Source organism: Ipomoea nil, unplaced genomic scaffold (genome assembly GCF_001879475.1).
Source record: "Ipomoea nil cultivar Tokyo-kokei standard unplaced genomic scaffold, Asagao_1.1 scaffold3130, whole genome shotgun sequence".
NCBI classification, from domain to species: Eukaryota; Viridiplantae; Streptophyta; class Magnoliopsida; order Solanales; family Convolvulaceae; genus Ipomoea; species Ipomoea nil.
In genome coordinates this window covers 1-72,089 of record NW_017619558.1, presented here as the reverse complement: position 1 = coordinate 72,089, position 72,089 = coordinate 1, and the positions used below count along the sequence as shown (strand labels likewise).

Here is a 72,089-nt window from a genome sequence, read left to right as displayed (position 1 = left end):
CCAATGGGGATTGAACTCTGGACCTCCCACTTATAAGACTAAGTTCTTAACCACTAGCCCTTGTGTGTTTCTTGAAGCCTTAAGGGAACACTCCCTTGTTAAACCCCTCTCAATCCCTAAAACCCACAAAACCCCCAAATCAAAAACCCTTCTTCTTCCTTCACTTCTTCTTCTCCCTAATCCCCCTATCTTCTCCCCTCTCTCGCTACTCTCATCGCCCCACCACCGGACCCACGAATCCACCGCCGCCAGCAGCCGAGTCGCCGCCAGCCGCTCAGGCCACGCTCCGCCGCACGCCGCCGTCACTGTTCCGGCGAGGACCGCGACACCAACGCCGCCCGCCACTCGCCTGGGCGCCACCCGCTGCCACGCTCTGCCCAGCTTCACCCCCACGCCACCGTCTCCTCACGCCGGAGCCAAGCTCGCCGCTGCCTCCCTCGTCTGCGGAGAAACCGCACCAACGACGACCCGCCGGAAAAACGCGCCGCCGGAGCCCCGCCGCAGACCCACCGGAAAAGTCGCCGGAAAATCCCGCCGGAAATCCGCCGGAAAAAGATCACCTGTCGCAATGCCGAAGAAACCCCTCGGAATTCGCACCCCGGAGTGGAACAATGCCGATTACACGATAATCGGAGGTAAAGCACTTGAACCCGACCAATTCTCTCCGGAATTGGTTGATATGCTTAGACATCAGGGACTTTTAGATACGTACCTCACTATCAAAGGGGATACGTACCCCGAATTGGTGAAAGAATTCTATCAACACCTTGTGGCCACCAAACGGGGTGACAAGGTAGAAATCACCACCAAAGTCCGCGACAAGGAAATTGTGCTTTCCGAAGGCCGCTTGGCCAAGCTCCTGAAGTTGACCACCACGGGGGTGTCCAACTATGACCGGAAGGGGTGGATTGACACCCAAACTACGGGATACAAAGACTATCTCGGGTACTTGCTCGGGAAAGAGGATGGGTTCACCTCGGCCACCCGACCACACCGGAAGTGGCTGACGGCGGAGCAAAAGATATTGGTTATGATTGTAACCGATAGCCTCTTGCCCACTAATAATAAGAGCAAGGATGTGGGTAGCTTGGAGTGCACCTTTGCGTATCTCCTGAAGCACAAAATCAAATTCAACCTGCCGGCCCTCATGCTAAAACACATGGAATTCTGCAAAGCAAACAACCGGCTGAGCCTGCCCTACGGGATGATCCTAAGTTGGATCATGGAGAAGAAGGGGGTAGATTTAAGCTACACCGAGGTCAAAACCCCCAATGGCATGGTTTTCAATGCCCAAAACCTTCGCCGCAACGACATCTACTACACCGAGGGAGGACATTACCTCACCCTCGAGGAGATTTGCCAATGGCCCGAGGAAGAGCGAAGGGAATTGGTTGACCGGTTGGACATCTCCAACAAGAAGCTCAAGCGGGCCATTCAGGATTGTGGGGGCCCGGAGGAAAATGAGGAACAGGAGGAGGATGACGGGCCTGACCCGTCAGTGCAACCCCGATCAGGAAGGGGCCCAAGGGACCAAAACGAGGGCTCCGTCGATGAACGCATTCTCGTGCAGCTCAACCGGCAAAACCAAATCATGGAGGAGGGGTTCTCATCCTTGATTCGCACCACACGCGCACTCGATCAGAGGGTGGCAGCAATCGAGGCCGCCTTGGGCACTCGTGGAGCATCTAGTTCCAGCGCAGGAAACCGAGGTACACCCAGAACTTCTCTATCACAACGCCACCGAAAGTACAGCCTACCCCGAACCAAGGCACACGTAGGGCCACATTCCTACCCAGGAGGCCGAGCTACGAGATGTCTAGGGGTGAAAGGGGTGGACTATGACACCGGGCTTCGGGGACGAAGCCCCTTGTAAGGGGGGGAGAGTGTAACACCCCGTGTTACGGCCCCTAAGACCAAGTAATTAATTAACCTATGACCCGTGTGAAAGAATAATTTATTATGCTTAAGTTGAGAAATAGGCCCACCATAGTCCATGGACCCCCATCCCTTAGGGCCCATTACCTAATCCTAGGAGGATTAAACCCCATACCATAAAAATAGAGAACTTAGAAGGCATTTAGAATCCCCACACAATAATCGTCCACCACCCAAGGAGCTCCAAGAATCCCCCTAGGAGGAATCAAGAAATCAAGAAAGCTTAAAGAAAGATCCTTCATAGCCAAGGAATTAATTAAGGCTAAGAGGTAACCCATGTCTCAACAAAACCTATTTTTATAGTTATGATTTCCCTTAGGGTTTCCCCCAATTTATTTATAAATGGCGTGTTCATGATGAAGTATTGTTATTGATGATGAATTGATGATTCCATGGGGAATCTTGGTAATCTTGATATTGGGAGTTTCTTGATAATTATGATGTTCTTGGTGATTAATTGGTATTCTTGATGATTATATGTTGTTCTTGATAATTATGATGTTCTTGATGATTAATCGGTATCTTTGATGATTGTGTGTTGTTCTTACCGAATCTTGCAATTAGAAGACGAATCGTAGTCTTGTTAACATAAAAGCGATTAGAACCCTAGGTTATATCGTATGATGTTAATCTTGGATTATCGGGTGGGAAATCGCATGTTTGGGTGTTAATTATATTTAGAAAAGCATGATGGAATACGTGCCGTTCGTTTCTCGTATTTGATTCGTTAAATTGTCTACGTGTGGTCGTTGATTGTGTTGTAGAGTGTCTAAGCATGGTTTCGGGTTCCACATCGGTTCCCGGGACGAAAAAGTTGTGAAAGGAGTCAGTGGGCGGGTAGGTGGGGGTAGGGGACCCGCCACCTACCCACGGCCAAACACACTGTTTGGGCAGCGGGCAGCCGGCGGGCGGGCAGCTGCCCACCGGCGACCCGCTGCCCGGATTTACTGTTCTGGCGGGCGGCCGGCGGGTGACCCCCACCCACCGGCTACCCGCTGGAAAGTCGTCCCCCTCGGGACCCCGGCTACCCCGTTTGATGTTTCCCCCGATCCCCGTGGTGTCCCAACGGACCCCGTTTGTCGTGCCGATGTCTAGTTTGATATTTCGGGTACCGTTCGTAGGTTTGTGAGTCGAGTATAATGCATGCTAGTGAATTGGTATCCCATCGACCTAGGTGGAAGAAGTATGAACCCCGTAAGGCAATCCCTAGTTGGTGATGGATCACGCATAGGTCTATTTTATACGTCGTATTCTCCTCCCAACGTGTAATGTGGGTTGCATGTGCTTGCTATGTGCTATGTGTGTGTGTTTGCCAATTCGGTAAAGGATCGGATTGGTTTCCCGAACAAAGGGTTCGGAAGCTGGCTGTAGTCAGATGGGTTTCCTGGCTGCAGTCAGATGACGTTATCCTGGGCAGCGACCCAGAAGCTGGTTGTAGTTAGATGGGAATTCCTGACTGCAATCAGATGGCACCTCCTGAACAATGGGTTCGGAGGCCGGCTGTAGTCAGATGGGCTTCCTGGCTACAGTCAGAGTACACGTTCTTATGGGCTTTGGTTCATTGGGAGCCAAAGCAATGATTCCTCCGTGTGGATGCGGGGCAGGGTGCTGCGGGGCCGTGTCAGAGCTATATGCGCTGACCCTCATGTATGGGCATGCGATTGGTCCTGTGGCGCCAACAAAGTGTGCTACGTGTTGAGAGGTGGGAGAATTATGGTTATGACTACCTTGGCAGATGAGACTGGGAGACTTATGTTAAGACCGTTTATGTTGAGTTACGATCATCGGTTATGCTTGTCTTAATTGCCTTATCTATTGAGAACTGCTTATGACTGTTATAACGATGCTTGCGTCTGGCTTTAACTGTCGAGTCGTCCCCGGTTTTAAAGCTAGAGTCCGTAGGATATATCTTCATGCTCAAATGGTTTTCTTTATATATCTATATATATTGCTATATGTATTGTATTTCAACGCGTTGGAGTGGGTTACCAGCATCTCTCGCTGAACAGATATATTTGGCTTTCAGGCACAGACGACTAGAGCACCGGAGCGCGCTAGAGCTGGAACATAGTAGTAGTGTAGACTCCCTCTTGGCCTGCGTGCCATGTTATGCATTTACTTTTCAGTGAACTGTAGTTAGACTGCCTGTGCACCTGGGTTCTCTAGCCCAGGTGTGGCATAGCACCCCGTACGCTTATGATATACTTTGGATGTAATGAGATATTACCTTTACTATATTAGTTTTAATGTTTTTGAAAATCCGGGGTGTTACAAATATGGTGGCTGGGGTGGCGTGTACTAGGAAGGTTCCGGAGACTATGTTGCTGTGATATTATTCTTGGATTATCGGGTGGGAAATCGCATGCTTGGGGGTTGATTATGTTTAGAAAAGCATGATAGGATAAGTGTCGCTCGTTTCTCGTATTTGATCCGTTAATTGTCTACGTGTTGCCGTTAATTACGTTGTAAAGTGTCGAAGCATGGTTTCGGGTTCCACATCGGTTCCCGGGACGAAAAGTGATGAAAGAGTCAGTGGGGGGGTAGGGGACCCGCCACCTACCCACTGTCGGAACAGTGTTCCCGGCAGCGGGCGGCCGGCGGGCGGGCAACTGCCCGCAGGCGGCCCGCTGCCCGGAACAGTGCCAGCCGGCGGGCAGCCGGCGGGTGGACCCCCACCCACCGGCTACCCGCTGGAATTCTCCCCCACCCGGGACCCCGGCTTCCCCGTTTGATGTTTCCCCGATCCCCGTGGTGTCCCAACGGACCCCGTTTATCGTGCGTATGTCTAGTTTGATGTTTCGGGTACCGTTTGTAGGTTTACGAGTCTAATGTATTGCATTCTAGTTGAATTGGTATCCCGTCGACCTAGGAGGAAGAAGTATGATCCCCTTAGGACTGTTCTTATTATGTGATGGATCACGCATAGGTTTGTTATACGTTTGTTCCCCTTCCCAACGTGTAATGTGGGTTGCATGTGCTTGCTATGTGTTATGTGTGCGTGTTGCCCCAATTCAGTTGCGATCGGATTGGTTATCCTGAGCTGCGGTTCAGAAGCCGGCTACAGTCAGATGGGAATTCCTGGCTGCAGTCGGATGACGGTATCCTGGGCTGCGGTCCAGAAGCTGGTTGTAGTCAGATGGGAATTCCTGGCTGCAATCAGATGGCATTTTCCTGAGCTGCGGTTCAGAGGCTGGGTGTAGTCAGATGGGAATTCCTGGCTACAGTCAGATGTCACACTCTCTTGGGCTGCGGTCCACTGTTTGGTTGCGATCAAACATTATTATGAGCTGCGGTTCATCGGTTGGTTGCGATCGACCCCTCCGTGTTGCGATACGGGGCAGGGTGTTGCGGGGCCGTGTCAGAGCTATATGCGCTGACCCTCATGTATGGGCATGCGATTGGTCCTGTGGCGCCAACAAAGTGTGCTTGTGTGATGAGATATGGATGAGTTGTGGTTATGAGTATCTTGGGAATGTGGCTATGGGATTTATGTTGGGAATTGTTGGGTTATGATTATTAATTGTGCTCAGCTTTATCTGTCTTGCCTATTGCATATGCTGGTTATACCTGTTGCTTGTGTTTAGCTCTATCTGTCGAGTCTATCCCTGTTTTAAAAGCTAGAGTTCGTAGGATATATCTTCATGCTCAAAATGGTTTTCGTATATCTATATATATCTCTATATGTATTGTATTTTAACGCGTTGGAGTGGGTTACCAGCATCTCTCGCTGAACAGATATATTTGGTTTTCAGGCACTGAGGATTAGAGCACAGGAGCGCGCTAGAGCTGGGATATAGACGTAGTGTAGCTTCCCTTTCGGCCTGCGTGCCATGTTATGCAGTTACATTTCGAAGGATAGTAATTAGACTGCCTGTGCACTTGGGTTCTCTAGCCCAGGTGTGGCATAGCACCCCATACACTTATGTTACGCTTGGGATTTATTGTGATATCACCTTTATTATATAAGTTTGAAATGTCTTAAAAATCTGGGGTGTTACAGTTGGTATCAGAGCCTAAGTTTGACCCTAGGAAAAGACTCTTAAGGCTGGACTTTAGGACATTAGGCTTGAACTCTAGATACTTAGGAACGTAAGACTTAGGGATCTTAGGACGCGCGGTGAGATTGTGAAACCTACACATGAAACTCCCCCACACGTGACTCTTCCCCACTTTCACTTCACAAGAAGTACAACGGACTTTAATCTAACACTCCTATAAACCCTGACCAGAAAGGCGAAAACATGGCACCGAACAAAAGACAATCAGGGACTCCGGAACCCACCACTGACGACCCCTTGACCCAAACCCTACAGCAACTAACACAAGTCGCGCAGGCACTAAGTGACGCGGCCCTTCGCAACATCAGGCCCCCACCACCTCCGACGAACGCAAGCTCAGACATCGCCCGACAAGTTTCAAACCACCGACCTCCCACGTTCTCCGGAGAAGAAGACCCCGCGGTCCTAGAGGAATGGATCCGGACTCTCGATAAGATCCTAGGGGTAGTAGAATGTCCGGAGGAACGCCGCGTGGAAATAGGCTCGTTCTACTTCGGACACGAGGCCGATCTCTGGTGGATCCACGAGGGACCCACCCACCGACAAGAGCCGGGGTTCAACTGGGAAAGCCTCAAGGCACGGCTGCGTGAACGGTTCTACCCAACTCACGTAAAAGTATCCATGTATGAAGAGTTCCTTCATCTAAAGCAAGGAACGGCCACCGTCGTGGAGTACCATAAACGGTTCCTCGAACTAGCACGCTTCGCGCCCGAACTTGTCCCCACCGAGGTAACCAAGGTAGAGAGATTCGTATCGGGCCTCAACTTCGAAGCCCGGAAGGCACTAGTGGTAAGTAGGCCCCAGACTCTCAACGAGGCCTACGCCAGTGCCGCGAACCTATATCGGATCCAACTACTTCAACGCGGAGTTCAGGAACAAATGCGAAGAAGGAGCACCGGAAGTGGGGCACTACCGGCGAAAAGAACAAGGAACGACATCGGTACGAAATCAAATAACCCGACCAACCCAAGACCACCCTTGGGGACCAATGAAGCTAACCCAAGGAGCTTCCCTTGCCCAAGGTGCAACAAAAGCCACAGAGGCAAGGACTGCGCGGGCAACCCCTGGCGATGTTTCAACTGCGGGGAGGAAGGACACAAGGCCTTCCAGTGCACCCGACCCCAAAGACCGCGCCCCGCCACCGCGGGCCAGCACGGGGGCACCGGACATCAAGGGAATTACGGCGCTCCCGGGAAGGTATTCGTTATGAGCCACACTCAAGCCAACCTCGGGGACGAAGAGAACCTAGAAGGGGGAGACCCAATCCCGGAAGACGAGGACCAAGCGGAACCCACCGAAGAAAATCCCGAGAGCGAATTCTGTTTAGGATGAGCCATCACCCCCTTGTAACCGCCCCTGTATCGTATAGATCGCCTATTTAGTTTAAATTACTTCGGAAACATTATGTCTACTTAGCTTAGCTATTTAGAAAGCATTATGAATAAAGATTTCGTTGATCAAGACCCAATACAAGGTAAAGCACAAATTATGTCATCCACCCCACCCTTCCTCACTAAAAGACGAAACAAGGAAAATGACAAAGAGGGACCACACCACCAAGAAATGCCTAATGTTACCAATGGGAATTGAACTCTAGACCTCCCACTTGTAAAGCTAAGTTCCTAACCACTAACCCATGTGTGATTCTTGTAATCTCAAGGGAACACTCCCTTGTTAAACCCCTCTAAATTCCTAAAACCCACAAAATCTCCAAATCAAAAACCCTTATTCTTCTTCTTCTTCTTCCTCTTCTCCCTCACTTCCTCCCCTTCCTTCTCCCACTCACCTCACCGCCCCACCAAAGAAATTCCGGCAGCCACACAACACCACCACCAGCCGATCGCCGCCACCGGCCGAGCGCCGCCCGCCAGCCCGTACCACCGCGCCGCCGCCCAGCCGACCGCCCCTCTCCACCCGGAGGTCGCCCAGCCGCAACCCGCTACCACCACTGCCCGACGCCACCCAGAAGCCACCACTCCACTTCGACAAACCAACACCGGAGCCCAGCCGCCATCGCCCCCCTCGCAACAAGGCCGCACCGTCTACAACCCGCCGGAAAAACGCGCCGGAGCCCCCGCCGCAGTCCCACCGGAAAACTCGCCGGAAAACGCCGCCGTCAAGCATGCCGAAGAAACCCCTCGGAATCCGCACCCCGGAGTGGAACAACGCCGATTACACCGTAATCGGAGGTAAAGCACTCGAACCCGACCAATTCTCTCCAGAATTGGTTGATATGCTTAGACACCAAGGACTTTTAGATACGTATCTCACCATAAAAGGGGATACGTATCCCGAATTGGTGAAGGAATTCTATCAACACCTTGTAGCCACCAAACGGGGTGACAAGGTAGAAATCACCACCAAGGTCCGCGGCAAAGAAATTGTGCTTTCCGAAGGCCGTTTGTCCAAGCTCTTGAAATTGACCACCACGGGTGTGTCCGACTATGACCGGAAGGGGTGGATTGACACCCAAACTACGGGATACAAGGAGTATCTCGGGTACTTACTCGGGAAAGAGGATGGGTTCACCTCGGCCACCCGACCACACCGGAAATGGCTGTCGGCAGAACAAAAGATATTGGTTACGATTGTGACTGATAGCCTCTTGCCCACCAATAATAAGAGCAAGGATGTGGGGAGCTTGGAGTGTACCTTTGCGTACCTCCTAAAACACAAAATCAAGTTCAACTTGCCGACCCTCATGCTCAAGCACATGGAATTCTGTAAAACGAACAACCGGCTTAGCCTACCCTACGGGATGATCCTAAGTTGGATCATGGAGAAAAAGGGGGTGGATCTAAGCCACACCGAGGTCAAAACCCCCAATGGTATGGTTTTCAATGCCCAAAACCTTCGCCGTAACGACATCTACTACACCGAGGGAGGACATTACCTCACCCTCGAAGAGATCTGCCAAAAGCCCGAGGAAGAACGAAGGGAATTGGTTGACCGGTTGGACATCTCCAACAAGAAGCTCAAGCGAGCCATGCAGGATTGTGGGGGCCCGGAGGGAAATGAGGAACAGGAGGAGGATGACGGGATCGACCCGTCAGTGCAACCACGATCCGAGAGGGACCCGAGGGATCAAAACGAGGGCTCAGTCAATGAGCGCATTCTCGCACAGCTCAACCGGCAAAACCAAATCATGGAAGAAGGGTTCTCATCCTTGATTCGCACCACACGCGCACTCGATCAAAGGGTGGCAGCAATCGAGGCCGCCTTGGGCACTCGTGGGGCATCCAGTTCCAGCGCAGGAAACCGAGGTATACCCATAACTCTCTATCACAACGCCACCAAAAGTACAGCCTACCCCAAGCTAAGACAAACGTAGGGCCACACTCCTACCCAGGAGGCCGAACTACGAGACGTCTAGGGGTGGAAGGGTGGACTATGACACCGGAATTCGGGGACGAAGCCCCTTGTAAGGGGGGAGAGTGTAACACCCCGTGTTACGGCCCCTAAGGCCAATTAATTAATTAATCTATGACCCATAAGAAAGAATAATTTATTATGATTAAGTTGGGAAAAAGAGCCCACCATAGTCCGCGGACCCCCATCCCTAAAGCCCAATACCTAATCCTTGAAGGATTAAACCCTATAACATATAAATAGGGAACATAGAAGGCATTTAGAATCCCCACCACAATAATCTCCCACCACCCAAGGAGCTCCAAGAATTCCCCTAGGAGAAATCAAGAAATCAAGAAAGCTTAAAGAAAGATCCTTCATAGCCAAGGAATTAATTAAGGCTAAGAGGTAACCCATGTCTCAACAAAACCTATTTTCATAGTTACGATTTCCCCTAAGGGTTTCCCCCATATTATTGTGAATGGCAAAATTATGATGATCATTATTATTGATGTTGATTCGATGATTCCATGGGGAATCTTGATAATCTTGATTTTGGGAGTTTCTTGATAATTATGATGTTCTTGATGATTAATTGGTATCCTTGATGATTATGTGTTGTTCTTGACGATTATGATGTTCTTGATGATTAATTGGTATCCTTGATGATTATGTGTTGTTCTTACCGAATCTTGCAATTAGAAGACGAATCGTATTCTTGTTAACATAAAAGTGATTAGAACCCTAGGTTGTATCGTATGATATTATTCTTGGATTATCGGGTGGGAAATCGCATGCTTGGGGGTTGATTATGTTTAGAAAAGCATGATAGGATAAGTGTCGCTCGTTTCTCGTATTTGATCCGTTAATTGTCTACGTGTTGCCGTTAATTACGTTGTAAAGTGTCGAAGCATGGTTTCGGGTTCCACATCGGTTCCCGGGACGAAAAGTGATGAAAGAGTCAGTGGGGGGGGGGGTAGGTGTGGGGTAGGGGACCCGCCACCTACCCACTTCCGGAACAGTGTTCCCGGCAGCGGGCGGCCGGCGGGCGGGCAGCTGCCCACCGGCGACCCGCTGCCCGGAACAGTGCCAGCCGGCGGGCAGCCGGCGGGTGGACCCCCAACCACCGGCTACCCGCTGGAATTCTCCCCCACCCGGGACCCCGGCTTCCCCGTTTGATGTTTCCCCGATCCCCGTGGTGTCCCAACGGACCCCGTTTATCGTGCGTATGTCTAGTTTGATGTTTCGGGTACCGTTCGTAGATTTACGAGTCTAATGTATTGCATGCTAGTTGAATTGGTATCCCGTCGACCTAGGAGGAAGAAGTATGATCCCATTAGGACTGTTCTTAGTATGTGATGGATCACGCATAGGTTTGTTATACGTTTGTTCCCCTTCCCAACGTGTAATGTGGGTTGCATGTGCTTGCTATGTGTTATGTGTGCGTGTTGCCCCAATTCGGTTGCGATCGGATTGATTATCCTGAGCTGCGGTTCAGAAGCCAGCTACAGTCAGATGGGAATTCCAGGTTGCAGTCGGATGACGGTATCCTGGGCTGCAGTCCAGAAGCTGGTTGTAGTCAGATGGGAATTCCTGGCTGCAATCAGATGGCATTTTCCTGAGCTGCGGTTCAGAGGCTGGCTGTAGTCAGAAGGGAATTCCTGGCTACCGTTAGATGTCACACTCTCTTGGGCTGCGGTCCACTGTTTGGTTGCGATCAAACATTATTATGAGCTGCGGTTCATCGGTCGGTTGCGATCGACCCCTCCGTGTTGCGATACGGGGCAGGGTGCTGCGGGGCCGTGTCAGAGCTATATGCGCTGACCCTCATGTATGGGCATGCGATTGGTCCTGTGGCGCCAACAAAGTGTGCTTGTGTGATGAGATATGGATGAGTTGTGGTTATGAGTATCTTGGGAATGTGACTATGGGATTTGTGTTGGGAATTGTTGGGTTATGATTATTAATTGTGCTCAGCTTTATCTGTCTTGCCTATTGCATATGCTGGTTATACCTGTTGCTTGTGTTTAGCTCTATCTGTCGAGTCTATCCCTGTTTTAAAAGCTAGAGTTCGTAGGATATATCTTCATGCTCAAAATGGTTTTCGTATATCTATATATATCTCTATATGTATTGTATTTTAACGCGTTGGAGTGGGTTACCAGCATCTCTCGCTGAACAGATATATTTGGTTTTCAGGCACTGAGGATTAGAGAAAAGGAGCGCGCTAGAGCTGGGATATAGACGTAGTGTAGCTTCCCTTTCGGCCTGCGTGCCATGTTATGCAGTTACATTTCGAAGGATAGTAGTTAGACTGCCTGTGCACTTGGGTTCTCTAGCCCAGGTGTGGCATAGCACCCCATACACTTATGTTACGCTTGGGATTTATTGTGATATCACCTTTATTATATAAGTTTGAAATGTCTTAAAAATCTGGGGTGTTACAAGGGGACCTGCCACCTACCCACTGCCAGAACAGTGTTCCCGGCAGCGGGCGGCCGGCGGGCGGGCAGCTGCCCGCCGGCGACCAGCTGCCCGGAACAGTAACTCCGGCGGGCAGCCGGCGGGTGGCCCCCACCCACCGCCTACCCGCTGGAATCTCACCCCACTCGGGATCCCGGCTTCCCCGTTTGATGTTTCCCCGACCCCCGTGGTGTCCCAACGGACCCCGTTTATCGTGCCTATGTCTAGTTTTATGTTTCGGGTACCGTTCGTAGGTTTATGAGTCTGTTATATTGCATGCTAGTTGAATTGGTATCCCATTGACCTAGGTGGAAGAAGTATGAACCCCTTAGGACTATTCCTAGTTGGTGATGGATCACGCATAGGTTTGGTTATACGTTTTATCCCCCTTCCCAATGTGTAATGTGGGTTGCATGTGCTTGCTATGTGTTATGTGTGCGTGTTGCCCAATTCGGTTACGATCGGATTGGTTATCCTGAGCTGCGGTTCAGAAGCTGGCTGCGGTCAGATGGCATTCTCTCGGGCTGCGGTCCACCGTTTGGTTGCGATCAAACGTTTCTATACGAGCTGCGGTTCGTCCTTTATCCTGGCTGCGGTTAGATGACACTCTCTTGGGCTGCGGTCCACTGTTTGGTTGCGATCAAACATTATGATGAGCTGCGGTTCATCGGTCGGTTGCGATCGACCTCCCCGTGTTGTGATACGGGGCATGGTGCTGCGAGGCTGTGTCAGAGCTATATGCGCTGACCCTCATGTATGGGCATGCGATCGGTCCCGTGGCGCCAACAATGTGCGTTATGTGTTGTGAGATGGACGAGTTGTGACTATGAGTGCCTTGGGATGTGATTACGGGTCTCATATTGGGAATTGTTTATGATGGGTTATGATTACTGCTTATGCCTTGTCTTAATTGTCTCATCTATTATGGACTGCTTTTGACTGTTATAACTGTTACTGTGTCTGGCATTACCTGTCAAGTCATTCCCGGTTTTAAAGCTAGAGTTCGTAGGATATATCTTCATGCTCAAAACGGTTTTCGTATATCTATATATTGCTATATGTATTGTATTTCAACGCGTTGGAGTGGGTTACCAACATCTCTCGCTGAACAGATATATTTGGCTTTCAGGCACTGAGGATTAGAGCACTGGAGCGCGCTTGAGCTGGTGCGTAGAAGTAGTGTAGTTTCCCTTTCGGCCTGCGTGCCATGTTATGCATTTATTTTTCGGAGGATAGTAGTTAGACTGCCTGTGCACCTGGGTTCTCTAGCCCAGGTGTGACATAGCACCCCATACACTTATGTTACGGTTTGGGATTTAATGAGATGTTACCTTTATTATATAAGTTTTAAATGCTTTGAAAATCTGGGGTGTTACAGTTGGTATCAGAGCCTAAGTTTGACCCTAGGAAAAGACTCTTAAGACCGGACTTTAGGACATTAGGCTTGAACTCTAGGTACTTAAGAACCTAGGGCTTAGGAATCTTAGGACGCGCGGTGAGATTGTGAAACCTACACATAAACTCCCCCACACGTTACTCTTCCCCACTTATCACTTCATAAGAAGTACAACGGACTTTAATCTAACACTCCTATAAACCCTGACCAGAAAGGCGATAACATGGCACCGAACAGAAGACAATCAAGGACTCCGGAACCCGCCACTGACGACCCCTTGACCCAAACTCTACTGCAACTAACACAAGTCGCGCAGGCACTAAGTGATGCGGCCCTTCGCAACGTCAGACCCCCCCACCTCCGACAAACGCAAGCTCAGACATCGCCCGACAAGTTTCAAATCACCAGCAACCCACGTTCTTCGGAGAAGAAGACCCCGCGGTCCTAGAGGAATGGATCCGGACTCTCGATAAGATTCTAGGGGTGGTAGAATGTCCGGAGGAACGCCGCGTGGAAATAGCCTCGTTCTACTTCGGACACGAGGTCGATCTCTGGTGGATCCACGAGGGACCCACCCACCAACAAGAGCCGGGGTTCAACTGGGAAAGCCTCAAGGCATGGCTGCGTGAACGGTTCTACCCAACTCACGTAAAAGCATCCATGTACGAAGAGTTCCTTCATCTAAAGCAAGGAACGGCCACCGTCGTAGAGTACCATAAACGGTTCCTCGAACTAGCACGCTTCGCGCCTGAACTTGTCCCCACCGAGGTAACCAAGGTAGAAAGATTCGTATCGGGCCTCAACTTCGAAGCCCGGAAGGCACTAGTGGTAAGTAGGCCCCGGACACTCAACGAGGCCTACGTCAGTGCCGCGAACCTCTATCGGATCCAACTACTTCAACGCGGAGCTCAGGAACAAATGCGAAGAAGGAACACCGGAAGTGGGGCACCACCGGTGAAAAGAACAAGGAACGACATCGGCACGAGGTCAAACAACCCGACCAACCCAAGACCGCCCCCGGGAAGCAACAAAGCGAACCCAAGGAACTTTCCTTGCCCGAGATGCAACAAGAGCCACAGAGGCAAGGACTGCGCAGGCAACCCCTGGCGATGCTTCAACTGCGGGAAGGAAGGGCACAAGGCCTTCCAATGCACTCGGCCCCTAAGACCGCGTCCCACCACCACACAACACGGGGTACCGGTCACCAAGGGGGCTACGGCGCTCCCGGAAAAGTATTCGTCATAAGCCAAACGCAAGCCGACCTCGGAAACGAAGAAGACCTAGAAGGGGAAAACCCGAACCCTGAAGACGAGGACCATACGGACCCCGCCGAAGAAAATCCCGAAGGCGAATTCTGTCTAGGATAAGCCATCACCCCCTTGTAACCGCTCCCTGTATCGTATCGACCACTTATTTAGTTTAATTACTTCGGGAGCATTATGTCTACTTAGCTTAGCTACTTAGAAAGTATTATGAATAAAGATTCATTTTCGTTCAATTTCCAATTCCACTACGAGAGTAAAACACAAGTTATGTCATCCACCCAACCCTTCCTCACTAAAAGGACGAAACAAGGAAAAGGACAAAAATCACCTCATCAAGGAATGCCTAATGTCACCACTAGAGATTGAACCTTAGACTTCCCATTTATATGTCCAAGCCCTAACCGCCAAGCCATGAGTGTTTCTTGAAACCTTAAGGGGACACTCCCTTATTAAACCCCTCTAAATCCCTAAAACCCACAAAATCCCCAAATCAAAAACCCTTCTTCTTCTTCTTCTTCCCTCTCTCACTCCCCACACCCTCTCCTCCTCCCTCTCGCGTACCCCACTGCCCCACCACAGCCACCATCTCCCGCCGACGCCGCCACCGCCCGGACGCACCCCGGCAGAGCCGCTCGCCTCGCCGCCGTCCAGATCAAGCCGCCGGAGACCACCCGCCATCCGCCCGGAGTCCGCCCAGCCGAGACCCGTTGCCGCCTCCACCCGAACGCCGATCCCACGCCACCTCCTCCTTATCGTGAAACCCGCCTCGCCGCCGCCTCCCTCGCAACCGGAAGACACCGCCTCGTCGAGAACGCCGCCGGAAAAACACGCCGGAGCGCTGCCCCCCTCGCCGGAGACTCGCCGGAAAACCCACTGGAAAAGTGCCACCTATCGCGATGCCGAAAAAACCCCTCGGAATCCGCACCCCGGAGTGGAACAATGCCGATTACACCGTGATCGGAGGTAAAGCACTTGAACCCGACCAAATCTCTCCGGAATTGGTTGATATGCTTAAACACCAAGGACTTTTGGATACGTATCTCACCATCAAAGGGGATACGTACCCCGAATTGGTGAAGGAGTTCTATCAACACCTTGTAGCCACCAAACGGGGCGACAAGGTAGAAATCACCACCAAAGTCCGCGACAAGGAAATCGTGCTTTCCGAAGGCCGTTTGGCCAAGCTCTTGAAATTGACCACCACGGGTGTGTCCGACTATGACCGGAAGGGGTGGATTGACACCCAAACTACGGGATACAAGGACTATCTCGGGTACTTACTCGGGAAAGAGGATGGGATCACCTCGGCCACCCGACCAAACCGGAAATGGCTATCGGCGGAGCAAAAGATATTGGTTATGATTGTAACCGATACCCTCTTGCCCACCAATAACAAGAGCAAGGACGTGGGAAGCTTGGAGTGCACTTTTGCGTATCTCCTAAAACACAAAATCAAGTTCAACCTGCCGGCACTCATGCTAAAGCATATGGAATTCTGTAAGACGAACAACTGGCTTAGCCTACCCTACGGGATGGTCCTAAGTTGGATCATGGAGAAAAAGGGGGTAGATCTAAGCCACACCGAGGTCAAAACCCCCAACGGTATGGTTTTCAATGCCCAAAACCTTCGCCGCAACGACATCTACTACACCGAGGGAGGACATTACCTCACCCTCGAAGAAATTTGCCAAAAACCCGAGGAAGAACGAAGAGAATTGGTTGACGGGTTGGACATCTCCAACAAGAAGCTCAAGCGAGCCATGAAAGATTGTGGGGGCTCGGAGGGAAATGAGGAGCAGGAGGAGAATGACGGGCCTAACCCGTCAGTACAACCACAATCAAGAAGGGACCCGAGGGGTCAAAACGAGGACTCAGTCAATGAGCGCATCCTCGCACAGCTCAATCGGCAAAACCAAATCATGGAAGAAGGGTTCTCATCCTTGATCCGCACCACACGCGCACTCGATCAGAGGGTGGCAGCAATCGAGGCCGCCTTGGGCACTCGTGGGGCGTCCAGTTCCAGCGCAGGAAACCGAGGTACACCCAGAACTTCTCTATCACTACGCCACCAAAAGTTCAGCCTACCCCGAACCAAGACAAATGTAGGGCCACATTCCTACCCAGGAGGTCGAGCTACGAGATGTCTAGGGGTGAAAGGGTGGACTATGACACCGGGCTTCGGGGACGAAGCCCCTTGTAAGGGGGGGAGAGAGTAACACCCCATGTTACGGCCCCTAAGACCAATTAATTAATTAATCTATGACCCATAAGAAAGAATAATTTATTATGATTAAGTTGGGAAAAAAGTGTAACACCCCAGATTTTCAAGGTATTTAAAACTTATATAATAAAGGTGACCTGACAATAAATCCCAAGCGTAACATAAGTATATGGGGTGCTATGCCACACCTGGGCTAGAGAACCCAAGTGCACAGGCAGTCTAGCTACTATCCTCCGAAATGTAAATGCATAACATGGCACGCAGGCCGAAAGGGAAACTACACTACGTCTACACTCCGAGTTCTAGCGCGCTCCAGTGACTTAATCTTCTGTGCCTGAAAGCCAATTATATCTGTTCAGCGAGAGATGCTGGTAACCCACTCCAACGCGTTGAAATACAATACATATAGCAATATATATAGATATACGAAAACCGTTTTGAGCATGAGAATATATCCTACGAACTCTAGCTTTAAAACCGGGAATGACACGATAGATAAGGCTAGACACAAGCAACAGTTATAACAGTCATAAGCAGTTCATAATAGGCAAGGCAAATCAGACGAAGCATAAGCAGTAATCATAACCCATCATAGACAATCTCCAATATGAAACCCATAGTCACATCCCAAGCACCCATAACCACAACTCGTCCATATCACAACATGTAACACACATTGTTGGCGCCACAGGACCACTCGCATGCCCATACATGCGGGTCAGCGCATATAGCTCTGACACGGCCCCACAGCACCATGCCCCGTATCGCAACACGGGGAGGTCGATCGCAACCGACCGATGAACCGCAGCTCATCATAATGTTTGATCGCAACCAAACAGTGGACCGCAGCCCAAGAGAGTGTGTCATCTGACTGTAGCCAGGAATTCCCATCTGACCACAGCCAGCCTCCGAACCGCAGCTCGGGAAAATGTCATCTGATTGCAGCCAGGAATTCCCATCTGACTACAACCAGCTTCTGGACCGCAGCCCAGGATACCGTCATCCGACTGCAGCCAGGAATTCCCATCTGACTGTAGCCGGCTTCTGAACCGCAACTCAGGATAACCAATCCGATCGCAACCGAATTGGGGCAACACACGCACATAACACATAGCAAGCACATACAACCCACATTACACGTTGGGAAGGGGAATAAACGTATAACAAACCTGTGCGTGATCCATCACATACTAAGAATAGTCCTAAGGGGTTCATACTTCTTCTATCTAGGCCAACCGGGTACCAATTCAACTAGCATGCAATATAATAGACTCATAAACGTACGAACGGTACCCGAAACATCAAACTAGACATGCGCACGATAAACGGGGTCCGTTGGGACACCACGTGGATCGGGGAAACATCAAACGGGGAAGCCGGGGTCCCGGGTGGGGGATATTTCCAGCGGGTAGCCGGTGGGTGGGGGGTCACCCGCCGGCTGCCCGCCGGACAATACTGTTCCGGGCAGCGGGTCGCCAGCGGGCAGCTGCCCGCCCGCCGGCTGCCCGCTGCCGGAACAGTGCTTCTCGGCCGTGGGTAGGTGGCGGGTCCCCTACCCCCCCACCTACCCCCCACTGACTCTTTTCACAAACTTTCGCCCCGGCAACCGTTGTGGAACCCGAAACCATGCTTAGACACTTTATAACGCAATTAACGACAACACGTAGATAATTATCGGATCGAATACGAGAAACGAACGACACATGACCTATCATGCTTTTCTAAACATAATTAACACCCAAACATGTGATTTCCCCACTCGATAATCCAAGAATCAAAGCATACGGTACAACCTAGGGTTCTAATCACTTTTATATCAACAAGAATACGATTCGTCTTCTAATTGCAAGATTCGGTAGGAACAACACGTAATCATCAAGGATACCAATTAATCATCAAGAACAACACATAATCATCAAGAATCCCAATTAATCATCAAGAACATCATAATTATCAAGAAACTCCCAATATCAAGATTATCAAGATTCCCCATGGAATCATCAAATCAACATCAATAATAATTACCCTAATTTCGCCATTCACAATAATATGGGGGAAAACCCTACGGGGAAATTATAGCTATGAAAATAGATTTTGTTGAGACATGGGTTACCTCTTAGCCTTAATTAATTCCTTGGCTATGAAGGATCTTTCTTTAAGCTTTCTTGATTCCTTGATTTCTCCTATGGGAATTCTTGGAGCTCTTTGGGTGGTGAGAGATTATTGTGGTGGGGATTCTAAATGCCTTCGAATTTCCCTATTTATATGCCATGGGGTTTAATCCTTCTAGGGTTAGGTAATGGGCTTTGGGGATGGGGGGTCCACGGACTATGGTGGGCCTTTTTCCCAACTTAATCATAATAAATTATTCTTTCTTATGGGTCATAGATTAATTAATTACTTGGTCTTAGGGGCCGTAACACGGGGTGTTACACTCTCCCCCCTTACAAGGGGCTTCGTCCCCGAAGCCCGGTGTCATGGTCCACCCTTTCACCCCTAGACATCTCGTAACTCGGCCTCCTGGGTAGGAATGTGGCCCTACGTTTGTCTTGGTTCGGGGTAGGCTGTACTTTCGGTGGCGTTGTGATAGAGAAGTTTAGTGTGTACCTCGGTTTCCTGCGCTGGGACTGGATGCTACACGAGTGCCCAAGGCGGCCTCGATTGCTGCCACCCTCTGATCGAGTGCGCGTGTGGTGCGAATCAAGGATGAGAACCCTTCCTCCATGATTTGGTTTTGCCGATTGAGCTGTGCGAGAATGCGCTCATTGACTGAGCCCTCGTTTTGGTCCCTCGGGTCCCTTCCTGATCGTGGTTGCACTGACGGGTCAGGCCCGTCATCCTCCTCCTGCTCCTCATTTCCCTCCGGGCCCCCACAATCCTGTATGGCTCGCTTGAGCTTCTTGTTGGAGATGTCCAACCGGTCAACCAATTCCCTTCGTTCTTCCTCGGGTTTTTGGCAAATCTCTTCGAGGGTGAGGTAATGTCCTCCCTCGGTGTAGTAGATGTCGTTGCGGCGAAGGTTTTGGGCATTGAAAACCATACCATTAGGGGTTTTGACCTCGGTGTGGCTTAGATCCACCCCCTTTTTCTCCATGATCCAACTTAGGATCATCCCGTAGGGTAGGCTAAGCCGGTTGTTCGTTTTGCAGAATTCCATGTGCTTTAGCATGAGGGCTGGCATGTTGAACTTGATTTTGTGTTTTAGGAGATACGCAAAGGTGCACTCCAAGCTCCCCACATCCTTGCTCTTATTATTGGTGGGTAAGAGGCTATCGGTTACAATCATAACCAATATCTTTTGCTCCGCCGATAGCCATTTTCGGTGTGGTCGGGTGGCCGAGGTGAACCCATCCTCTTTCCCGAGTAAGTACCCGAGATAGTCCTTGTATCCCGTGGTTTGGGTGTCAATCCACCCCTTCCGGTCGTAGTTGGACACACCCGTGGTGGTCAATTTCAAGAGCTTGGCCAAACGGCCTTCGGAAAGCACAATTTCTTTGCCGCGGACTTTGGTGGTGATTTCTACCTTGTCACCCCGTTTGGTGGCTACAAGGTGTTGATAGAATTCCTTCACCAATTCGGGGTACGTATCCCCTTTGATGGTGAGATACGTATCTAAAAGTCCTTGGTGTCTAAGCATATCAACCAATTCCGGAGAGAATTGGTCGGGTTCAAGTGCTTTACCTCCGATTACGGTGTAATCGGCATTGCTCCACTCCGGGGTGCGGATTCCGAGGGGTTTCTTTGGCATTGCGATAGGTGGCAATTTTCCGGCGGGTTTTCCGGCAAGGTCTCCGGCGAGTCTCCAGCGAGGTGGGCAGCGTCCCGGCGTGTTTTCCGGCGGCGTCCTCGAGTCGTTGCGAGGTGGCGAAGGCGGGGCGGAGTCCGACGGCTGCTTGGTGAGGCGGTGGGGGTTCTCGGTGGCGTGGGGTGTCGTTGGCAGCTGGTGGAGCTCGAGTGGACGGCGGGCGGCGTTCTTCGGTGTTGCGGTGGGTTTCCAGCGGTGCAGCGGGTAGCGGCGCGGTGGCGCGGCATCGACGGAGGGTGTTTGGGGCTGCGACGGCTTCTGGCTGGTGGTGCGAGGGGCCGGCGTTTCTCCGGGTAGGGGGGTGGTGGCGTGCGTGGGAGGGAAGAAGGGAAGGGATGGGTAGAAGGAGGGGAGGAAGAAGAAGGGTTTTTTTTTTTTTTGATTTGGGGATTTTGTGGGTTTTAGGGGTTTAGAGAGGTTTAACAAGGGAGTGTTCCCTTGAGGTTTCAAGAAACACTTATGGGCTAGTGGTTAAGGCTTTAGCTTGTAGATGAGAGGTCTAAGGTTCCATTTTTAATGGAAACATTAGGCATTTCTTGATGAGGTAGCTTTTGTCTTTTTCCTGTTTCGTCTTTTAGTGAGGAAGGGTTGGGTGGATGACATAACTTGTGTTTTATCCTCGTAGTGGAATTGGGAATTGTACGAAACGAATCTTTATTCATAATACTTTCTAAGTAGCTAAGTTAAGTAGACATGATGCTCCCGAAGTAATTAAACTAAATAAGTGGTCGATACGATACAGGGAACGGTTACACGGGGTGATGGTTTATCCTAGACAGAATTCGCTTTTGGGATTTTCTTCGGCGGGGTCCGTATGGTCCTCGTCTTCGGGGTTTGGGTTTTCCCCTTCTAGGTCTTCTTTGTCTCCGAGGTCGGCTTGCGTTTGGCTCATGACGAATACTTTTCCGGGAGCGCCGTAGCCCCCTTGGTGGCCGGTGCCCCCGTGTTGACCCGTGGTGGTGGGACGCGGCCTTTGGGGTTGGGTGAAATGGAAGGCCTTGTGTCCTTCCTCCCCGCAGTTGAAGCATCTCCAGGGGTTGCCCGCGCAGTCCTTGCCGCGGTGGCTTTTGTTGCATCTCGGGCAAGGAAAGTTCCTTGTGTTCGCTTCGTTGTTTCCCGGGGGCGGTCTTGGGTTGGTCGGGTTGTTTGTCCTTGTGCCGACGTCGTTCCATGCTCTTTTCACCGGCGGTGCCCCACTTCAGGGGTTCCTTCTTCGCATCTGTTCTTGAACTCTGCGTTGAAGTAGTTGGATTCGATAGAGATTCGCGGCACTGCCGTAAGCCTCGTTGAGGGTCCGGGGTCTACTTACCACTAGTGCCTTCCGGGCTTCGAAGTTGAGGCCCGATACGAATCTTTCTACCTTGGTTACCTCGGTGGGGACGAGTCCGGGCGTGAAGCGTGCCAGTTCGAGGAACCGTTTATGGTACTCTACGACGGTGGTCGTTCCTTGCTTTAGATGGAGGATCTCTTCGTACATGGATGCTTTTACGTGAGTTGGGTAGAACCGTTCGCGCAGCCGTGCCTTGAGGCTTTCCCAGTTGAACCCCGGTTCTTGTCGGTGGGTGGGTCCCTCATGGATCCACCAGAGGTCGGCCTCGTGTCCGAAGTAGAACGAGGCTATTTCCACGCGGCGTTCCTCCGGGCATTCTACTACCCCTAGAATCTTATCAAGAGTCCGTATCCATTCTTCTAGGATTGCGGGGTCTTCTTCTCCGAAGAACGTGGGTGGCCGGTGATTTGAAACTTGTCGGGCGATGTCTAAGTTTGCGTTTGTCGGAGGTGGTGGGGGTCTGACGTTGCGAAGGGCCGCTTCACTCAGTGCTTGCGCGACTTGTGTTAGTTGCTGTAGAGTTTGGGTCAAGGGGTCGTCAATGGCGGGTTCCAGTGTCCCCGATTGTCTTCTGTTTGGCGCCATGTTATCGTCTTTCTGGCCAGGGTTTATAAGAGTGTTAGCTTAAGGTCCGCTGTACTTCTTATGAAGTGATAAGTGGGGAAGAGTAACGTGTGGGGGGGGTTTATGTGTAGGTCTCACAATCTCACCGCGCGTCTTAAGATTCCTAAGCCCTATGTTCTTAAGTACTTAGAGTTCAAGCTTAATGTCCTAAGGTCCGTTCTTAAGAGTCTTATCCTAGGGTCAAACTTAGGCTCTGATACCAACTGTAACACCCCAGATTTTCAAGGTATTTAAAACTTATATAATAAAGGTGACCTCACAATAAATCCCAAGCGTAACGTAAGTATATGGGGTGCTATGCCACACCTGGGCTAGAGAACCCAAGTGCACAGGCAGTCTAGCTACTATCCTCCGAAATGTAAATGCATAACATGGCACGCAGGCCGAAAGGGAAACTACACTACGTCTACACTCCGAGTTCTAGCGCGCTCCAGTGACTTAATCTTCTGTGCCTGAAAGCCAATTATATCTGTTCAGCGAGAGATGCTGGTAACCCACTCCAACGCGTTGAAATACAATACATATAGCAATATATATAGATATACGAAAACCGTTTTGAGCATGAGAATATATCCTACGAACTCTAGCTTTAAAACCGGGAATGACACGATAGATAAGGCTAGACACAAGCAACAGTTATAACAGTCATAAGCAGTTCATAATAGGCAAGGCAAATCAGACGAAGCATAAGCAGTAATCATAACCCATCATAGACAATCTCCAATATGAAACCCATAGTCACATCCCAAGCACCCATAACCACAACTCGTCCATATCACAACATGTAACACACATTGTTGGCGCCACAGGACCACTCGCATGCCCATACATGCGGGTCAGCGCATATAGCTCTGACACGGCCACACAGCACCATGCCCCGTATCGCAACACAGGGAGGTCGATCGCAACCGACCGATGAACCGCAGCTCATCATAATTGTAACACCCCAGATTTTTAAGACATTTAAAACTCGTAAAATAAAGATAACATCTCCTTAAATCCCAAAGTGTATCATAATAGTATGGGGTGCTATGCCACACCTGGGCTAGAGAACCCAAGTGCACAGGCAGTCTAACTACAGTTCACTGAAAAGTAAATGCATAACATGGCACGCAGGCCAAGAGGGAGTCTACACTACTACTATGTCCCAGCTCTAGCGCGCTCCGGTGCTCTAGTCGTCTGTGCCTGAAAGCCAAATATATCTGTTCAGCGAGAGATGTTGGTAACCCACTCCAACGCGTTGAAATACAATACATATAGCAATATATATAGATATATAAAGAAAATCATTCGAGCATGAAGATACACCCTACGAACTCTAGCTTTAAAATCGGGGACGACTCGACAGTTAAAGCCAGACGTAAGCATTGTTATAACAGTCATAAGCAGTTTACAATAGATAAGGCAGTTAGGGTAAGCATAACCGATAGTCATAACTCAACATAAACAGTCTTAACATAAATCTTCCGGTCACATCTATCAAGATAGTCATAACCACAATTCTCCCACCTCTCAACACATAGCACACTTTGTTGGCGCCACAGGACCAATCGCATGCCCATACATGAGGGTCAGCGCATATAGCTCTAACACGGCCCCGCAGCACCCTGCCCCGTATCCACACGGAGGAATCATTGCTTTGGCTCCCAATGAACCAAAGCCCATAAGAACGTGCACTCTGACTGTAGCCAGGAAGCCCATCTGACTACAGTCGGCCTCCGAACCCATTGTTCAGGAGGTGCCATTTGATTGCAGTCAGGAATTCCCATCTAACTACAACCAGCTTCTGGGTCGCTGCCCAGGATAACGTCATCTGACTGCAGCCAGGAAACCCATCTGACTACAGCCAGCTTCCGAACCCTTTGTTCGGGAAACCAATCCGATCCTTTACCGAATTGGCAACACACACACATAGCACATAGCAAGCACATGCAACCCACATTACACGTTGGGAGGGGAATACGACGTCTAAAATAAACCTATGCGTGATCCATCACCAACTAGGGATTGCCTTACGGGGTTCATACTTCTTCCACCTAGGTCGACGGGATACCAATTCACTAGCATGCATTATACTCGACTCACAAACCTACGAACGGTACCCGAAATATCAAACTAGACATCGGCACGACAAACGGGGTCCGTTGGGACACCACGGGGATCGGGGGAAACATCAAACGGGGTAGCCGGGGTCCCGAGGGGGACAATTTTCCAGCGGGTAGCCGGTGGGTGGGGGTCACCCGCCGGAACAGTAAATCCGGGCAGCGGGTCGCCGGTGGGCAGCTGCCCGCCCGCCGGCTGCCCGCTGCCCAAATAGTAAGTTTTGGCCGTGGGTAGGTGGCGGGTCCCCTACCCCCCACCTACCCCCCACTGACTCTTTTCACAACTTTTTCGTCCCGGGAACCGATGTGGAACCCGAAACCATGCTTAGACACCTTACAACGCAATCAACAACCACACGTAGACAATTTAACGAATCAAACACGAGAAACGAACGGCACGTATTCCATCATGCTTTTCTAAATATAATCAACACCCAAACATGCGATTTCCCACCCGATAATCCAAGATTAACATCATACGATATAACCTAGGGTTCTAATCGTTTTTATGTTAACAAGAATACGATTCGTCTTCTAATTGCAAGATTCGGTAAGAACAACACACAATCATCAAGGATACCAATTAATCATCAAGAACATCATAATCATCAAGAACAACACATAATCATCAAGAATACCAATTAATCACCAAGAACCTCATAATTATCAAGAAACTCCCAAAATCAAGATTATCAAGATTCCCCATGGAATCATCAATTCATCATCAATAATAATACTCATCATGAACACGCCATTCATAATCAATTGGGGAAACCCTAAGGGAAATCATAACTATAAAAATAGGTTTTGTTGAGACATGGGTTACCTCTTAGCCTTAATTAATTCCTTGGCTATGCAGGATCTTTTCTTTAAGCCTTCTTGATTTCTTGATTCCTCCTAGGGTGATTCTTGGAGCTCCTTGGGTGGTGGAAGATTATTGTGGTGGGGGTTCTAAATGCCTTCTAAGTTCCCTATTTATATGTCATGGGGTTTTAATCCCTCTGGGATTAGGTAATGGGCTTTAGGGATGGGGTCCACGGACTATGGTGGGCCTAATTCCTAACTTAATCATAATAATTTATTCTTTCTTATGGGTCATAGATTAATTAATTACTGGATTCGATAGAGGTTCGCGGCGCTACCGTAAGCCTCGTTGAGGGTCCGGGGCCTGCTTACCACCAGTGCCTTCCGGGCTTCGAAGTTAAGGCCCGATACGAATCTTTCCACCTTGGTTGCTTCGGTGGGGACGAGTTCGGGCGCGAAGCGTGCCAGCTCGAGGAATCGTTTATGGTACTCTGTGATGGTGGTTGTTCCTTGCTTTAGGTGAAGGAACTCTTCATACATGGATGCCTTTATGTGAGTTGGGTAGAACCGTTCGCGCAGCCGTGCCTTGAGGCTTTCCCAATTGAACCCCGGCTCTTGCCGGTGGGTGGGTTCCTCGTGGATCTGCCAGAGGTCGGCCTCGTGTCCGAAGTAGAACGAGGCTATTTCTACGCGGCGTTCCTCCGGGCATTCTACTACCCCTAGAATCTTATCGAGGGTCCGGATCCACTCTTCTAGGACTGCGGGGTCCTCTTCCCCGGAGAACGTAGGGGGTCGGTGGTTTGAAACTTGCCGGGCGATGTCTGAGCTTGTGTTCGTTGGAGGTGGTGGGGTCCTTACGTTGCGAAGGGCCGCATCACTTAGTGCCTGCGCGACTTGTGTTAGTTGCTGTAGAGTTTGGGTCAAGGGGTCGTCAGCTGAGGGTTCCGGAGTCCCTGATTGTCTTCTGTTTGGTGCCATGTTGTCGCCTTTTCTGGTCAGGGTTTATAGGAGTGTTAGGTTAAAGTCTGTTGTACTTCTTACGAAGTGATATGTGGGGGAGAGTGACGTGTGGGGAAGTTTCGTGTGTAGGTTTCACAATCTCACCGCGCGTCCTAAGATTCTTAAGCCCTAGGTTTCTAAATACTTAGAACTCAAACCTAACGTCCTAAAGTTTAGTCTTAAGAGTACTTTCCTAGGGTCAAACTTAGGCTCTGATACCAACTGTAACACCCCAGATTTTTAAGACATTTAAAACTCGTAAAATAAAGATAACATCTCCTTAAATCCCAAAGTGTATCATAAGAGTATGGGGTGCTATGCCACACCTGGGCTAGAGAACCCAAGTGCACAGGCAGTCTAACTACAGTTCACTGAAAAGTAAATGCATAACATGGCACGCAGGCCAAGAGGGAGTCTACACTACTACTATGTCCCAGCTCTAGCGCGCTCCGGTGCTCTAGTCGTCTGTGCCTGAAAGCGAAATATATCTGTTCAGCGAGAGATGCTGGTAACCCACTCCAACGCGTTGAAATACAATACATATAGCAATATATATAGATATATAAAGAAAATCATTCGAGCATGAAGACATACCCTACGAACTCTAGCTTTAAAATCGGGGACGACTCGACAATTAAAGCCAGACGCAAGCATTGTTATAACAGTCATAAGCAGTTTACAATAGATAATGCAGTTAGGGTAAGCATAACCGATAGTCATAACTCAACATAAACAGTCTTAACATAAATCTTCCGGTCACATCTATCAAGATAGTCATAACCACAATTCTCCCACCTCTCAACACATAGCACACTTTGTTGGCGCCACAGGACCAATCGCATGCCCATACATGAGGGTAAGCGCATATAGCTCTGACACGGCCCCGCAGCACCCTGCCCCGTATCCACACGGAGGAATCATTGCTTTGGCTCCCAATGAACCAAAGCCCATAAGAACGTGCACTCTGACTGTAGCCAGGAAGCCCATCTGACTACAGCCGGCCTCCGAACCCATTGTTCAGGAGGTGCCATCTGATTGCAGTCAGGAATTCCCATCTGACTACAATCAGCTTCTGGGTCGCTGCCCAGGATAACGTCATCTGACTGCAGCCAGGAAACCCATCTGACTACAGCCAGCTTCCGAACCCTTTGTTCGGGAAACCAATCCGATCCTTTACAGAATTGGCAACACACACACATAGCACATAGCAAGCACATGCAACCCACATTACACGTTGGGAGGGGAATACGACGTATAAAATAAACCTATGCGTGATCCATCACCAACTAGGGATTGCCTTACGGGGTTCATACTTCTTCCACCTAGGTCGACGGGATACCAATTCACTAGCATGCATTATACTCGACTCACAAACCTACGAACGGTACCCAAAATATCAAACTAGACATCGGCACGACAAACGGGGTCCGTTGGGACACTACGGGGATCGGGGGAAACATCAAACGGGGTAGTCGGGGTCCCGAGGGGGACAATTTTCCAGCGGGTAGCCGGTGGGTGGGGGTCACCCGCCGGCTGCCCGCCGGAACAGTAAATCCGGGCAGCGGGTCGCCGGTGGGCAGCTGCCCGCCCGCCGGCTGCCCGCTGCCCAAACAGTAAGTTTTGGCCGTGGGTAGGTGGCGGGTCCCCTACCCCCCACTACCTCTTTTCACAACTTTTTCGTCCCGGGAACCGATGTGGAACCCGAAACCGTGCTTAGACACCTTACAACGCAATCAACGACCACACGTAGACAATTTAACGAATCAAACACGAGAAACGAACGGCACGTATTCCATCATGCTTTTCTAAATATAATCAACACCCAAACATGCGATTTCCCACCCGATAATCCAAGATTAACATCATACGATATAACCTAGGGTTCTAATCGTTTTTATGTTAACAAGAATACGATTCGTCTTCTAATTGCAAGATTCGGTAAGAACAACACACAATCATCAAGGATACCAATTAATCATCAAGAACATCATAATCGTCAAGAACAACACATAATCATCAAGAATACCAATTAATCACCAAGAACATCATAATTATCAAGAAACTCCCAAAATCAAGATTATCAAGATTCCCCATGGAATCATCAATTCAGCATCAATAATAATACTCATCATGAACACGCCATTCATAATCAATTGGGGAAACCCTAAGGGAAATCATAACTATAAAAATAGGTTTTGTTGAGAAATGGGTTACCTCTTAGCCTTAATTAATTCCTTGGCTATGCAGGATCTTTTCTTTAAGCCTTCTTGATTTCTTGATTCCTCCTAGGGTGATTCTTGGAGCTCCTTGGGTGGTGGAAGATTATTGTGGTGGGGGTTCTAAATGCCTTCTAAGTTCCCTATTTATATGTCATGGGGTTTTAATCCCTCTGGGATTAGGTAATGGGCTTTAGGGATGGGGTCCACGGACTTTGGTGGGCCTAATTCCTAACTTAATCATAATAATTTATTCTTTCTTATGGGTCATAGATTAATTAATTACTTGATCTTAGGGGTCGTAACACGGGGTGTTACAATAATGTTTGATCGCAACAGAGTGTGTCATCTGACTGTAGCCAAGAATTCCCATCTGACCACAGCCAGCACTCCGAACCGCAGCTCGGGAAAATGTCATCTGATTGCAGCCAGGAATTCCCATCTGACTACAACCAGCTTCTGGACCGCAGCCCAGGATACCGTCATCCGACTGCAGCCAGGAATTCCCATCTGACTGTAGCCGGCTTCTGAACCGCAACTCAGGATAACCAATCCGATCGCAACCGAATTGGGGCAACACACGCACATAACACATAGCAAGCACATACAACCCACATTACACGTTGGGAAGGGGAATAAACGTATAACAAACCTGTGCGTGATCCATCACATACTAAGAATAGTCCTAAGGGGTTCATACTTCTTCCACCTAGGCCAACCGGGTACCAATTCAACTAGCATGCAATATAATAGACTCATAAACGTACGAACGGTACCCGAAACATCAAACTAGATATGCGCACGATAAACGGGGTCCGTTGGGACACCACGGGGATCGGGGAAACATCAAACGGGGAAGCCGGGGTCCCGGGTGGGGGATATTTCCAGCGGGTAGCCGGTGGGTGGGGGGTCACCCGCCGGACAATACTGTTCCAGGCAGCGGGTCGCCGGCGGGCAGCTGCCCGCCCGCCGGCTGCCCGCTGCCGGAACAGTGCTTCTCGGCCGTGGGTAGGTGGCGGGTCCCCTACCCCCCCCACCTATCCCCCACTGACTCTTTTCACAAACTTTCGCCCCGGGAACCGTTGTGGAACCCGAAACCATGCTTAGACACTTTATAACGCAATTAACGACAACACGTAGACAATTATCGGATCGAATACGAGAAACGAACGACACATAACCTATCATGCTTTTCTAAACATAATTAACACCCAAACATGCGATTTCCCCACTCGATAATCCAAGAATCAAAGCATACGGTACAACCTAGGGTTCTAATCACTTTTATATCAACAAGAATACGATTCGTCTTCTAATTGCAAGATTCGGTAGGAACAACACGTAATCATCAAGGATACCAATTAATCATCAAGAACATCATAATCATCAAGAACAACACATAATCATCAAGAATCCCAATTAATCATCAAGAACATCATAATTATCAAGAAACTCCCAATATCAAGATTATCAAGATTCCCCATGGAATCATCAAATCAACATCAATAATAATTACCCTAATTTCGCCATTCACAATAATATGGGGGAAAACCCTACGGGCAAATTATAGCTATGAAAATAGATTTTGTTGAGACATGGGTTACCTCTTAGCCTTAATTAATTCCTTGGCTATGAAGGATCTTTCTTTAAGCTTTCTTGATTCCTTGATTTCTCCTATGAGAATTCTTGGGGCTCTTTGGGTGGTGAGAGATTATTGTGGTGGGGATTCTAAATGCCTTCGAATTTCCCTATTTATATGCCATGGGGTTTAATCCTTCTAGGGTTAGGTAATGGGCTTTGGGGATGGGGGGTCCACGGACTATGGTGGGCCTTTTTCCCAACTTAATCATAATAAATTATTCTTTCTTATGGGTCATAGATTAATTAATTACTTGGTCTTAGGGGCCGTAACACGTGGTGTTACAAAAAGGCCCACTATAGTCCGTGGACCCCCATCCCTAAAGCCCAATACCTAATCCTAGAAGGATTAAACCCCATAGCATATAAATAGGGAACTTAGAAGGCATTTAGAATCCCCACCACAATAATCTCCCACCACCCAAGGAGTTCCAAGAATTCCCCTAGGAGAAATCAAGAAAGCAAGAAAGCTTAAAGAAAGATCCTTCATAGCCAAGGAATTAATTAAGGCTAAGAGGTAACCCATGTCTCAACAAAACCTATTTTCATAGCTATGTTTTCCCCTTAGGGTTTCCCCCATATAATTGTGAATGGCGATTTATGATGATTTTATTTGTATTGATATAATGATTCCATGAGGAATCTTGATAATCTTGATGTTGGGAGCTTCTTGATAATTATGATGTTCTTGATGATTAATTGGGATTCTTGATGATTATGTATTGTTCTTGATGATTATAATGTTCTTGATGATTAATTGGTATCATTGATGATTATGTGTTGTTCTTACCGAATCTTGCAATTAGAAGTCGAATCGTATTCTTGTTAATATAAAAGTGATTAGAACCCTAGGTTGTACCGTATGCTTTGATTCTTGGATCATCGGGCGGGCAATCGCATGTTTGGGTGTTGATTATGTTTAGAAAAGCATGATAGGTTATGTGTCGTTCGTTTCTCGTATTTGATCCGTTTATCGCTTACACGTTGTCGTTAATTACGTTGCAAAGTGTCTAAGCAAGGTTTCGGGTTCCACGGTGGTTCCCGAGACGTAAATGTGATAAAGGAGTCAGTGGGGGGTCGGGGACCCGCCACCTACCCAATGCCGGAACAGTGTTCCCGGCAGCGGGCGGCCGGCGGGCGGGCAGCTGCCCGCCGGCGACCAGCTGCCCGGAACAGTAACTCCGGCGGGCAGCCGGCGGGTGGCCCCCACCCACCGGCTACCCGCTGGAATCTCACCCCACTCGGGATCCCGGCTTCCCCGTTTGATGTTTCCCCGACCCCCGTGGTGTCCCAACGAACCCCGTTTATCGTGCTTATGTCTAGTTTGATGTTTCGGGTACCGTTCGTAGGTTTATGAGTCTGTTATATTGCATGCTAGTTGAATTGGTAGCCCGTTGACCTAGGTGGAAGAAGTATGAACCCCTTAGGACTATTCCTAGTTGGTGATGGATCACGCATAGGTTTGGTTATACGTTTTATGCCCCTTCCCAATGTGTAATGTGGGTTGCATGTGCTTGCTATGTGTTATGTGTGCGTGTTGCCCAATTCGGTTGCGATCGGATTGGTTATCCTGAGCTGCGGTTCAGAAGCTGGCTGCGGTCAGACGGGTATTCCTGGCTGCGGTCAGATGACATTCTCTCGGGCTGCGGTCCACTGTTTGGTTGCGATCAAACGTTTCTATACGAGCTGCGGTTCGTCCTTTATCCTGGCTGCGATCAGATGACACTCTCTTGGGCTGCGGTCCACTGTTTGGTTGCGATCAAACATTATGATGAGCTGCGGTTCATCGGTCGGTTGCGGTCGACCTCCCCGTGTTGCGATACGGGGAATGGTGCTGCGTGGCTGTGTCAGAGCTATATGCGCTGACCCTCATGTATGGGCATGCGATCGGTCCCGTGGCGCCAACAATGTGCGTTATGTGTTGTGAGATGGACGAGTTGTGACTATGAGTGCCTTGGGATGTGATTACGGGTCTCATATTGGGAATTGTTTATGATGGGTTATGATTACTGCTTATGCCTTGTCTTAATTGTCTCATCTATTATGGACTGCTTTTGACTATTATAACTGTTGCTTGTGTTTAGCTCTATCTGTCGAGTCTATCCCTGTTTTAAAAGCTAGAGTTCGTAGGATATATCTTCATGCTCAAAACGGTTTTCGTATATCTATATATTGCTATATGTATTGTATTTCAACGCGTTGGAGTGGCACTGAGGATTAGAGCACTGGAGCGCGCTTGAGCTGGAGCGTAGAAGTAGTGTAGTTTCCCTTTCGGCCTGCGTGCCACGTTATGCATTTATTTTTCGGAGGATAGTAGTTAGACTGCCTGTGCACCTGGGTTCTCTAGCCCAGGTGTGGCATATCACCCCATACACTTATGTTACGCTATGGGATTTAATGAGATGTTACCTTTATTATATAAGTTTTAAATGCTTTGAAAATCTGGGGTGTTACATAACTACTTCTACTTTTCAAAGTTCTAGCGCGCTCCAGTGACTTAATCTTCGGTGCCTAAAAGTCAAATATATCTGTTCAGCGAGAGATGCTGGTAACCCACTCCAACGCGTTGAAATACAATACATATAGCGATATATATAGATATACGAAAACCCTTTTGAGCATGAAGATATGTCCTACGAACTCTAGCTTTAAAACCGGGAACGACTTGATAGATAATGCCAGACACAAGCAACAGTTATAACAGTCATAAGCAGTTCATAATAGATAAAGCAATTAAGGCAAAGCATAAGTAGTAATCATAACCCATCATAAACAATCCCCAATATGAAACCCATAGTCACATCCCAGGGCACTCATCGTCACGACTCGTCCATATCGCAACACATAATGCACATTGTTGGCGCCACATGACCAATCGCATGCCCATACATGAGGGTCAGGGCATATAGCTCTGACACGGCCCCGCAGCACCATGCCCCGTATCGCAACACGGGGAGGTCGATCGCAACCGACCGATGAACCGCAGCACATCATAATGTTTGATCGCAACCAAACAGTGGACCGCAGCCCAAGAGAGTGTCATCTGACCGCAGCCAAGATAAAGGACGAACCACAGCTCGTATAGAAACGTTTGATCGCAACCAAACGGTGGACCACAGCCCGAGAGAATGTCATCTGACCGCAGCCAAGAATACCAATCTGACCGCAGCCAGCTTGTAACACCCCAGATTTTTAAGACTTTTTAAACTTATAATAAAAGCGGAATATTATTAAAACCCAAGATGTAAATACAAGCGTACGGGGTGCTATGCCACACTTGGGCTAGAGAACCCAAGTGCACAGGCTAACTAACTAATATCCTCGAAGAGTAAATGCATAGACGTGGCACGCAGGCCAAAAGGAAAGCTATCTACTTCTACATTCCAAGTTCTAGCGCGCTCCAGTGACTAAATCTTCTGTGCCTGAAAGCCAAATATATCTGTTCAGCGAGAGATGCTGGTAACCCACTCCAACGCGTTGAAATACAATATATATAGCAATATATATAGATATACGAAAAAACCATTTTGAGCATGAAGATATCTCCTACGAACTCTAGCTTTAAAACCGGGGACGACTCGACAGTTAAAGCCAGACGCAAGCATTGTTATAACAGTCATAAGCAGTTCACAATAGATAAGGCAATTAAGGCAAGCATAACCGATGATCATAACTCAACATAAACAGTCTTAACATAAATCTCCCGGTCATAACTATCAAGATAGTCATAACCACAACTCTCCCACCTCTCAACACATAGCACACTTTGTTGGCGCCACAGGACCAATCGCATGCCCATACATGAGGGTCAGCGCATATAGCTCTGACACGGCCCCGCAGCACCCTGCCCCGCATCCACACGGAGGAATCATTGCTTTGGCCCCCAATGAACCGAAGCCCATAAGAATGTGCACTCTGACTGTAGCCAGGAAACCCATATGACTACAGCCGGCCTCCGAACCCTTTGTTCAGGAGGTGCCATCTGATTGCAGTCAGGAATTCCCATCTGACCACAACCAGCTTCTGGGCCGCTGCCCAGGATAACGTCATCTGACTGCAGCCAGGAAACCCATCTGACTACAGCCAGCTTCCGAACCCTTTGTTCGGGATAACCAATCCGATCCTTTACCGAATTGGCAACACACACACATAACACATAGCAAGCACATGCAACCCACATTACACGTTGGGAGGAGAATACGACGTATAAAATAACCCTATGAGTGATCCATCACCTACTAGGAATAGCCTTACGGGGTTCATACTTCTTCCACCTAGGTCGACGGGATACCAATCCAACTAGCATGCAATATAATTGACTCGTAAACCTACGAACGGTACCCGAAACAGCAAACTAGACATAGGCACGACAAACGGTGTCCGTTGGGACACCACGGGGGTCGGGGATACATCAAACGGGGTAGCCGGGGTCCCGAGGGGGGGGGGGGGAATTCCAGCGGGTAGCCGGTGGGCGGGGGTCACCCGCCGGCTGCCCGCCGGAACAGTGTTTCCGGGCAACGGGTTGCCGGTGGGCAGCTGCCCGCCCGCCGGCTGCCCGCTGCCGGAACAGTAAAACCGGCCGTGGGTAGGTGGCGGGTCCCCTACCCCCCACTGACTCCTTTCACACTTTTCCATCCCGGGAACCGATGTGGAACCCGAAACCATGCTTAGACACTTTACAACGTAATTAACGGCAACACGTAGACAATTAACGGATCAAATACGAGAAACGAACGACACTTATCCTATCATGCTTTTCTAAACATAATCAACTCCCAAACATGCGATTTCCCACCCGATAATCCAAGAATAATATCATACGATATAATCTAGGGTTCTAATCACTTTTATATTAACAAGAATACGATTCGTCTTCTAATTGCAAGATTCGGTAAGAACAACACATAATCATCAAGGATACCAATTAATCATCAAGAACATCATAATCATCAAGAACATTACATAATCATCAAGAATACCAATTAATCACCAAGAACATCATAATTATCAAGAAACTCCCAATATCAAGATTATCAAGATTCCCCATGGAATCAACAAATCAACATCAATAATAATAATCTTCATAAAATCGCCACTCTCAATAATATGGGGGAAACCCTAAGGGGAAATCATAACTATGAAAATAGGTTTTGTTGAGACATGGGTTACCTCTTAGCCTTAATTAATTCCTTGGCTATGAAGGATCTTTCTTTAAGCTTTCTTGATTTCTTGATTTCTCCTAGGGGAATTCTTGGAGCTCTTTGGGTGGTGAGAGATTATTGTGGTGGGAATTCTAGGTGCCTTCTAAGTTCCCTATTTATATATTTAAGACTCCTAATTAGGGTCTGAATAATATGGGTTTACTAATTCTTATAGGACTAAAGCGGATCCTCATCTTAGTCTGAATAGTAAAAGGCCTACTTCCTTTATTCCTAATAGATAACTAGGTCTGGGATTCCTAATTAGGATCTGAATAGTAAAAGGTTTACTTCCTTTATTCCTAATAGGCTTAAGCCTCTAATTTAGGCAAGGTCCACGGTTCATGGTGGACCATATTAATTAATTAAAGGGAAACCTAACATAATTAAATCATATTTAATTATTATTAGCGGGATTAATTAAATAATTAATCCAGGATTGAAGGCCGTAACACGGGGTGTTACACTCTCCCCCCCTTACAAGAAGCTTCGTCCCCGAAGCTTAGAACTCATTGCAGGGTTAACGAGTCAAGAGTAGAACGGTGGTCCTATAGAGAAGGCATTCCACGGGGAAACTGTATAATTGTATGTCTATGTGTGTTGGGTTTTTGGGAACGATTAGGTTTACAAGACTAAGAGAGCGGGTTTCAACTCGAGGACAAATTGAATTCAATGATTAGGATCAAGGTTTTCAAGGTCGCAACTTAGGTTGTGAGGTTGTCGCCTTGTGCGGAGTCGTTAAAACCTGGAATCAAGGATGGGGTTTGAAGGGTAGAAAGGGTTTTGAAATAAGGAGGGGGGCCGATTTTCCGAGGGAGGGAAAGGAATTCGGCCAGGATGGGTTAAGGGTTCTTGATCTCAAGTGAATAATCTGGTTTGATACTTTGATCACGACGCGTCGACGAGCCGTTGATCCTCCTTCCCTGGTGTTGGCGCTTGCTTGACTTTAAGATCCTTGTTAGACCTTGCTTCCCAGACTAAGGTTTCATCCTTTTCTTCTATCTTGAGGGAGTTTCCCGTGGTGATTTAACACTTACTTCTTTAGTGCGCCCAAGGTCTTGACCAAGTTGGGTCAACCAAGCCAATTTCTTAGGGTGCACTTCCCCAAATTCTTCCCAAAGTCTCTTGGGAGTCGATGGACCTTGGGTTGAATTTCTCTTCTTATTGGATTTCATCTCCTTTTTAGTGGGTGAAATTCTTAGTAAGACTCCATGTCTTACCCGGGGTTCGGCTTGTTGTGCCCTTTTGTGTTATTTTCAATGATGAAGGTGCCCTTGCGTGCCCCTTTTTCTTTTTAAAGCGCAGTCGGTTACCAAAACTCGTTGTGGGATGGCTCGGTGACCTTACGAGTCATCTCATTTCCTTGTGGGTCCTTAATGACCCTTGAAGTCTTGGAGCGAATGTGCTCTTTCCCCTTTTGCTTAGCACCATGGACTACGTAGTTCTTGTTTCCATACAACCTGTAAGGAGTCCTCTGATTTGCTCGAACGACGTCCATGGTTTGGAGGAGTCTTGGTTTAGCATTTTGTCTTTTAAGATCTTCGTGGGTTCTTAGCACGAGTTCCCAACTCGCCTCCTTGGTTTGCGCAATCCTTTATGCCAAACATCCCTAGTCGGTTGTATCGTAGGATCCAACTTCAATTACTCGTGCAAGGCAATTGATTGTGATTTCCCGACGGTGCCTCGTGCGTCAAGGTCCTTTACGTAGGATACTATGTTTGGGTGGTCCATGATTTCTTATCCGAGACTCACATTCATCAATCGAGGCACACATGTGCGCCGCAACTCAATAAAATGAGGGGTTAAGAAATCAGCACATTGTACCAGTGGGCACGAGGTGGGCGATCGTCTGCCTGCCAAGCTCCTGCCAAGGACCCGCCAAGGTCCCGTCAAGGACCCGTTGGGGACCCGCGGGAAAATGACTGGGGAGAGTCAATTCCTTCGGGAAAGACCCCAAAGAGGCACCGATTCATGTCCTGACAAGTCCCATGCCCTTGTGCACTAAAAGGGGCTTGAATACATAGGATGACCCATCGTACAACGTTTACTGATCCTTAAGCACGAGTTCTAGATGAGTCAAGACTCTTGTATGTTCGTTCCGTTTAGTAGGTCGGGTCCGGTTTCCAATCAGCAACCTCGTCATCTTCACCGGGTAGTTTTGGTTATAAAACCAACTTCGTCTCTTCCCTGCTTGATTAAGGGTAAGCCCTCTTGGTTCTTCTTGGAGTTTGGCTTGTTGCCCCTTCTTTGTTTAATCCTTTGGCGACCGAGTGCTCCGTGATGCATTTCCCTTCCTTGGGATGCATTTGATTGACTGCCCTTGTCGTCGTATGGTGTATTGGCGGCTTTGCGTGTCTCACGTACTTCTCACGGTGCCTTAAAACCATCAAGGTCCTTGTTCCAAGGTAAGATCCTTATTGCTGTGAGGTTCTAGTTGTGTGATACTTTCCATGTGTTCGTTGCCTCTTCTTGTCATATCGAGCCACTTTTTGGTGATTCGTGCCAATGATTAGGAAAGGGTGTCGTTGACGTACTACCTTGCTTCCTTGCATTCTAATTGGCGTTCCCAGTCTCCCGGCTGGGATAGTTGCGCCCATTCGTGACCAGTTCCGAAAGGGTTCGCTCATGCTGGAGGGGGCGGCTTCCCACTTTTGTTACTTCTTCTTTCGGGTTTGTTCCTGGATTCCGCGTTTGGAGTGGTTGGATTTGATAGAGATTAGTGACACTGGAGTAAGCCTCGTTGAGAGTCCGAGGTCTGCTTACCACTAGTGCTTTTCGAGCTTCAAGGTTGAGGCCCGATACGAATCTCTCTACTCCGGTTACCTCGGTGGGGCTAGTTCTAGTGTGAAGCGTGCTAGTTCAAGGAATCGTTTGTTGGTATTCCATGACGGTGGTTGTCCCTTGTTTTAGATGGAGAGACTCTTCGTTCCTGGATGCTTTCACGCGTGTTGGATAAAACCGCTTTCGAAGTCGCGCCTTGAGGTGTTCCCAGTTGAACCTTGGTCCTTGTTGGTAAGTGGGACCCTCGTGGATTTACCAGAGATCGGCCTCGTGTCCGAAGTAGAACGAGGATACCTCCACGCGGCGTTCCTCTGGGCACCCTACTAACTCGAGGATTTTGTCGAGGGTTCGGATCCATTCTCCTAGGATTACGGGATCCTCTTCTCCTGAGGATGTGGGTGGTCGATGGTTAGAGTCTTGTCGGGCGAAGTCTGCGTTTGCGTTCGACGGAGGTGGTGGGGGATTTCTTGTACGTGGTTGCCCTTGCGGGTGCGGGGTGGAAACGTCCTTGTAGTCGTGCCCCTAGGCGCTCCTAGTTGGACCCCCGGTTATTACCCATAAGTGGGTCCTTCTTGAACTTATCAAAGATCAGCCTCGTGTCTTTGGACGAGGATATCTCTACGCGGTGCTCCCCTGGGCATTCCATTAACCCAAGGATTTTGTTGAAGGTTTGGACTCGTTCTGCGAGGAGTGTGGGGTCTTGTTGGCGCCGTGCTGCTGGTTTTTAGGGCCAATATTTATTGTAGTGATGGGTCAGTGTGCTGCACCCTTACCTTGGTGTGGTAAGCGTAGGGGGGGTTCTTTAAGTCATGCAGGGGTAAAGTGAGGGGGGTTATGTGTAGGTTTCACAATCTCACCGCGCGTCCTAAGATTCCTGAGTCCTATGTTCCTAGATACCTAGAGTTCAAGCCTAATGTCCTAAAGTCCGGTCTTAAGAGTCTTATCCTAGGGTCAAACTTAGGCTCTGATACCAACTGTAACACCCCAGATTTTTAAGATTTTTTAAACTTATAATAAAAGCGGAATATTATTAAAACCCAAGATGTAAATACAAGCGTACGGGGTGCTATGCCACACTTGGGCTAGAGAACCCAAGTGCACAGGCTAACTAACTAATATCCTCGAAGAGTAAATGCATAGACGTGGCACGCAGGCCAAAAGGAAAGCTATCTACTTCTACATTCCAAGTTCTAGCGCGCTCCAGTGACTAAATCTTCTGTGCCTGAAAGCCAAATATATCTGTTCAGCGAGAGATGCTGGTAACCCACTCCAACGCGTTGAAATACAATACATATAGCAATATATATAGATATACGAAAAAACCATTTTGAGCATGAAGATATCTCCTACGAACTCTAGCTTTAAAACCGGGGACGACTCGACAGTTAAAGCCAGACGCAAGCATTGCTATAACAGTCATAAGCAGTTCACAATAGATAAGGCAATTAAGGCAAGCATAACCGATGATCATAACTCAACATAAACAGTCTTAACATAAATCTCCCGGTCATAACTATCAAGATAGTCATAACCACAACTCTCCCACCTCTCAACACATAGCACACTTTGTTGGCGCCACAGGACCAATCGCATGCCCATACATGAGGGTCAGCGCATATAGCTCTGACACGGCCCCGCAGCACCCTGCCCCGCATCCACACGGAGGAATCATTGCTTTGGCCCCCAATGAACCAAAGCCCATAAGAATGTGCACTCTGACTGTAGCCAGGAAACCCATCTGACTACAGCCGGCCTCCGAACCCTTTGTTCAGGAGGTGCCATCTGATTGCAGTCAGGAATTCCCATCTGACTACAACCAGCTTCTGGGCCGCTGCCCAGGATAACGTCATCTGACTGCAGCCAGGAAACCCATCTGACTACAGCCAGCTTCCGAACCCTTTGTTCGGGATAACCAATCCGATCCTTTACCGAATTGGCAACACACACACATAACACATAGCAAGCACATGCAACCCACATTACACGTTGGGAGGGGAATACGACGTATAAAATAACCCTATGCGTGATCCATCACCTACTATGAATAGCCTTACGGGGTTCATACTTCTTCCACCTAGGTCGACGGGATACCAATCCAACTAGCATGCAATATAATTGACTCGTAAACCTACGAACGGTACCCGAAACAGCAAACTAGACATAGGCACGACAAACGGGGTCCGTTGGGACACCACGGGGATCGGGGAAACATCAAACGGGGAAGCCGGGGTCCCGGGTGGGGTGAGATTCCAGCGGGTAGCCAGTGGGTGGGGGCCACCCGCCGGCTGCCCGCCGGAGTTACTGTTCCGGGCAGCGGGTCGCCGGCGGGCAGCTGCCAGCCCGCTGCCGGGAACACTGTTCCGGTAGTGGGTAGGTGGCGGGTCCCCTACCCCCCCACCTACCCCCCACTGACTCCTTTTATCACGTTTACGCCTCGGGAACCCTCGTGGAACCCGAAACCATGCTTAGACACTTTGCAACGTAATTAACGACAACACGTCGGCGATTAACGGGTCAAATACGAGAGACGAACGACACATAACCTATCATGTTTTTCTAAAAATAATCAACACCCATACATGCGATTTCCCCACCCGATAATCCAAGAATCAAAGCATACGGTACAACCTAGGGTTCTAATCACTTTTATATCAACAAGAATACGATTCGTCTTCTAATTGCAAGATTCGGTAGGAACAACACATAATCATCAAGGATACCAATTAATCATCAAGAAAATCATAATCATCAAGAACAACACATAATCATCAAGAATCCCAATTAATCATCAAGAACATCATAATTATCAAGAAACTCCCAATATCAAGATTATCAAGATTCCCCTTGGAATCATTAAATCAACATCAATAATAATCATAGTAAATCGCCATTTACAACAATATGGGGGAAACCCTAAGGGGAATTCATAGCTAAGAAAATAGGTTTTGTTGAGACATGGGTTACCTCTTAGCCTTAATTAATTCCTTGGCTATGAAGGATATTTCTTTAAGCTTTCTTGATTTCTTGATTTCTCCTAGGGGAATTCTTGGAGCTCTTTGGGTGGTGAGAGATTATTGTGGTGGGGATTCTAAATGCCTTCCAAGTTCTCTATTTATATGCTATGGGGTTTAATTCTCCTAGGATTAGGTATTGGGCTTTAGGGATGGGGGTCCACGGACCATGGTGGGCTTAAGGCTAATTAATCATTGTGATTTATTTCTTTTCTTTCTGGGTAGATGGCTAATTAATTAATTGGTTTTAGGACTCGTCACACGGGGTGTTACAAAAACCAAATGGAAATAAAGAGCATTATTATTGGTTTACATTTTACAATGCCAATTAACAAATTGAGGGCAGACAATCTGAATCACAAAATAAAAAGGGAGACCAAAATTTCAACAAAGTTGGATTTTGATAAATACCATTTGACTACTTCAGTTAGCATTGCATTAGGGAAGAAAGAAAGTTTCCCCCTTTGCCATTTGTTATTTGTATTAGCATGCCATTGTGGATATGCCAATGTAACTAGAAAACATGTTAGTATGTTCCCCTCCATGAATACCATTTCAGTTTCAATTGGAAAAGCAGAGAGGGAACCCCTAAAATCACTCGTGTTAGTCTTGGATCAAACACGTCGAACTGCACACGGCTTAGAGAATCCAGCATAACCTGAGCAGGGACAGCGGGTAGAAGCACTGGCCGGGCTTCAGCCGGCACTTTTCCTCTCAATTCACGAGCTTTCTGCAGATGTGCATTAGCAACAGATGCCAAGTCAAATACAGCATCGCACATGCTCTCAAGGGAATCCAAACGAATCTCTGATTGACCACTTTGATGTACTAACAATCCATGTTTCTCAGCCACGTCAGCAGGTATGTAAACAAGATGGCGGTTTCGACTCGCATGGTAAGGTAATGACCTTAGCAGCAAAAGAAGCCCATTCGCCTTTCCGATGTGTGATGCTTCATGATCTGCAACTGTCGATCTAATGCCACCCGCTTCAAGTGTGTAGTACAGAATAGTCGATGCAGTGTCTTCTGCATACCGCTCCAACTCTTCAACGGTTTTTGGTATGTCAGTGTCCTCTCTTCTAGCATCATTAATCCGAGCTTCCACCGAACGCTTCAACCAATTCTTGCTAATTTTATTTTGAGATATCACAGATGCAAGCGCCTGTGCTACTGGATGCTCAATCGACTTGTTGGCATATAACTTGTCCAGAGTTTCTTGCCACCACAACAGGCGCATAAGACCGATGTTAGGATCAGAGGACACATCCATAGCTCTGGATGTCTCTACATTAAAAGCAGAGAGTGCAAAAGCAGCTATTCTCATATTTGGTGGAAGTTCAAGAAGGCAAAGGTAGCGATGATAGTCATAATTTCGTACTTGCTGCACACAATAGGAGAGAGCAGCCCGTAGGCCACCTGAACTGGAGGCACCACTCATCAAATCCTCAGTTCTGTCGCTGTGCACACAGTTATCTACATAAGAAAGAAATTGCATTCTAAGGACTACTAACATAATGAGGCATAAATAAGAGTTAATTGGAAAATGAGGATGAGAAAGCACTATAATTCATTATTAGATTGGGAAAAAGCCAGAAGGAAATAAAAGGATAGGAAGATTTACATTGTGGATAGCTTTATATGCTTAACTACATAGCCATGAAGATAGCTAGTGTTAAACTTGATGGACAGCAGGATTCACACTATCAATGCTCCAGAATGCCCAGGGTGTGACGATATGCAGTTGCTAGCAACTGTTACCTGAATTCTGGATAAATTGACGCTTATCTTTGTTAGAAATTTAATATCAAATAGAAAGAAAAATAATAATAATAATAATAATAATGAAGATACTGTGTAGCCACTCATATTGCATGTTTGACCAAAGATTTTGAAATTTACAACCTGCAATCTTTTACCACTTGCAAATTACATCTTTCTTTGAAAAAAATCCCACATTCAGTTCTGTTGTTATGTGCATGTCCATTTATTAGTAATGAATCTGATGACTGCATATCCAAATTATCATTTCTAACAACCAATGGTGCAGGTAAAAAGAGCTCAATTCCCCTTAAGTAGTATGATTTACACTATTCAAATTTTATAAACAAAGAAAAACAAACACAATGTATTTGAATCACCAATCCTGAGCTTTATTACATCATATAATCCTATGCATATTTAAATCATCTACAAATCTACAATGTCAACCAAGACACCTATCAGCAAAATGGTTCTTCATATGCATGTATCTAGATATCAAAAGAAGTCAATTATACCCATTGCTCAACCACACAACAAAAACCAATCATGATTCATGCTAGCAACAGATTGGTATGAAATCATATTATCGCAACCCAAGCAAACCAAACAAGTAGTCAGGCAATGACTGTCTTGTTTGTTGTGTCTTTTTATGAATAACATTCAGATGGGGTGATGTGCTCCTCCCATAACGAACAAAAATGTACACTCCATGTCTCCATCAGAGTGCAAGCAATCATTTCATTCAAGAAATCAAATCTGAATGTGATTTGGCTAACCATATAATCTACCATGAAGTTACCATCACTTATGATTCATGATGGAAGAATATTAATGAGTAATGACTACCACAGGAAATAGCAGCAGCAGCATCTACAAATAAATTGTAGATAATATGGAAAGAAGAGCTGTAGCAAAGTTTAACAGAAATCAACAAGGATCACTGATGAAGTATTCATTTTTGCAAGCATTAACAGGAGCCAATGAATTTCATAACACAATTAAAAACAAGCACAAATAGTTCCAGGCTTGTGTACATCAAAACACCAAGTAGCCAAGTGAAAGATGAGTGTGTTAATTTTCTTGAAGACAGATAAATATTTTCTTGAAGACAGATAAATACCTAATTCCCATAACCAAACTTTTTAAAGCGAAAAAGCGCATTAAAGCGACTAGGCCGGGCATTGCTTGAAAGTGAAAGCGCAAAGCGAAGCGTCGCTTTTAATATATATAAATTATACATATATATAGTCAAAAACTTCAAATAATTATGCAAAATAACATCCAAAATAACTCCTAAAGTGATAAAGTGACAACATCATAATAATACAAATATTATTCATTTAATAAAAATAAATTATTAAATGAACTAAGATTAAAGTGTAAACAGCGAATCAGCGATACCAGTCGACACTCGACAGTGTGAACGGTGAGCAGGCTGCAGGCGAGCGGTCGGCGAGGCGGCGAGGGCGGCGGTCGGCGAGAAGGGAGACTAGGAGAAGCAGAGTGCAGCGGAGGCAGAGTGGCAGAGAGGGAGAAGGTTTGGTCTTTCCAATCACAATCGCGAGTCGCGATATTAGCTTAGGGCTTAGGTTTAATTTTTCTTTTTTTAAATTGACCGTTGACTGTGCTATTTGTGACAAAGCAACGCCTTTCACGCTTTTCATAAGTTTGCCCATAATTAATCCACACTTGATATAAATTACTAAATTACCAAATGGAGACCAACTTCTAGCCTCTATTCTATTTTAAACGTCCCCAAGAAATTTGGTTTGGAACACGATACAAAGAGAAGAATAAGTTGATTATTGGAGATTCTTGCCTTCATCAACCAATTGTCATAATCTAGACTGAATCAAGTGTATCCAGGATATATGATCTTAGTGATTTCCCTAAAATTTTGCAGAACATGTACTTAAGCATGCTTCATTCCAGAAGCACACACTTATTAGCAGACCTCATGCTCAATATCCCTTAAATTTACAACACTAACGATGACCATGAAGAATTACACATTCCTGTTGTCTCTCCTGCAAGTTGCAGTGTTGGAAAGCAAAGTGCAATTGAATATTCTCTTAATTTACTGATATTGGATGTTCAAGAATCATTAGGTTAGCTAAAGAGTCAAGCCCCATTGGCCATAACTAAAACACATTGTGATTGATGTTTAATATTTCCAGTGCATTCAACAGAGAAGACGAGCCGAGACTCTCATTGCCAAAATTTGCATACAATCAAGAAATCCATCTATTATTGTTAGATATATTAAATATAATATATATAATATAATATAATATATCTATAATATATATATATATATATATATATATATATATATATATATATATATATATATATATAATATATTTGAGAAGAGAGAGAGAGAGGAATAAACTGATAATGTGTATTTGATGAGATGATTAACAAATGAACAAGAGTCACATATTTATACTAAAGGCAAACTACTAATTAGGGAACTAATGCTCCATGTACTTGCTATAATCTAGGCCACTTTCACATTAACTAATCATACATGACACACCACACACCCATGTTTATTTACTGCATTAGTTTACTTGGTTTAATTTGTAATAATAATATTATTATAACATTGCCTCCTTTAAACCAAGTTGGATATATTGGTCATCCCAATTTCTTCTTCTTCAATTTAAGAAATGTCTCCGTCTTCAAGTTGGATATACTGACTTGTATTTCGTTCTGTAAACCCACTTTACTCCAATTGGCTTCTTCCCAGGAGGTAAATCTATTAACTCCCTTTCTGTAGCAGCCTCCTCAAAAGATAAAGGATCACAATCTGCAAAGAGAGCAAATTGAACAATCTCTTCATCAGACATGTCACTATCATGACCCAAAACATAATCTTGCAAGCGAGCTGGTAAGTGGCGCTCGTGCTGAGATCGTCGAACTGACAGCTCCGACTGTGTAAGACTGAACATTATCTGGAATCGTTTGCTCATCAACAATATTTTCAACAATAGGAATAACAATTGAACTTTCATCTTTAGCTAACCAATCCCAAGCATCATATTCATCAAAAATGACATCACGACTTATAACAACCTTTTTAGTTTCAGGATTGTATAGTTTATAAGCCTTGGAAGCGTCTGTAACACCCCGTGTTACGGCCCCTTGGACCAATTAATTAATTAACCTATGACCCATAAAAAAGAATAATTTATTATGATTAAGTTGGGAAAAAGGCCCACCATAGTCCGTGGACCCCATCCCTAAAGCCCAATACCTAATCCTAGAAGGATTAAAACCCATAGCATATAAATAGGGAATTTAGAAGGCATTTAGAATCCCCACCACAACAATCTCCCACCACCCAAGGAGTTCCAAGAATTCCCCTAGGAGAAATCAAGAAATCAAGAAAGCTTAAAGAAAGATCCTTCATAGCCAAGGAATTAATTAAGGCTAAGAGGTAACCCATGTCTCAACAAAACCTATTTTCATAGCTATGATTTCCCCTTAAGGTTTCCCCCATATTGTTGTGAATGGCGAAATTATGGTGATTATTATTGATGTTGATTTAATGATTCCATGGGGAATCTTGATAATCTTAATATTGGGAGTTTCTTGATAATCATGATGTTCTTGATGATTAATTGGGATTCTTTATGATTATGTGTTGTTCTTGATGATTATGATATTCTTGATGATTAATTGGTATCCTTGATGATTATGTGTTGTTCTTACCGAATCTTGTAATTAGAAGACGAATCGTATTCTTGTTGATATAAAAGTGATTAGAACCCTAGGTTGTACCGTATGCTTTGATTCTTGGATCATCAGGTGGGAAATCGCATGTTGGGTGTTGATTATGTTTAGGAAAGCATGATAGGTTATATGTCGCTCGTTTCTCGTATTTGATCCGTTAATTGTCTATGTGTTGTCGTTAATTGCGTCGTAAAGTGTCTAAGCATGGTTCCGGGTTCCATAGCGATTCCCGGGGCGTAATTGTTGAAAAGAAGTCAGTGGGGGGGTAGGTGGGGGGGTAGGGGACCCGCCACCTACCCGACGCCGTGAACCACCGCCTGGCAGCAGGTGGCCGGCGGGCGGGCAGCTGCCCGGCGGCGACCCGCTGCCCGGAACAGTAATTCCGGCGGGCAGCCGGCAGGTGGCCCCCCACCCACCGGCTACCCGCTGGAAATTCGTCCACCTTGGGACTCCGGCTTCCCCGTTTGATGTTCCCCGTTCCCCGTGGTGTCCCAACGGACTCCGTTTATCGTGACTATGTCTAGTTTGATGTTTCGTGTACCGTTCGTAGGATTATGAGTCTATTATGTTGCACGCTAGTTGAATTGGTATCCCGTCGACCTAGGTGGAAGAAGTATGAACCCCTTAGGGCTATTCCTAGTTGGTGATGGATCACGCATAGGTTTGGTTATACGCTTTCTTCCCCCTCCCAGTGTGTAATGTGGGTTGCATGTGCTTGCTGAGTGTTATGTGTGTGTGTTACCCCAATTCGGTTGCGATCGGATTGGTCATCCTGAGCTGCGGTTCAGAAGCTGGCTGCGGTCAGATTGATACTCTTGGGCTGCGGTCCACCGTTTGGTTGCGATCAAACGTTCTATACGAGCTGCGGTTCGTCCTTTATCCTGGCTGCGGTCAGATGACACTCTCTTGGGCTGCGGTCCACTGTTTGGTTGCGATCAAACATTATGATGAGGTGCGGTTCATCGGTCGGTTGCGATCAACCCCTCCGTGTTGCGATACGGGGCAGGGTGCTGCGGGCCCGTGTCAGAGCTATATGCGCTGACCCTCATGTATGGGCATGCGATTGGTCCTGTGGCGCCAACAAAGTGTGCTATGTGTTGTGTTATGGATGAGTTGTGATTACGAGTATCTTGGGGGATGTGACTATGGGATTTATATTGGGGATTACTTATGTTGGGTTATGACTATTGTTATGCCTTACCTTATCTGCCTTATCTATTATGAACTGCATATGCTTGCTATAACTGTTGCTTGCGTCCGGCCTAATCTATCGAGTCATTCCCGGTTTTAAAGCTCGAGTTCGTAGGATATATCTTCATGCTCAAATAGTTTTCGTATATCTATATATATTGCTATATGTATTGTATTTTAACACGTTGGAGTGGGTTACCAGCATCTCTCGCTGAACAGATATATTTGGCTTTCAGGAACTGAGGATTAGAGCATTGGAGCGCGCTAGAGCTGGAACATAGACGTAGTGTAGTTTCCCTTTCGGCCTGCGTGCCATGTTATGCATTTACATTTCGGAGGATAGTAGTTAGACTGCCTGTGCACTTGGGTTCTCTAGCCCAAGTGTGGCATAGCACCCCATACACTTATGTTACGCTTTGGGATTTAATGAGATGTCACCTTTATTATATAAGTTTTAAATGTCTAAAAAATCTGGGGTGTTACAGCGTCACTATAACCAATGAATATGCACTTCTCACCTTTATCATCCAACTTCTTTCTCAATGGATCTGGCACATGAGCATATGCCAAACATCCAACAACCTTGAGATATTTGATAGAGGGTTTTTTCCCACTCCAAACTTCTTCGGGTGTCTTATCACGGACACTTTTAGTTGGACACCTATTCAACACATAGACAGCACAAGCAACAGCTTCTGCCCAAAAAGGCTTAGGCAGATTCTTGGATTTCAACATGCACCTCACCATATCCATGATTGACCTATTCTTCCTCTCAGCCACTCCGTTTTGTTGTGGAGTGTATCTAGCTGTCATTTGGTGCTGAATACCCTTTTTCTTTCAGAAAATTATCACAAGCAATATATTCTGTACCTCTATCAGTTCTCAAGATTTTAATCTCATAACCACTTTGCTTTTCAACAAAAATCTTAAATTGTTTGAAAACATCACATGCTTCAGACTTTTGCTTCAGAAAGTAAACCCATGTTTTTCTACTGAAATCATCAATGAAAGTAATAAAGTACTTACAACCTCCATGTGAGGGAACCTCCAACGAACACAGGTCTGAGTGAACAATCTCCAACTGTTTTGTAGCTCTCCTTGACTTGCCCACAGGAAATGGATCTCTATGCTTCTTCCCAATCACACAAATCTCACAGATACGATCAGGGACATTCACAACAGGTAAATCAGAAACAAGTTCCTTTCTCGCAAGATAGTTTAACCCAGAAAAATGAAAATGCCCAAACCGCATATGCCATAACCAATTATCATCACAAACTTCAGAATTAAAGCAAGCAAGGAGAGTATGCTTAATTTTCAAAGGAAATAGTCGATTTTGAGACATATTTACCTTTGCAATCAAAACTCCTTTAGTATCTGCAATGGTACAACACCCCTGAGTAATATGTATCTTATATCCATTTTCTGACAACTGACCCATACTCAACAAATTTTGGTGTAGTTCAGGAACATAGAACACATGGGATATAAAATTGTGAGTACCATCCTTCAACTGAATAGAGATTTTACCTTTTCCCAAAATTGGCACTTTTAACTTATTGCCAAATGTCACTTCAGACCGGACTGATTCATCCAGTTCAGAAAACAATTCTTTCTTCCCACACATATGGTTACTACACCCAGTATCCATGAACCATATGTTTTTATCTGCAGAAAAACTATCGCTGGCTAAAAGTAAAGTTTCAGAACTCTCACCAGACTTTTCAGCAGTGTTTTCAGCAATGTTTGCTTGATTTTCACGATTGTTGTCCTCATTATACCAACAATCTGCAATCTTATGCCCATACTTGCCACAATTGTAGCAATGAAATGGAAATTTACCTTGTTTGGTATTACCTCCACCTCTTCCTTGGTTGGAGTTACCACGTCCTCCTCCTTGGTTGAAGTTACCACGACCTCTTCCACCAGAACCTCCTCTTCCTCTTCCACGACCTCTACCCGATCCTCCACCTCTTTGATTAGTGCCAGTCACATTAAGGGTGACTTGACTCTTCAAAGCTTCTTCAGCTAGTGGCTCCGATTTTGACGCAATTCTGTCAATATGACTTTCTACCATACCTTTCAGCTCTGCAATTGATAAGAGCTCGGTTTTGTGTGACTCTGTTATTGAAGCCACCACATGGTCATACTTCATCGGCATAGTTCATAGAACTTTTTCAACCACTGCACCATCTTCAATCGTATTTCCGTATAACCTCATCTTATTCACCATATCAATAAGACGAGTGAAATACGCATATACTGTTTCTGTAGAGGTCATCTCACAATTATCGTACAACCTTCTCAACGACTGCAACTTAGACTTCTGCGCCCGATCAACTCCTTTGTGTGACACCTTTAAGATATCCCAAGCTTGTTTAGCTGTTTGAGCACGAGCTAATTGCCCAAAAATGGAATAATGAACACCTTGGTGAATCTGACCCAAGGCCAATTTATCTCGCTGTATAGCGCCTGCTTCAGCTCGTTGTTGTAGACCGGGATCAACAAAGCTCCAAAGATTTTGAGCTTGCAAATGTGTGGACATCATAATTTGCCAATAATTGTAATCGAGTTTTCCGTCCAATTTGGGACCCGACCATACAATATTGAAATTTGTTGTCATATTTCACTACGGAAAATATTTCGGGGTTGAAAGGTTGACTGGCTTTCATACAAAATGTATGATATTAAAATATTAAGGGCACTTTTGTCATTTCATCCCCTTTTTCTTTTCCCACAACCACCGAATTGCAATTCATAGAGGGGTGCCCATGAATTGCAATTCAGCAAAAGGAGGGAATTGCAATTCTGCGGAATTGCAATTCCCTCCAACCAAACAGCGTAATTGTGGTTTTCACTGAATTGCAATTCAACTACAGTCAAATTACGCCCAACCAAATAGGTCATAAATGAAAGGACAAAAGCTTAGTCCGTACAAGATACAAGCCTCTGACCTTCAAGGTCAGATATTAGCCAATGTCCACTAATGAAAATGATAAAATATATGCGCACAAAGGGAAAACATATATGGTACGGAGAATTATATATGTCATCATCCATTATATATGCTTTCATCTTTGTATCTAATTACAGAACAAAATGCTAAGATTACACCAAAAGCCAAAACATTGTTTCAGAAGTTCCAAAGAATAAAACCAAATGGAAATAAAGAGCATTATTATTGGTTTACATTTTACAATGCCAATTAACAAATTGAGGGCAGACAATCTGAATCACAAAATAAAAAGGGAGACCAAAATTTCAACAAAGTTGGATTTTGATAAATACCATTTGACTACTTCAGTTAGCATTGCATTAGGGAAGAAAGAAAGTTTCCCCATTTGCCATTTGTTATTTGTATTAGCATGCCATTGTGGATATGCCAATGTAACTAGAAAACATGTTAGTATGTTCCCCTCCATGAATACCATTTCAGTTTCAATTGGAAAAGCAGAGAGGGAGCCCCTAAAATCCCTCGTGTTAGTCTTGGATCAAACACGTCGAACTGCAAACGGCTTAGAGAATCCAGCATAACCTGAGCAGGGACAGCGGGTAGAAGCACTGGCCGGGCTTCAGCCGGCACTTTTCCTCTCAATTCACGAGCTTTCTGCAGATGTGCATTAGCAACAGATGCCATGTCAAATACCGCATCGCACATCCTCTCACGGGAATCCAAACGAATCTCTGATTGACCACTTTGATGTACTAACAATCCATGTTTCTCAGCCACGTCAGCAGGTATGTAAACAAGATGGCGGTTTTGACTCGCATGGTAAGGTAATGACCTTAGCAGCAAAAGAAGCCCATTCGCCTTTCCGATGTGTGATGCTTCATGATCTGCAACTATCGATCTAATGCCACCCTCTTCAAGTGTGGAGTACAGAATAGTCAATGCAGTGTCTTCTGCATACCGCTCCAACTCTTCAACGGATTTTGGTATGTCAGTGTCCTCTCTTCTAGCATCATTAATCCGAGCTTCCACCGAACGCTTCAACCAACTCTTGCTAATTTTATTTTGAGATATCACAGATGCAAGCGCTTGTGCTACTGGATGCTCAATCGACTTGTTGGCATATAACTTGTCCAGAGCTTCTTGCCACCACAACAGGCGCATAAGACCGATTTTAGGATCAGAGGACACATCCATAGCTCTGGATGTCTCTACATTAAAAGCAAAGAGTGCAAAAGCAGCTATTCTCATATTTGGTGGAAGTTCAAGAAGGCAAAGGTAGCGATGATAGTCATAATTTCGTACTTGCTGCACACAATAGGAGAGAGCAGCCCGTAGGCCACCTGAACTGGAGGCACCACTCATCAAATCCTCAGTTCTGTCGCTGTGCACACAGTTATCTACATAAGAAAGAAATTGCATTCTAAGGACTACTAACATAATGAGGCATAAATAAGAGTTAATTGGAAAATGAGGATGAGAAAGCACTATAATTCATTATTAGATTGGGAAAAAGCCATAAGGAAAGAAAAGGATAGGAAGATTTACATTGTGGATAACTTTATATGCTTAACTACGTAGCCATGAAGATAGCTAGTGTTAAACTTGATGGACAGCAGGATTCACACTATCAATGCTCCAGAATGCCCAGGGTGTGACGATATGCAGTTGCTAGCAACTGTTACCTGAATTCTGGATAAATTGACGCTTATCTTTGTTAGAAATTTAATATCAAATAGAAAGAAAAATAATAATAATAATAATAATAATGAAGATACTGTGTAGCCACTCATATTGCATGTTTGACCAAAGATTTTGAAATTTACAACCTGCAATCTTTTACCACTTGCAAATTACATCTTTCTTTGAAAAAAATCCCACATTCAGTTCTGTTGTTATGTGCATGTCCATTTATTAGTAATGAATCTGATGACTGCATATCCAAATTATCATTTCTAACAACCAATGGTGCAGGTAAAAAGTGCTCAATTCCCCTTAAGTAGTATGATTTACACTATTCAAATTTTATAAACAAAGAAAAACAAACACAATGTATTTGAATCACCAATCCTGAGCTTTATTACATCATATAATCCTATGCAATTTAAATCATCTACAAATCTACAATGTCAACCAAGACACCTATCAGCAAAATGGTTCTTCATATGCATGTATCTAGATATCAAAAGAAGTCAATTATACCCATTGCTCAACCACACAACAAAAACCAATCATGATTCATGCTAGCAACAGATTGGTATGAAATCATATTATCGCAACCCAAGCAAACCAAACAAGTAATCAGGCAATGACTGTCTTGTTTGTTGTGTCTTTTTATGAATAACATTCAGATGGGGTGATGTGCTCCTCCCATAACGAACAAAAATGTACACTCCATGTCTCCATCAGAGTGCAAGCAATCATTTCATTCAAGAAATCAAATCTGAATGTGATTTGGCTAACCATATAATCTACCATGAAGTTACCATCACTTAAGATTCATGATGGAAGAATATTAATGAGTAATGACTACCACAGGAAATAGCAGCAGCAGCATCTACAAATAAATTGTAGATAATATGGAAAGAAGAGTTGTAGCAAAGTTTAACAGAAATCAACAAGGATCACTGATGAAGTATTCATTTTTGCAAGCATTAACAGGAGCCAATGAATTTCATAACACAATTAAAAACAAGCACAAATAGTTCCAGGCTTGTGTACATCAAAACACCAAGTAGCCAAGTGAAAGATGAGTGTGTTAATTTTCTTGAAGACAGATAAATATTTTCTTGAAGACAGATAAATACCTAATTCCCATAACCAAACTTTTTAAAGCGAAAAAGCGCACTAAAGCGACTAGGCCGGGCATTGCTTGAAAGTGAAAGCGCAAAGCGAAGCGTCGCTTTTAATATATATAAATTATACATATATATAGTCAAAAACTTCAAATAATTATGCAAAATAACATCCAAAATAACTCCTAAAGTGATAAAGTGACAACATCATAATAATACAAACATTATTCATTTAATAAAAATAAATTATTAAATGAACTAAGATTAAAGTGTAAAACACAATAAAAGTCCTAATTGACTACAGCCTACTGCCTAAGTCAATACATATAAATATATAACATATGTATAATACTATAATGTATCTTACATCTTTACGGAAGAGGAAATGGAAAAAAAAAAAAAAAGTAAACAGCGAATCAGCGATACCAGTCGACACTCGACAGTGTGAACGGTGAGCAGGCTGCAGGCGAGGACGACGGCGAGTGGTGGGCGAGGCGGCGAGGGCGGCGGTCGGCGAGAAGGGAGACTAGGAGAAGCAGAGTGCAGCGGAGGCAGAGTGGCAAAGAGGGAGAAGGTTTGGTCTTTCCAATCACAATCGCGAGTCGCGATATTAGCTTAGGGCTTAGGTTTAATTTTTCTTTTTTTTTTTAAATTGACCGTTGACTGTGCTATTTGTGACAAAGCAACGCCTTTCACGCTTTTCATAAGTTTGCCCATAATTAATCCACACTTGATATAAATTACTAAATTACTAAATTACCAAATGGAGACCAACTTCTGGCCTCTATTCTATTTTAAACGTCCCCAAGAAATTTGGTTTGGAACACGATACAAAGAGAAGAATAAGTTGATTATTGGAGATTTTTGCCTTCATCAGCCAATTGTCATAATCTAGACTGAATCAAGTGTATCCAGGATATATGATCTTAGTGATTTCCCTAAAATTTTGCAGAACATGTACTTAAGCATGCTTCATTCCAGAAGCACACACTTATTAGCAGACCTCAGGCTCAATATCCCTTAAATTTACAACACTAACGATGACCATGAAGAATTACACATTCCTGTTGTCTCTCCTGCAAGTTGCAGTGTTGGAAAGCAAAGTGCAATTGAATATTCTCTTAATTTACTGATATTGGATGTTCAAGAATCATTAGGTTAGCTAAAGAGTCAAGCCCCATTGGCCATAACTAAAACACATTGTGATTGATGTTTAATATTTCCAGTGCATTCAACAGAGAAGACGAGCCGAGACTCTTATTGCCAAAATTTGCATACAATCAAGAAATCCATCTATTATTGTTAGATATATTAAATATAATATATTTAATATAATATAATATATCTATAATATATATATATATATATATATATATATATATATATATATATATATATATATATATATATATATATATATATATATATATATATATATATATATAATATATTTGAGAATAGAGAGAGAGAGGAATAAACTGATAATGTTTATTTGATGAGATGATTAATAAATGAACAAGAGTCACATATTTATACTAAAGGCAAACTACTAATTAGGGAACTAATGCTCCATGTACTTGCTATAATCTAGGCCACTTTCACATTAACTAATCATACATGACACACCACACACCCATGTTTATTTACTGCATTAGTTTACTTGGTTTAATATATTATAATAATAATATTATTATAATATTGCCTCCTTTAAACCAAGTTGGATATATTGGTCATCCCAATTTCTTCTTCTTCAATTTAAGAAATGTCTCCGTCTTCAAGTTGGATATACTGACTTGTATTTCGTTCTGTAAACCCACTTTACTCCAATTGGCTTCTTCCCAGGAGGTAAATCTGTTAACTCCCTTTCTGTAGCAGCCTCCTCAAAAGATAAAGGATCACAATCTGCAAAGAGAGCAAATTGAACAATCTCTTCATCAGACATGTCATTATCATGACCCAAAACATAATCTTGCAAGCGAGCTGGTAAGTGGCGCTCGCGCTGAGATCGTCGAACTGACAGCTCCGACTGTGTAGGGGACAGAACATTATCTGGAATCGGTTGCTCATCAACAATATTTTCAACAATAGGAATAACAACTGAACTTTCATCTTTAGCTAACCAATCCCAAGCATCATATTCATCAAAAATGACATCACGACTTATAACAACCTTTTTAGTTTCAGGATTGTATAGTTTATAAGCCTTGGAAGCGTCACTATAACCAATGAATATGCACTTCTCACCTTTATCATCCAACATCTTTCTCAATGGATCTGGCACATGAGCATATGCCAAACATCCAAAAACCTTGAGATATTTGATAGAGGGTTTTTTCCCACTCCAAACTTCTTCGGGTGTCTTATCACGGACACTTTTAGTTGGACACCTATTCAACACATAGACAGCACAAGCAACAGCTTCTGCCCAAAAAGGCTTAGGCAGATTCTTGGATTTCAACATGCAACTCACCATATCCATGATTGACCTATTCTTCCTCTCAGCCACTCCGTTTTGTTGTGGAGTGTATCTAGCTGTCATTCGGTGCTGAATACCCTTTTCTTTCAGAAAATTATCACAAGCAATATATTCTGTACCTCTATCAGTTCTCAAGATTTTAATCTCATAACCACTTTGCTTTTCAACAAAAATCTTAAATTGTTTGAAAACATCACATGCTTCAGACTTTTGCTTCAGAAAGTAAACCCATGTTTTTCTACTGAAATCATCAATGAAAGTAATAAAGTACTTACAACCTCCATGTGAGGGAACCTCCAACGAACACAGGTCTGAGTGAACAATCTCCAACTGTTTTGTAGCTCTCCTTGACTTGCCCACAGGAAATGGATCTCTATGCTTCTTCCCAATCACACAAATCTCACAGATACGATCAGGGACATTCACAACAGGTAAATCAGAAACAAGTTCCTTTCTCGCAAGATAGTTTAACCCAGAAAAATGAAAATGCCCAAACCGCATATGCCATAACCAATTATCATCACAAACTTCAGAATTAAAGCAAGCAAGGAGAGTATGCTTAATTTTCAAAGGAAATAGTCGATTTTGAGACATATTTACCTTTGCAATCAAAACTCCTTTAGTATCTGCAATGGTACAACACCCCTGAGCAATATGTATCTTATATCCATTTTCTGACAACTGACCCATACTCAACAAATTTTGGTGTAGTTCAGGAACATAGAACACATGGGATATAAAATTGTGAGTACCATCCTTCAACTGAATAGAGATTTTACCTTTTCCCAAAATTGGCACTTTTAACTTATTGCCAAATGTCACTTCAGACCGGACTGATTCATCCAGTTCAGAAAACAATTCTTTCTTCCCACACATATGGTTACTACACCCAGTATCCAAGAACCATATGTTTTTATCTGCAGAAAAACTATCGCTGGCTAAAAGTAAAGTTTCAGAACTCTCACCAGACTTTTCAGCAGTGTTTTCAGCAATGTTTGCTTGATTTCCACTATTGTTGTCCTCATTATACCAACAATCTGCAATCTTGTGCCCATACTTGCCACAATTGTAGCAATGAAATGGAAATTTACCTTGTTTGGTATTACCTCCACCTCTTCCTTGGTTGGAGTTACCACGTCCTCCTCCTTGGTTGAAGTTACCACGACCTCTTCCACCAGAACCTCCTCTTCCTCTTCCACGACCTCTACCTGATCCTCCACCTCTTTGATTAGTGCCAGTCACATTAAGGGTGACTTGGCTCTTCAAAGCTTCTTCAGCTAGTGGTTCCGATTTTGACGCAATTCTGTCAATATGACTTTCTACCATACCTTTCAGCTCTGCAATTGATAAGAGCTCGGTTTTGTGTGACTCTGTTATTGAAGCCACCACATGGTCATACTTCATTGGCATAGTTCATAGAACTTTTTCAACCACTGCACCATCTTCAATCGTATTTCCGTATAACCTCATCTTATTCACCATATCAATAAGACGAGTGAAATACGCATATACTGTTTCTGTAGAGGTCATCTCACAATTATCGTACAACCTTCTCAACGACTGCAACTTAGACTTCTGCGCCCGATCAACTCCTTTGTGTGACACCTTTAAGATGTCCCAAGCTTGTTTAGCTGTTTGAGCACGAGCTAATTTCCCAAAAATGGAATAATGAACACCTTGGTGAATCTGACCCAAGGCCAATTTATCTCGATGTATAGCGCCTGCTTCAGCTCGTTCTTGTAGACCGGGATCAACAAAGCTCCAAAGATTTTAAGCTTGCAAATGTGTGGACATCATAATTTGCCAATAATTGTGATCGAGTTTCCCGTCCAATTTGGGACCCGACCATACAATATTGAAATTTGTTGTCATATTTCACTACGGAAAATATTTCGGGGTTGAAAGGTTGACTGGCTTTGATACCAAATGTTAGATATATTAAATATAATATATTAAATATAATATATATTAAATATAATATAATATATCTATAATATATATATAATATATATTTGAGAAGAGAGAGAGAGAGGAATAAACAGATAATGTTTATTTGATGAGATGATTAACAAATGAACAAGAGTCACATATTTATACTAAAGACAAACAAATAATTAGGGAACTAATGATCCATGTACTTGCTATAATCTATGCCACTTTCACTTTAACTAATCATACATGACACACCACACACCCATGTTTATTTACTGCATTAGTTTACTTGGTTTAATATATTATAATAATAATATTATTATAACAATTATCATATACCATCTCTTGCTCTCTAGTTATTTTACTTGCTCATTTGTTAACAAATATAGCTTCACAATTACCACTAGGCGGTGGCCCTTTGCCAGCTATCACACCTTAAACCTCATAACACAAGGAGCAAAAGAGAAAATTAGGGGAAAAAAAATTGAATCCCAGAGATGACGATCATTCGTTTCAGGATGAGGCCATATTTGTTTATTTTCATGAATTCACGTCGATGAATTCAAGTTTCAACAAATCAGGGATTCAAACTATAAATAATATATTCATTGATGGAAAAGTTAGTTTATCCACAGCAACTTTAAGGTATGTGTGAATTGTGATAGATAACTGAGTGGGAAAAGAATGCAACATAAATAATTAAATACTCACATATTTAAACCCATATAAACTCCATTCCCAACTGATTCAACCTTGAGGTGGTATTGTTTCCTAGAAAGCAAGATGATTAAAGCAAGTATCCTCCCACCCAATGAAAAAAACAGACAAGTACACTAGAAAGGAAGTACTAACATTCATTGATGGCACATGCCCCCTTTAAAAATTGTTTGAGATACCCCCGTTTCCAAATTTTAGTTCAATAAACTACGGTTGCTCTTTAAAAACAAAGCAATTAGATCAGAACACAAAAGGTTTCCCATAAAAAGTAAAAGGGTTCATCTCAACAAAGGTTCCCAAAAGTGTCAGGAACTCTGTTAGTGTCAAACCCAGAGAAGATCCATGTTCGTTCACCAAAGAAAAGTAAAGATGCCCTTTCTTACACATTACTAGTTTTTAAAATCTTCATTTCATTTTATATAAATTAATGCATTACTTTGTTCTAACCTCAAAATCCAAAAGAAATTATGTGCTCCTTTAAATTTTATACACACATGCATATACAAAATGAATATTATGTGATTCTCTAAAGCTTTTATGTTGGAGGAGATCTGAAGAACTGTAATGTTCATGGGAAACTGTTTGCTGCTGAAATTGATCAGCAGAAAACAGACATCAGTCTCACTCTCAAAGATGCATTTGCAGGATTCACTTTAGACTCTGGAGGAATTTGTTCAGAACCAGTGGTACCTATATATTGTTAACCAACCATAAAGTTGAGTTCACTGCAACTGAACCCAAGAGATAAAGCAGAAACGTTTTTGGATAAAGCCAGTGCAACTAAAACTAGTGTAATACAATTCAGGGAAGAAACATCCAGATATGTTAGAACTGACTAGTAGATTGTGCAACTGAGATTATAGTCTGCAAGCAACAGCATTTACTGAAGGTGTTTTTCATAGAGAATTATAGATCATCACTTCAAATGAGCTCATAAATAAATTTCTTGTTGTGCTGACAGGAAATCTCCAAGTACATAAAATTGAGGAGTTTATTAGTGAACCTTGTTATGATGCTAGAAGGAAATCATGTTTGACTAGATGTTTTAACAGATACGCCATTAAATTTTTTAAATAAAATGGCGAAATCATTGAGTCTAATAAGATTAGTCATACAAGTATTGTTGCATAAAGTAGGAACTAAGATCTTTACCAAGATCTATACACATCACCCAATTTATATTTCACGAATGCTTTGTTACGAATCTTTAAAATGGTTTCAACCTTTATCACAGTATTAAGAAACATTATCTATGGATATGTATAGAAATAGTGAGCTGTGAGCATGTACCTTCGTCGACGGCGGAGAGGGCAGCAGATGGTGGAGGACTGGAGGAGGGCAGCAAACGGCGGAGGACTGGAAGAGGGCAGCAGACGGCGGATGACCGGACAGCAGACGGCGGAGGACTGAAGGAGGGCAGACGGCTGAGAGGCGCGGAGAGTGAAGACGGAGTGAGAAGATGGCAGAGAGTGAATACGTCGCTAAGGATTTAGGAATTATTATTATTATTATCGGAGGACTGGAGGAGGGCAGCAGACGGCGGATGACCGGACAGCAGACGGCGGAGGACTGGAGGAGGGCAGACAACTGAGGGGCGCGGAGAGTGAAGACGGAGTGAGAAGACGGCAAAGAGTAAATACGTCGCTAAGGATTTAGGAATTATGATTATTATTATTATTATTACTACTACTACTACTACATCTACTACTACTACTACTACTACTACTACTACTACAACTACTACTAATACTATAGATATGTATAGAAACAGTGAGCTGTGAGCATGTACCTTCGTCGACGGCGGAGAGGGCAGCAGATGGTGGAGGACTGGGGGAGGGCAGCAGACGGTGGAAGACTGGAGGAGGGCAGCAGACGGCGGAGGACTGGAGGAGGGCAGAAGACGATAGATGACCGGACTGCAGACGGCGGAGGACTGGAAGAGGGCAGACGGCTGCGAGACGCCGAGAGTGAAGACGGAGTGAGAAGACGGCAAAGAGTGAATACGTCGCTAAGGATTTAGGAATTATTATTATTATTATCGGAGGACTGGAGGAGGGCAGCAGACGGCGGATGACCGGACAGCAAACGGCGGAGGACTGGAGGAGGGCAGACGGCTGAGAGGCGCGGAGAGTGAAGACGGAGTGAGAAGATGGCAAAGAGTGAATACGTCGCTAAGGATTTATGAATTATTATTATTATTATTATTATTATTATTATTATTATTATTACTACTACTACTACTACTACTACTACTACTACTACTACTACTATTATGGATATGTATAGAAACAGTGAGTTGTTAGCATGTACCTTCGTCGACGACGGAGAGGGCAGCAGATGGTGGAGGACTGGAGGAGGGCAGCAGACGGCGGAGGACTGGAGGAGGGCAGCAGATGGCGGATGACCGGACAGCAGATGGCGGAAGACTGGAGGATGGCAGACAGCTGAGAGGCGCGGAGAGTGAAGACGGAGTGAGAAGATGGCAAAGAGTGAATACGTCGCAAAGGATTTATGAATTATTATTATTATTATTATTATTATTATTATTATTATTATTATTATTACTACTACTACTACTACTACTACTACTACTATGGATATGTATAGAAACAGTGAGCTGTGACCATGTACCTTCGTCGACGGCGGAGAGGGCAGCAGACGGCGGAGGACTGGAGGAGGGCAGCAGACGGAGGATGACCTGACAGCAGACGGCGGAGGATTAAAGGAGGGCAGACGGCTGAGAGGCGCGGAGAGTGAAGACGGAGTGAGAAGATGGCAAAGAGTGAATACGTAGCTAAGGATTTATGAATTATTATTATTATTATTATTATTATTATTATTATTATTATTACTACTACTATTACTACTACTACTACTACTACTACTACTACTACTACTACTACTACTACTACTACTACTACTACTACTACTATGGATATGTATAGAAACAGTGAGCTGTGAGCATGTACCTTCGTCGACGGCATAGAGGGCAGCAGATGGTGGAGGACTGGAGGAGGGCAGTAGACGGCGGAGGACTGGAGGAGGGCAGCAGACGATAGATGACCGGACAGCAGACGGCGGAGGACTGGAAGAGGGCAGACGGCTGCGAGGCGCGGAGAGTGAAGACGGAGTGAGAAGATGGCAAAGAGTGAATACGCACCTAAGGATTTATGAATTATTATTATTATTATTATTACTACTACTACTACTACAACTATAGATATGTATAGAAACAGTGAGCTGTGAGCATGTACCTTCGTTGACGGCGGAGAGGGCAGCAGATGGTGGAGGACTGGAGGAGGGCAGCAAACGGCGGAGGACTGGAGGAGGGCAGCAGACGGCGGATGACCGGACAGCAGATGGCGGAGGACTGGAGGAGGGCAGACGGCTGAGAGGCGCGGAGAGTGAAGACGGAGTGAGAAGATGGCAAAGAGTGAATACGTCGAAAATGATTTATGAATTATTATTATTATTATTATTACTACTACTACTACTACTACTACTTCTACTACTACTATGGATATGTATAGAAACAGTGAGCTGTGAGCATGTACCTTCGTCGACGGCGGAGAGGGCAGCAGATGGTGGAGGACTGGAGGAGGGCAGCAGACGGCGGAGGACTGGTTGTGGGCAGCAGACGATAGATGACCGGACAGCAGACGGCGGAGGACTGGAAGAGGGCAGACGGCTGAGAGGCGCGGAGAGTGAAGACGGAGTGAGAAGATGGCAAAGAGTGAATACGTCGCTAAGGATTTATGAATTATTATTATTATTATTATTATTATTATTATTATTATTACTACTACTACTACTACTACTACTACTACTACTATTATGGATATGTATAGAAACAGTGAGTTGTTAGCATGTACCTTCGTCGACGACGGAGAGGGGCAGGCAGATGGTGGAGGACTGGAGGAGGGCAGCAGACGGCGGAGGACTGGAGGAGGGCAGCAGACGGCGGATGACCGGACAGCAGATGGCGGAAGACTGGAGGATGGCAGACAGCTGAGAGGCGCGGAGAGTGAAGACGGAGTGAGAAGATGGCAAAGAGTGAATACGTCGCAAAGGATTTATGAATTCATTATATTATTATATTATTATTATTATTATTATTATATTATTATTGTTATTACTACTACTACTACTACTACTACTACTACTATGGATATGTATAGAAACAGGAGCTGTGACCATGTACCTTCCGTCGACGGCGGAGAGGGCAGCAGACGGCGGAGGACTGGAGGAGGGCCAGCAGACGGAGGATGACCTGACAGCAGACGGCGGAGGATTAAAGGAGAGGCAGACGGCTGAGAGCGCGGAGATGGAAGACGGAGTGAGAAGATGGCAAAGAGTGAATACGTAGCTAAGGATTTATGAATTATTATTTATTATTATTATTATTATTATTATTATTATTATTATTATTACTACTACTATTACTACTACTACTACTACTACTTACTACTACTACTACTACACTACTACTACTACTACTACTACTATGGATATGTATAGAAACAAGTGAGCTGTGAGCATGTACCTTCGTCGACGGCATAGAGGGCAGCAGATGGTGGAGGACTGGGAGAGGGCAGTAGACGGCGAGGACTGGAGGAGGCAGCAGACGATAGATGACCGGACAGCAGACGGCGGAGGACTGGAGAGGGCAGACGGCTGCGAGGCGCGCGAGAGTGAAGACGGAGTGAGAAGATGGCAAAGAGTGAATACGCCATCTAAGGATTTATGAATATTATTATTATTATTATTACTACTACTACTACTAAACTATAGATATGTATAGAACAGTGAGCTGTGAGCTATGTACCTTCGTTGACGGCCGAGAGGGCAGCAGATGGTGGAGACTGGAGGGCGCAGCAAACGGCGGAGGATGGCAGGAGGGCAGCACGACGGCGGATGACGGACAGCAGATGCGGGAGACTGCGAGGAGGGCAGACGGTGAGAGGCGCGGAGAGTGAAGACGGAGTGAGAAGATGGCAAGAGTGAATACGTCGAAAATGATTTATGAATTATTATTATTATTATTATTACTTACTACTACTACTACTACTACTTCTACTACTACTATGGATATGTATAGAAACAGAGCTGCTGAGCATGTACCTTCGTCGACGGCGGAGAGGCAGCAGATGTGGAGGACTGGAGGAGGGCAGCAGACGGCGGAGACTGTGTGTGGGCAGCAGACGATAGATGACCGGACAGCAGACGCGGAGGACTGGAAGAGGGCAGCGCTGAGAGGCGCGCGAGATGAAGACGGATGAGAAGATGGCAAAAGTGAATACGCACCTAAGGATTTATGAATTATATTATTATTATTATTACTACTACTACTACTACAACTATATATGTATAGAAACAGTGAGCTGTGAGCATGTACCTTCGTTGACGGCGGAGAGGGGCAGGCAGATGGTGGGAGACTGGAGGAGGGCAGCAAACGGCGGGAGGACTGGAGGAGGGCAGCAGACGCGCGGATGACCGGACACAGATGGCGGATGACTGGAGGAGGGCAGACGGCTGAGAGGCGCGGAGAGTGAAGACGGATGTAGAGATGGCAAAGAGTGAATACGTCGAAAAGATTTATGAATTATTATTATTATTATTATTATTTACTACTACTACTTACTACTACTACTACTACTACTTTCTACAACTACTATGGATATGTTATAGAAACAGTGAGCTCTGAGCATGTACCTTCGTCGACGGCGGAGAGGGCAGCAGATGGGGAGGACTGGAGGAGGGCAGCAGACGGCGGAGGATGGAGGTGGGCACAGCAGACGATAGATGGCCGGACAGCAGACGGCGGAGGACTGGAAGGGGCAGAACGGTTGCGAGGCGCGAGAGTGAAGACGAAGTGAGAAGATGGCCAGAGAGTGAATACGTCGCTAAGGATTAGGAATTATATTATTATTATCGGAGAGACTGGAGGAGGGCAGTAGACGGCGGATGACCGGACAGAAACGGCGGAGTCTGGAGGAAGGGCAACGGCTGAGAGGCGCGAAGAGTGAAGACGCAGTGAGAAGATGGCGAAGAGTGAATACGTCGCTAAGGATTTATGAATTATTATTATTATTATTATTATTATTATTATTATTATTATTACTATTACTACTACTACTACTACTACTACTATTGGATATGTATAAAACAGTGATTCTGTTAGCATGTACCTTCGTCGACCGAGAGGCCAGCATATGGTGGAGGACTGGAGGGGGCAGCAGACGGCGGAGGACTGAAGAGGGCAGAAGACGGCGGATGACCGACAGCAGACGGCGGAGGACTGGAGAGAGGCAGACGCCTAAGAGGCGCGGAATGTGAAGACGGAGTGAAAAGACGGCAGAGGAGTGAATACTAGCTAAGGATTTAGGAATAATTATTATTATTATCGGAGGACTGAAGGAGGGCAAGCAGACGGCGGATGACCGAATAACAGACGGCGGAGACTGGAGGGGGGCAGACAGCTGAGGGGCGCAGAGAGTGAAGACGGAGTGAGAAGACGGCAAAAAGTGAATACGTCGCTAAGGATTATGTAATTATTATTATTATTATTACTACTGACTACTACTACTACACTACTACTATGGATATGTATAGAAACAGTGAGCTGTGAGCATTACATTCGTCGACGGCGAGAGAGGCAGCAGATGGTGGGAGACCTGGAGAGGGCAGCCATACGGCGAGGACTGGAGCGAGGGCAACAGACGGCGGATGACCGGACAGAACGGCGGTAGGACTAAAGCGAGGCAGAGGGCTGAGAAGCGCGCGAGAGTGAAGACGGAAGTGAGAAGATGACAAGAGTGAATATGTGCGCTAATGATTATGAATTATTATATTATTTACTTACACAAACTACTACTATGGATATGTATAGAAACAGTGAGCTGTGAGCATGTACCTTCGTCGACGCGGAGAGGGCAGCAGATGGTGGAGGACTGGAGAGGGCAGCAGACGGCGGAGGACTGGAGGAGGGCAGCAGAGCCGGATGACCGGACAGTATACGGAGAGGATTGGAGGATGGCAGACGGCTGAGAGGCGCGGAGTGCAAAGACGGAGTAAGAAGATGGCGAAGAAGTGAATAAGTCGCTAAGATTTATGAATTATTTTATTATTTATTATTATTATTATATTATTATTATTATTATTATTATTACTACTACTACTACTACACTACTACTACTACTACTACTACTACTACTACTACTACTACTACTACTACTACTATCTACTACTACTACTACTACTACTATGGATATGATAGAAAAGTGAGGCTGGTGAGCATGTACCTTCGTCGACGGCAGAGAGGGCAGCAGATGGTGGAGGACTGGAGGAGGCAGTAGACGGCGGAGGACTGGAGGAGGCAGCAGACGATAGATGACCGGACAGCAACGCGCGAGGACTGGAAGAGGGCAGACGGCTGCGAGGCGCCGGAGTGAAGACGGAGTGAGAAGACGCAGAGAGTGGAATACTTCGCTATGGATTTAGGAATTATTATTATTATTATCGGACACTGGAGGAGGGCAGCAGACGGCGGAATGACCAGACAGCAAACGGCGGAGTACTAGAGGAGGGCAGACCGCTGAGAGGTGCCGGAGAGTGAAGACGTCGCTAAGGATTTATGAATTTATTATATTATTAATATTATTATTATTATTATTATAATTATTTTACTACTACTACTACTACTACTACTACTACTACTACTACTAACTACTACTACTATACTACTATGGATATGTATAGAAACAGTGAGCAGTGAGCATGTACCTTCGTCGACAGCGGAGAGGCAACAGAATGGTGGAGGACTGGAGGAGGGCAGCAGACGGCGGAGGAATGGAGGAGGGCAGCAGACGCGGATGACCGGACAGCAGACGGCGGAGGACGAAGGAAGGCAGACGGCTGAGAGGCGCGGAAAGTAAGACGGAGTGAGAAGACGCGCAGAGAGTGAATACGTCGCTAAGGATTTAGGAATTATTTATTATTATGATCGAGACTGGAGCAGCGGCGAGGGCCAGCAACGGCGGAGACCGGCAGCAGACGGCGGAGCGACTGGAGGAGGAGGCAGCAGACGCGGAGGACTGGAGGATGCAGCCAGACGATAGAGACGGACAGCAGACGCGAGGACGTGGAAGGGAGAACGCTGCGAGAGCGCCGAGAGTGAAGACGAGGAGAATGCATAGACTGAATACGTTGCTAAGGATTTAGGAATTATTATTATTATTATGGAGGACTGGAAGAGCACAGACAGGCGATTACCGGACAGCAAACGGGCGGAAGAATGGAGGAGGGCAGACGGCTGAGAGGCGCGAATGAGAAGATGGCAAGAGTGAATACGTCGCTAAGGATTTATGAATTATTATTATTATTATTGTTGTTATTATTTACTACTACTACTACTTGGATATGTATAGAAAAACACTGAGCTGTGAGCATGTACCTTCGTCGATGGCGGAAGAGGGCAGACAGATGGTGGAGGACTGGAGAGGGCAGCAGACGCGAGGACTAGAGGAGGGCAGCAGACGGCGACGAGACCGGACAGCAAACGACGGAAGACTGGAGGAGGAGCAGACGGCTGAAGGCGCGAAATTGAAGATGGAGTGAGAAGATGGCAAAGAGTGAATACGTCGCTAAGGATTTATGAATTATTATTATATTAATTATATTATTAATTATTATTATATATACTATATACTACTAACTACTACTACTACTACTACTACTACTATACTACTACTACATACTACTATGGATATGTATAGAAACAGTGAGCTGTGAACATGTACCTTCGCGTCGACGCGGAGAAGGAAGCAGATTGTGAGGACTGGGGAGGCCGCAGACGGCGGAGGAACTGGGAGAGGGCCAGCAGACGGCGGAAGACCGGAGGAAGGGCAGCAGATGATAGATGACCAGACAGCAGACGGCGGAGGGACTGGAAGAGGGCAGACGCTGCTGGCGAGGCGCGAGAGTGAAGACGGAGTGAGTAGACGCCAGAGAGTGAAATTACGTCGATAAGATTAGGAATTATTATTGATTATTATCGGAGGATTGGAGCGACGGGGCAGACGGCGGAATGACCGCGACAGCAAAGACGGTGGGGACCGAGGAGGGCAGACGAAATGCAGAGCCGGAAGAGTGAAGACGGAGTGAGAGACTGGCTAGGGAGATCGTGAATACGTTCGCTAAGATTAGGAATTATTTATATTATTATCGGAGGACTGACGGCGCAGTAGACGTGGGAGACCGGGACAATCAGACGCGAGGACTGGAGGAGGTAGACAGTGAGGGGCGCGGGAGAGTGAAAGACGGAGTTAGAAGACGACTAAGAGATAAATACGTCGGCTAAGATTTATTGAATTATTATTATTAGTTATTAATTATTGTTATTATTACTACTCTACTACTACTACACTACTACTACTACTACAAACTACTACTACTACTTATAGAGTATGTATAGAAAACATGAGCTTGACATTACCTTCGTCGACGCGCGGAGAGGGCAGCAGATGGTTGGGTGCAACTGGAGGAGGGCAAACAGACGCGCGGACGATAAGAGACCGGCACAGACGCCGGAGGACTGGAGGAGGGCAGCAGACCGATAGATGACCGGACACCAGACGGTGGAGGACTGGAAGAGGCGCAGACGGCGCGATGGCGCGCGAGAGTGAAAGACGGAGTTGAGAAGATGAGATAGAGGAATACGTCGCTAAGGATTTAGCGAATGTATTATTATTATTATTGCGAGGAACTGGAGGAGGGCAGCAGACGGCGATGACGGACAGCAAAACGCGGAGAGCTATGGAGGAGGGCAGACGGGCTGAGAGGCCGGAGAGTGAAGAGGGAGTAAGAAGATGGCAAGAGGTAATACGTCGCCAAGATTTCATGAATTATTATTATATTATTTTGTTATTATTACTACTTACTACTACTACTATAGCTACTACTACTACTACATTACTATGGATATAGTATAGAAAACACCTGAGCTTGTGAGCATGTACCTTCTCGACCGGAGAGGGCCAGCCAGATGGTGGAGGACTGAGGAGGGCAGCCTAGACGGCGGAGGACTGGAAGGAGGGCAGCCAGACGGCGGAGACTCGGGAGGGCAGCAGACGGCGAGGACTGGAGCGAGGGCCAGCAGACGATAGATGACCGCGACAGCAGACGCGATGAGCAGCGCCGAGAGTGAAGACGGAGGCAAAGACGGCCAGAGAGAATACGTCGCTAAGGATTTAGGAAATCTTATTATGTTATATCGGAGACTGGAGGAGGGCAGCAGACGGCGGAATGACCAGACAGCAAACGGCGGAGGGGAGGGACTGGAGGAGGGCAGCACGGCTGAGAGCGCCTGAGAGTGAACACGGAGTGAGAAGATTGCCAAAGAGTGATACGTCGCTAAGGATTATATTCATTATTATTATTATTATTTATCTATTTTATATATTATATTTTACTATAACTACTACTACTATACTACTACTACTACTACTACTACTGACTACTACTACTACTACTGACTACTACACTACTATACTATACTATGACTACTACTATACGTACTACTACTTACTACTACTACTACTACTACTACTATGGATATGTATAGAAACAGTGACCCTTGAGCATGTACCTTCGCGACGCGGAGAGGGCTGAGATTGGTGCGGAGCCTGTGAGCATGTACCAGGTGCACAGGTTGTCTAACTAACTCCCTCGAAATTATAAATGCATAACATGGCACGCAGCGCCGAAAGGAAACTACACACTTCTACCGCTCCGTTCTAGCGCGCTCCAGTGCCTCTAAATCCTCTGGGCCTTGAAAGCCAAATATTCTGTTCAGCGAGAGATGCTTGGTAACCACTCCAACGCTAGTTGAAATTCAAATACACTATAAGCAATATATATAAATACGAAAACATTTTGAGCATGAAGATATAGTCCTACGAACTCTAGCTTTAAAACCCGGGAATGACTCGACACGTAAATGTCCAGACACAGCAACAATATAACAGTTGAAAAGCAGTTCATAATAGATAAAGCAATTTAAGACAAGCATAAGCAGTATCATAACCCGATCATTAAACAATCCCCAATAGACGACCCATTAGTCACATCCCAAGGCAGCTACATAGTACAACTCGTCCATATCACAACGCAAACGCACGATTGTTGGGCCCACGGGACGATCGCCATGCCCAACATGAGTCGACATATAGCTCTGGACACAGTCCCAGCCATCATGCCCGTATCGCCAACACAGGCGCGGGCACGCGCGCCCGGCCGCACAAATGCGGGTGGGGGGCGCGGGGCGGGACGCGCGGGGGCGGGCTCGTCGCCGGCGCGGGGGGCGTCTACGGCGGCGAGCGTGCCCCGGCGGGCCAGGCGGTGGCGGGGACGTCGGTCCCGGGAGGTCGACGCAAACCCACCTGATGAAACCGCAGCTCATTCATATTTTTGATCGCAACCAAACAGTCGACCGCAGGCCCGAGAGAGGTCATCTGACCGCACCAGGAAAAAAGGACGAAACCGCCAGCTCGTATAGAAACGTTTCATCGCCAACCAAACGGTGGAGCCGCAGCCAAGAGAATGTCATACTGACCGCAGCCAGGACATACCAATCTGACCGCACAGACCTTTCTGTAACCGCAGCTCAGGATAACCAAACCCGATCGACAACCGAATTGGTGTAACACACACACAAACATCGATAACAAGCACATGCAACCCACATTACACATTGGGAAGGCGGAATTAAAGCGTATAAAAACCTATGCGTGATCCATCACATAATAAGAAAGTCCTAAGGGTTTCATACTTCTTTCACTTAGGCTAACGGGATACCAATTCAAACTAGCATGCCGATATAACGCGACTCATAGAACCTTAACGAACCGGTACCCGAAAACATTCAAACTAGGACATCAGCCAACGACAAACGGGGAGCTCCGATTGGGACACCCACGGCGGATCGGGGAAGACATCAAACGGGAAGCCGGGGACCCGGAGTAGGATAAATTCCAAGCGGTGCTGCATGGGTGGGGTCCACCCGGCCACTGTCACTGTTGCCGGGCAGCGCTTTTGCACAAGGCCGAGTGCCCGTGCGGGCAGCTGCGCTGCCCGCCGTTCCAGCATTATCGTGCCGCGAAACTTGCCCCGTAGAAAATACGCGGCCGGGTGTGGCTGGGTCCCCTACCCCACCTGCCCCCACTAACTCATTCTTCATCACTTCGCTCGCCGCGGTAATCGTTTGGTTGCGGCGCAACAGTAATATATAATCTGTCATCTTGTCAGAGTCGATGCTTTTTATAAGCAACGCACAACGAGCGACTTAACGACAACATCGTAGACAATTAACTAATCAAATACGCGAAACGGAATATCCTAGTGGCACTCTATAACACGGATTCATCGTGTCTTTTCTAAAACTAATCACTTCATATCCATTGTTTGCTGTAATACACCTGTGATTTGTCCCACCCGATAATCCAAGGAGATCAACAGCATACGTACAACCTAGCGCGTTCTAATCACTTATTGCGCCAATATTTAAATGTCTATACTAAGAATACGAGTTCAGCCTGTCTCAAATGCTTTGAGATCCAATAGAAATGCTAGTGATATCTGACGGAAAGACAATTCACGAAAATTCAGATCATCAAGGATACCAATTAATCATCAAAACATCATAATTATCAAGAACAGCACAATAATCATTCAAAATCCAATAATCATCATAGGCAACATCATAACATTATCAAGAAACTCCCAATAATCAGATTATCAAGATTCCCCATGGAATGATTAAATCAACATCAATAATAATCACAACAATCCATCACAATAATATGGGGAACCTAAGGGGAATCATAACTAATTGAAAATTAGGTTTTGTTGAGACAATTGTTATCTCTTTAGAACCTTAATTAATTCCTTTGAATATGAAGAATCTTCTTAAGCTTTCTTTGATTTCTTAATTTCCTCCTAGCCGGATATTCTTTAGGCGGACTCTTTAACTGGGTGGCGAGGAGATTATTGTGGTGCGGCTTCTTAAATGCCTTCTAATTCTCTTATTTATATGCTATGGGGTTTAATCCTTCTAGGATTAGGTATGGCCTTTTAGGGCAGGGGATCCACGGACTATGGGCCTTTTTCCCAACTTAATCATAATAAATTATTCTATTCTGTTATGGAGTTATAGATAAGTAATTAATTGTCTAGGGCCGTAACACGGAGGTTGTTTACACTCTTCCCCCTTTCCCGTACAAGGCTTTCGGTCCCCGAAGCAGTCATTAGTCCACCCCTTATCACGCTTACCTACTGTCA

General features: G+C 45.7%; 3 protein-coding genes across 3 annotated transcripts; all 3 read right to left on the bottom strand.

The window, feature by feature from the left end:
• Nucleotides 1-41,477: 41,477 nt before the first annotated feature.
• Nucleotides 41,478-42,725, bottom strand: LOC109166937 (NADH dehydrogenase (ubiquinone) complex I, assembly factor 6-like). Its single transcript, XM_019315836.1, has one exon. It carries the CDS (start codon nucleotides 42,705-42,707, stop codon nucleotides 41,721-41,723), a length of 987 nt encoding a protein of 328 aa, XP_019171381.1. The 5' UTR covers nucleotides 42,708-42,725; the 3' UTR covers nucleotides 41,478-41,720.
• An 8,501-nt stretch (nucleotides 42,726-51,226) lies between these two features.
• On the bottom strand, nucleotides 51,227-52,586 carry LOC109166907 (NADH dehydrogenase (ubiquinone) complex I, assembly factor 6-like). Its single transcript, XM_019315804.1, has 2 exons — nucleotides 52,394-52,586; nucleotides 51,227-52,234 (listed from the first exon to the last, which is right to left on the bottom strand). The coding sequence occupies exon 2, from the start codon at nucleotides 52,197-52,199 to the stop codon at nucleotides 51,288-51,290; it is 912 nt and encodes a 303-aa protein (XP_019171349.1). The 5' UTR covers nucleotides 52,200-52,234; nucleotides 52,394-52,586; the 3' UTR covers nucleotides 51,227-51,287.
• An 11,839-nt stretch (nucleotides 52,587-64,425) lies between these two features.
• Nucleotides 64,426-69,117, bottom strand: LOC109166909 (proline-rich protein 36-like; the record flags this gene model as incomplete). Its single annotated transcript, XM_019315807.1, has 8 exons — nucleotides 64,426-64,657; nucleotides 65,371-65,582; nucleotides 65,668-65,855; nucleotides 66,056-66,242; nucleotides 66,537-66,725; nucleotides 67,207-67,341; nucleotides 67,553-67,718; nucleotides 68,771-69,117. Coding segments are annotated over 8 exons (1,656 nt in total), but the record flags the coding sequence as incomplete, so codon positions are not given.
• Nucleotides 69,118-72,089: the final 2,972 nt, after the last annotated feature.

Bases quoted from the DNA above. Each gene is read 5' to 3' on its own strand.
- LOC109166937 (XM_019315836.1), bottom strand. From the start codon at position 42,707: ATGTTAGTAGTCCTTAGAATGCAATTTCTTTCTTATGTAGATAACTGT.
- LOC109166907 (XM_019315804.1), bottom strand. From the start codon at position 52,199: ATGAGTGGTGCCTCCAGTTCAGGTGGCCTACGGGCTGCTCTCTCCTAT.